The sequence below is a fragment of the Ylistrum balloti genome, unplaced genomic scaffold (genome assembly GCF_031769215.1).
Source record: "Ylistrum balloti isolate Yb309-2 unplaced genomic scaffold, AGI_CSIRO_Ybal_v1 Utg370812, whole genome shotgun sequence".
Lineage (NCBI taxonomy): Eukaryota > Metazoa > Mollusca > Bivalvia > Pectinida > Pectinidae > Ylistrum > Ylistrum balloti.
The window spans coordinates 23,095-88,155 of record NW_026782470.1 but is presented as its reverse complement, the minus strand read 5'-3'; the positions used below and the strand labels follow the sequence as shown (position 1 = coordinate 88,155).

The window sequence follows — 65,061 nt, the reverse complement described above, 5'->3', positions numbered from 1 at the left end:
CCAGGATGATCCTTCCCATTAAAAATATGAAAAATGCCCTCTTTTCTGTACTGAAATTTCTTTGTATATACCTTCCTACATGTCAGTATACACAAAGTTTACTCTTGTTAAAAGTATTGTATGGTCGTCGAGATTGTTACAAACAATCTTAAAGCTGACAATTTAAATCAGAGAAGCTTTTATGTAGAGATTAAAGAAAAATAAAAGAAGTCATCATAAGGGGCATTTCAGAAGCAATTGGGAAATGGAAATCTATTTTATCTGAAAATTATTTCTTTTTAATTTGCATTGTCAGCTTTAAGTCATTATTATTTCTATCAATGTTTAAATATTACGATAAACAAGAAAGAAGAGAAGATACCTAGTTTTCAATATGTCTGTTATAATGTTAAAGGTAGAGAGGCAGAATTTGAGCCCATTATTCATAAACTAATTCACAACAATCAAATTTTTAACAAAATATCAAAATGAAACATGATTTTTTCTGTTTTATAATCGTGACGTTTTGATATACAAAGAGATAAAATCTAATAAACCAGCACTATATGAATTCTTATAAACATGCAGTGTGTTACAACTATAACAAGATGGACGGCACACAGATAAAACACACCGCACAAGAATTAGCATGATAACAAATCTTGGGCAAATTGCTTCCAAATATTTGAATAGATATTTGTTATGATGAAATAATTTCAAATTATATTCTGATGACCACATTGATGTAACAAAAATATACCAGCACATTGGCAAATACAAGTACACTGGCAGAAATTTATTTATCAAATTGTTGATAGACAAAACTTGCAAACATTTGTGAACTAGCATACATTAGCAAAATTTTTATTGGAACAGGTTAACTGTTGAACAAGCTAACCCCTATCATAACAAAATTATCTTGATTTCAAAGACAAAAAAGTGTGTTTTTCCAAGTGATTTTTATGATGGCAGGTTTTAATATTTAGAATATATTTTACTTCATGTATTTTATATGAATCAGGTTTACAAGTCTACAATGTCTTCCAGATGTATGAAGAATATACATATTATATGTTACAACACAAGACTCTCTGATTCCAAATAACATTAAAGGCAAGAAGTCCTGTGTAATATATATAGCACCGTGATTTAGAGAATGACTTCATTATTTCCTAGGTTCACTGGACAGATTGTGCATTTATTTGGTCATATATACCAATATTTATTACAAATTTACAACATCAAAACTGATCTAATTCACTTACTCACAAAAGTATTGTTTCAATTCTACACTATATTATTTCAAATTCAGTCAAATCTATTAATTTTTCTTAATATGGCGGACAGTGTCCATCAATATACAAAAACCTCAACAGATCTAAAAGTATGTAATCTTGGCCTTTTTTAAAATCAAACTCCACTCAGAAGAAATGAGTTTTGAATCACATTACAAATGGTTACAGATAGGAGAAGTGAGACTTTGCTTTGATCCAGAGACAATGGTCACCGTTTCACAACCAAGTATCTAACATTAACTACAGTCCTACTTACTAACAAGTATAACAGTTTCTACATCACATTCTATACGGTATAAACCAACAAAAACATTGTATTTGAGCATATGCTGTACAAGTGTAATCATCTATCAATTAATTTGGCAAATACTGATCATTCTAACAAGTTTTCTTTAATTGTAGTAATGAGAACCACAAAAACATACAGCATACAAGAAAAAATACACTTAAACAACATTTTGTAGGGAAGTTAGTACAGGACTGTCTTTATATTCCTTCTATCTGATACACACACAACCATTTTGAATTTATCCAACCAGGAAACATCACATAGATGTGCTATATTAACCCTGATCTTACTAGATTAACATAAGAAATGCATGGTGTGTGCTTCACCTCATCAGTCATCCTGATCTTCAATTAACATGTGAACATTTATTCAGAATTCAATTCCATCTGAATTTTTTTTTCGCCTTGAGGGAAAATTCTACTTAGAAAAGTCAGAGAGTCAAAATACAACCTACTGTATAGAGAAAATCCTGTTTTTCTTTTAAAAATTAGTTGAAGTATCAATTTATAGCATCTATTTCCTTCAAATTTCTATAACTCAAAACAAAACAAAAATCAAGTTCCAGGAATCAGAAATGTTACCACGGAAACATAGATACACTTCTAAAGCTTTCAAAAAATGATTAAACTGAAATAGCTTACTACAACTGATAAGCAATGTTAAAATGAAGAAGAAATTTACACAGAATTCTGATCAAAAGTACACAACAAATGATTGCAAGAGAGCATGATATGTTAATGTTGCCACTGAAATTTAAGTAACAATTAAAAAATAAAATTAAATGGATGGAATGTAATTTCATCAAGATGAATAAGCTGGCTGGATGTAGACAGTCTAGAAGTGATCCTGTGTCATATATATCCTCATAGCAATGCACACAAGTTTTGTATGAATGGGATGACAAGTAATCAACCCTGACCTGTGGGTAAAATACACGTCAGTATACTGTGTGGAACACACATAAGTATATATGGCAGTGGTGTTATCAAAGATATCACTTTAGTATAGACTACAAAGCATTTACCTAGAGTGTGAAACAGGAGCTGGACCAGCATTTCAATAGCCTATGAATAAATGAATTTAAAAAAAAAGGAAAAAAAAAAAACCAGAAAAAAACAATGAAATCCCCAAATTGGAAGACACTTCCTAATGTGAAAAAAAGCAACAAAATACCCATACTGTACCTAAATATTGCAGTCGAATAGCCAAATCCTCGCATGATCTTGTTTACGTGAAAAAGTCCATTCTAAATTAATGGTTATGTAACCCATTTTTTCATCGCTTAATTTTCATGATCTAATCCCCAATATACTCCTGATTTCTGACACTAGCCCAAAGATGGCAGACATTTTCCCGGTTGAGGCAGATGATTGACATGGACTTTGACATACTAAAATGTGCATATTATATGGGAAGAGTATGATAATCTTTGTGACATATTCTGATTCAGTTTTCTTTAGCGATTTTAATGGTAGGCCTAATGTCAAAATGTTGATAAAGATGATAACCATTACAGTAGATGTTATTCTTAATCCAGGAATCAATTTCAGCTGATATTACAATGAAATGAAATCATATCACATGGTTTTGTCTCCTACCTTTACTGGGTAATTCTATAGAGAATGATACATAAATCCCTATATCCATTTGAAGGAAAAGCCTTGACAACTCTGGATGGGTTTCCTGTCATGATCTTGTATTGATGCCTCTCTCCAATCAATGTCCATTGTTTTATTGATCTACTTCAGTAAACAAATACTTTTACCATTCAGAGAAAGAAATTCAGGGTATGGACAGCAGAAATCAATATAAACCATAATTAAGACAGATAATCCATGCAGACAAACATTTTAAGCCTTTTCTTTCATATGGCTTGATCTACAATCTCCTATGTATGCATGAAAACAAGCATACCATCCCCAAAGTATATCCTGTATCCTAGACAACCACTGATATATTCTGTATCTTTGACAACCACTGATATATTCTGTATCCTAGACAACCTTGGATATACTCTGTATCCTTGACAACCAGATATATTCTGTATCCTAGACAACCTCTAATATATTCTGTATCCTTGACAACCACTGATATATTCTGTATCCTTGACAACCACTGATATATTCTGTATCCTAGACAACCTTTAATGTATTCTGTATCCTTGACAACCACTAATATATTCTGTATCCTTGACAACCTTGGATATATCTTGTATCCTGGACAACCTATCCTGTATCCTAGGCATATTATGACTAAAATGTCTGGTCACTGAATTAAGTGGGTTCATGTCATCAAAATTCCTACCTTTCATATATGTAGAATAATGAAAAGGATTAAACATCAAAGTTACTGCTGCTATAGTTTTTACAACCTATAATAACACAGACATTATGACTGTTAGTACAAAGATTTACTAAGCTGAAAAAAAGACATCTTATTAAATACTTTTGTATGTTTCCCGCAAACATTGTGACAAAATTGTACATACTATTTTCTCCTCACAAGTATACCTATGTGATTCTGTCCTCAACTTTACCTCCTGTAATACATCTTTATGGCAAGGTTGGAAGATTATGATATATAGTGGGTACATAATTATACATCCTACATTCCTGCAGTGTTAATTTACAGTCTTGAAATTTGCATTGCTGATCTTCATACGATAAAATATATTTTCCATTTGAATACTTACAGAAATCTTTTCTGTCAATTTGCTAAATTGGAATGCTTTTTACAAAGGAAGTACAAAATCTTAAAATTGCATTATGCTACAAGAATCCATTGGTTCAAGTACTAGTATAAACAATAGAGCCATTATGAAATTCTCCTCTGGCATATATACCATAGACTGGATATATCTACAGATACAATGTTCTGATCTCTCCACATATACTGATTATGCTGTGCCTCCTTGTCATCTTATGTGTTAGGAGCAAATTCTTTGATCCTTGGAAGAAGTCTACAGAACCTGATGTTACTATGAACAACCTATAAACCTGATGCATAATAACAAGACATTTGTTTATCAAGTGTAGAACCTTCTGCTCTATACCTTATAATTTATAGATGGAATTACCCATCTTTAAATGAACAGCCCAAAACCAACATGGGATGCCACTATCTTGTCTTTTGTGGGAGGAGCTATCTGTCACCTGACAACCAGTGGGCAGGTACCCACTGAGGCTCCACCTCTATACGATTGATTTCTTTGAGAAGCTCCTCATATGCTAAGTCCATGTCTGAATTGACCAGAATGAAGTCGACCAGGTGTCCATACTTGTCCTCCATCTCTCGAGCTCGGTCAACAGTGTCCTTCAGATCCTCATCCTAAAGGGAGACGACTAATCGTTATTACCATGGCAACAAACAGTAGGTCAACAGGTAACAGGACAACTGACCACAATGTCAGATAATGTAGTACCAGTGTACACAACTATACAGAGAAGTTCTGATAATGAGTTATTTCCCCTTGTACTGAAAAAACTGATACTGAAAACACTTGTGCTTTTTGCACTGAAAGTATTGTACTAAAACATAATTCCAATAATTGTCACTAAGGAAAATTGTTCATACATATAAATATTTGGTTACCTTAGGTGAAATTAAAATTGCCATGGCAACATATTGGTAACAACTTTGTACAAGCTGAATAATGAATAACTACACTGTTTAATTCATGACATGCTAATATGCTGGGAATTAAACAAATGGTACATTTGATATGAAAAGTAGAACTCTTTGACTAAATGACAACATAAATCAATTACTAAGAGTATATATCCTTAATGCAAACTTACTGTGATTTTAGTCTGTCCCAGTCGTTGTTGAATTTGCCTCAATTTTTCCATGTTTTGGGGATACACTAAAATTACGTATGGCTTCAGGTCTGATGTATTAAGTTCACGTAATGTCTGAAATATCATAAAATCAATATAAAAATGGTTCCTATTTCATTTGAAAATGTACAAAGGGGAGTCAAAATATTTAAATCTTAAAAAATCCTTTGAAGAAAAGACTATTATTTTGATTTGCTTACATTAGTTTGAGTAAATGCTGTCAGATTTGTATGCCTCAAGTCCCTTTCAAATTAGTAGAGTACTGTAATTGTGGAAATTTACGCGACGGGGGAAATTTACACTAATTATGTGAACGTCATTAGATAGTGAAAATTTCCCGCACATGTATCATTTTGTGATTTGCTTTAATTTGGTAGGCGAATAAAATGAAAATTAATCTTGTAATTAATCCTCCTGTATTAGTTTATATAGGTATTCTCATAATAAGACTTTAAACATTACAAAAAAGTAATTAAGTTATTTAAGTGATGATATTTTATGAGTTGTGACAGATACGGATTAAACTGTAACATCTAAAATGCCTACTTAAGTGTCCAGATGATAATAAAGAAATTTCTACCTCAGCATGTAGGTTGAGGATGCAGATCTTTCCTTGGTTTATGACCTGCTTGACTGCACCAAATGTTGTTCCATACAATGCCTTCTGGAACTCTCCTTGTTCTATGAACTTTCGTCCAATAATGTCTGCCTCAAAAATGGCCCGAGGTACAAAATGGTAATCCTTGCCATCCACTTCATGCTCTTCCTGAGGACGGCTGGTGTCTGGTAAAAATACCATTAAATTCTACATGATGACCATTGAAAGTCCCATTATATTCTAATCTTATTAGTGGTACTAATCTTAATCGTAAAAACCCACTGAATTCTAATTGATTATTTGTAGAAACACTCTTAAATGGATTATGTCATATTTGATACCCTTTTAATGATAGTTAATATTCTACATCATTAACGTTTTGATAATTAATGTGGTAACATGTTTGATTGCTGATATTTCAAATCATAAATATTTGTGATCAATGTACCAACAAACTACGAATATGTATCAAATCATCGAGATTAATTTTGAATTAATATGAAGGCATTTCTTATTACAATTAAGGAATTGTATTGGATGCTTACGAGGAACAGCTGCTGCAAATCTGTCCAAGTCAGACTCCATGAGCCTCTGTCGGAGTTCATGGCGACCTACATTTGGAGGACCTATCAGAACAATTGGACGTTTCTTGTTTGGTTGTGGATAGTACTGGACAACTTCCTCATAGGTCAGGATCTCTTCATTATCTGAACAAATACAAGACATATTTATAAATTGAAAACAGTGATAATTATAACGAAGGACAAATTCATAACACAAGAAAGTTCTAAGCCCTAACCAGATAATCAAATCAACTCTATAGTGAAAATTCCTCATCTCCAATCTCATTGAGGTTGATAAACATCTCCAATCTCATTGAGGTTGATAAACATCTCCCCTCTCATTGAGGTTGATAAACATCTCCCCTCTCATTGAGGTTGATAAACATCTCCCCTCTCATTGAGGTTGATAAACATCTCCCCTCTCATTAAGGTTGATAAACATCTCCCCTCTCATTGAGGTTGATAAACATCTCCCCTCTCATTAAGTTTGATAAACATCTCCCCTCTCATTGAGGTTGATAATTATCTCCCACCTCATACAGGTTGATAAACATCTCCCCTCTCATTGAGGTTGATAAACATCTCCCCTCTCATTAAGTTTGATAAACATCTCCCCTCTCATTGAGGTTGATAAACATCTCCCACCTCATACAGGTCGATAAACATCTCCCCTCTCATTGAGGTTGATAAACATCTCCCCTCTCATTAAGGTTGATAAACATCTCCCCTCTCATTGAGGTTGATAAACATCTCCCACCTCATACAGGTCGATAAACATCTCCCCTCTCATTGAGGTTGATAATTATCTCCCACCTCATACAGGTTGATAAACATCTCCCCTCTCATTGGGGTTGATAAATATCTCCCACCTCATACAGGTTGATAAACATCTCCCACCTCATACAGGTTGATAAACATCTCCCCTCTCATACAGGTTAATAAACATCTCCAATCTCATACAGGTCCTTAAACATGGTCATTTTAGCTTACCATCTGTTTCTCTATACAGCGACTTCTTCTTTTTCTTTTTGTCTTTCTTTCCACAGGCACATGACCGACCCTTCTTTTGGTTTTCCTTGTTTTCGCCAGATAAAGTTTTTCTGTTGGCTTCAACTCTGAGGGTTAAAAGTGAAACATTTTAAATTCTCACCATTTTTACATGATACCAATGTCAAAATAATTAAAGGCACATTTGACCTGTTATACTGACTTGTACATATAAATAATTGACATCTTAAAAGAGCAAGAGGACCTAAATTGTTTAAATATATACTGCCTGACGAGTTCTGAAAGGAGAACTTACTGTTGCCTGAAGTGTCTTGACGGGATAAGCCCAGCTAGTGACTGGTGTTCCTCCTCTCCCTCACGATATGCTTGCCACCAGTTAGGGTCCTCTTGGTTGATTACATGAAGTATATCTCCCTTCATGAAAGATATACCAAGCTCCCGACAAGGAATCAAGATATCATCTTCAGGGTCATAGTTAGACAGAGCCTTCACATGTATCTGTTAAAAATAAAAGTTATCAAGTTTCTTTGTTTAAACCTTTTCCATGTAATTCAATATACTAATGTTGTTGTACTTGTCATCCCAGAGTCATGAAATCACTTCATACTTCTTTGTAACTGAACATTCCAAAATTGCCACTTTTAAAGTTAACCACAGTATCAAATAACCAGTAGAATGACATTTCTCTAATCTGATCCTTCTCAAAATAGATCACCTTTTGAAATTGAAAGAAATAATGATTTACAGAATGACATCTGCATTATAATAAAAAAAAAAAAAACCAATTCTGATCCTTCTCCATCCGGAATATCAAATTGATGTCATATCCAAAACAGTTAAAATATACTGAAAATTATATCTGAAAACCAACTTTACTGCAGCAATTATGATCCTATTCCAATCAGCTGACCATGAAATCAACACATGTGCCAATAGTTTTAAGCCTTGTGTCCAAGGCACTTACATGTTGTGGCTAGGCCAATAATTTGTAAATACCTCCCTCGATCAGAAGGGTTATAAATTAACATTGTATGTAACCATCCCCTATGACAAGATGAAACCTTATCAAAGGAAATATTGTTAGCCAAAAAGACAATGTCAAAATATGTACTTTAGCAGAGGTAAAAAAATCAGTAGTTTTTCATCCAACTTGTAAGTTATTTTAACACACAAACAAAAAAGAGTAAAATTATCAATGATCAATTGAGTGTTGTCTGTAAAGATAATTTCTTGATACTGATGAACAAAAACAATAAATCATCAAATTTATGGAAGAAAAACACTTTTAGATAATTGGACCATCCAATATGGAAGCTGCTGTTTACAAGCTGGAACTGTTGACATCACTAGGATTTCTTTAAGCATGAAGTTTGTTTGTACATGAAACATTAGTTTTTTCACTGTAACGAATGATTTACTGTGTAATGTTCTTGCAGTATCTCCCATATGTTTCCCATTGGACTCAGAAACAAACCTGAATTAGTAATAACTTACCACTTGGACATTTGACGAGGTTTTGGCATAATTGGAAGAAGGAATTATCATGAATGTGATGGTTCCTGTCATGTCAGCCTGTAAAAAAAATATTATCATGTCAATGTTTTCAAACAATATGTAATTTTTTTAAGAATTCTTTTTACATCAAGCTTATCCATAACAATATCAGCTTTAGGTGACGATGTGGTGGTGGTTTGAAAACACAGCTGACCTAGGTATGACATAAGGTGACAATGTTGTGGTGATATGAAGACACAGCTGACCTAGGTATGACATAAGGTGACAATGTTGTGGTGATATGAAGACACAGTGGACACATGTGACATAAGGTGACAGTATTGTAGTGAAATGAAGACACAGCTGACACAGATATGACATAAGGTGACAGTATTGTAGTGAAAGGAAGACACAGCTGACCTTTACATGGCACAGTGTGACAATATTGTGGTGATATGAAGACACAGTTGACACAGATGTGACACAAGGTGACAGTATGTATTGTAGTGAAATGAAGACACAGCTGACACAGATATGACATAAGGTGACAGTATTGTAGTGAAATGAAGACACAGCTGACCTTTACATGGCACAGTGTGACAATATTGTGGTGATATGAAGACACAGTTGACGCAGATGTGACACAAGGTGACAGTATTGTAGTGAAATGAAGACACAGCTGACCTTTACATGGCACAGTGTGACAATATTGTGGTGATATAAAGACACAGTGTTGTTCAGAAATTAAGGCATGGCTGACCCAGAGAGGCGGCCATGGCATGACAGAAGAAAGTTCACATACCAGCATGTCTGACACATCATTGATGTTTTTGCCTCTCATTTCCACTCCATTCACCTCTAGAATTTCATCTCCCTCATGTAATAGACCTAGAATTGAATACAATCTTATTATTGTCTAAATAAAGACAATTATTTGCATATCCTTAAGCTGTCTACATTATTTTGAAATCTATGTCCGATTATGCTTCAATTGATCATATATAATTTGGTATTTTTCTTTCAGAATCAAAACTTTATATTAATATCTTAATTCTGTAGTCAAGATACTGTTTATGATCAGTAGAATAGACCCAAGTATGAGACAACAGGAGACTCACCACTCTTATCTGCTGTTCCTCCTTTAACTATCCGACCCACAATGATGGCCTCACCGTCATTACGTACAGTAGCACCCTGAAAATTACCAAGGCATCTATAAAAGTGCTCTAAAACCATAAACAAGACACACATACATATAAACATTGTACAGTGAAGTGTATTACAACGTTAACCCTGACCATAGCTCATGTGTAATGTAGATATAGACCAGCCAGTGTGTAATGTAGATACAGACCAGCTAGTGTGTAATGTAGATATAGACCAGCTAGTGTGTAATGTAGATATAGACCAGCCAGTGTGTAAGTAGATATAGACCTGCTAGTGTGTAATGTAGATATAGACCAGCTAGTGTGTAATGTAGATATAGACCAGCTAGTGTGTAATGTAGATACAGACCAGCTAGTGTGTAATGTAGATATAGATCAGCCAGTGTGTAATGTAGATACAGACCAGCTAGTGTGTAATGTAGATAGAGATCAGCTAGTGTGTAATGTAGATATAGACCAGCTAGTGTGTAATGTAGATATAGATCAGCTAGTGTGTAATGTAGATATAGACCAGCTAGTGTGTAATGTAGATATAGACCAGCTAGTGTGTAATGTAGATATAGATCAGCCAGTGTGTGATGTAGATATAGACCAGCTAGTGTGTAATGTAGATATAGATCAGCCAGTGTGTGATGTAGATATAGACCAGCTAGTGTGTAATGTAGATATAGATCAGCCAGTGTGTGATGTAGATATAGACCAGCCAGTGTGTGATGTAGATACAGACCAGCCAGTGTGCAATGTAGATATAGACCAGCCAGTGTGTGATGTAGATACAGACCAGCTAGTGTGTAATGTAGATATAGACCAGCTAGTGTGTAATGTAGATACAGACCAGCTAGTGTGTGATGTAGATATAGACCAGCCAGTGTGTGATGTAGATACAGACCAGCCAGTGTGTGATGTAGATATAGATCAGCCAGTGTGTAATGTAGATATAGACCAGCCAGTGTGTGATGTAGATACAGACCAGCTAGTGTGTAATGTAGATATAGACCAGCCAGTGTGTGATGTAGATACAGACCAGCCAGTGTGTAATGTAGATATAGATCAGCTAGTGTGTAATGTAGATATAGATCAGCCAGTGTGTGATGTAGATACAGACCAGCCAGTGTGTAATAAAATGAGGAAATTAAAATGTATATCCTGCTTCCTTACCTGTCAAACAAGCAAAAAGTTGATTACTGTCAGAAGTCAAAAGTAAAATACTGTATGGCTGAGTAAACATCAAGCAATGCAGCATCCATTTGTACCTTAGACTCTTTATAATGGGAAATTTGTTAGACTTTTTACATGTGAAGCTACATACCAAAGGCTCACTAGTCTTCTCCAGGTAGACAATGCGTACAGTTTCCTCTCCATAAGGAGTGATAGGGTATTCCTGTAGATCATCAACATTTTCATGACTGGCTGGTTTGGAGGTCTCTTCTGCTATACTATCATGGGCTCGCAGAAGATTCTGCATTATAACAACAATGAATCATCACTTAGTTGTGATATATTGTAGCCTAAAGTTCCGCCGAACAGATTTATCAACTTCAGACAAGTACTGTCAAGTGTATCAAATATAATCAAATACACCAGCCAAAGATGTTCAAATACAAATGTATTAGCAAAGTAAGCTTCTTGAAGATTATATTAGCCAAGTATATAGAATGATATTGATTAACTGGGTATGGTCCGATATCAATATAGCAGTATACGTTCCTTGATATTTCATGGCAACTGTGTTAGCAAAGGATATCATCAGACAGTTAAATGAACAAAGTGTGTTTCTGTATGATATCAGTGAAATATCATCCTCTTTAATTCATAACTATGAAAGCTGTCTATAGATAGCTTATCATGGGACCTTTATATACATTCTGCCTATAGGCTATTTGGGACTCTATCAGTCCTGTCTATATCAAGACCTAATGTACATGTATACTGTCCCCACCTGTCTTGTACATACCCTTAGACATGTCTATAATAAGACCTTATGTACATGTAGACTGTCCCCACCTGTCTTGTACATACTCTTAGTCCTGTCTATAATAAGTCCTTATGTACATGTAGACTGTCCCCACCTGTCTTGTACATACCCTTAGACATATCTATAATAAGACCTAATGTACATGTAGACTGTCCCCACCTGTCTTGTACATACCCTTAGACATGTCTATAATAAGACCTAATGTACATGTATACTGTCCCCACCTGTCTTGTACATACCCTTAGACATGTCTATACCGAGACCTAATGAACATGTATACTGTCCCCAACTGTCTTGTACATACCCTTAGACATGTCTATAATAAGACCTAATGTACATGTAAACTGTCCCCACCTGTCTTGTACATACTCTTAGTCCTGTCTATAATAAGTCCTTATCTACATGTAGACTGTCCCCACCTTTCTTGTACATACCCTTAGACATGTCTACAATGAGACCAAATGTACATGTAGACTGTCCCCACCTGTCTTGTACATACCCTTAGACATGTCTATACCGAGACCTAATGAACATGTATACTGTCCCCACCTGTCTTGTACATACCCTTAGACATGTCTATAATAAGACCTAATGTACATGTAAACTGTCCCCACCTGTCTTGTACATACTCTTAGTCCTGTCTATAATAAGTCCTTATGTACATGTAGACTGTCCCCACCTTTCTTGTACATACCCTTAGACATGTCTACAATGAGACCAAATGTACATGTAGACTGTCCCCAACTGTCTTGTACATACCCTTAGTCCTGTCTATAATGAGACCTAATGTTGGAGAGTAGATGGTGATGTCTCCATCTGATTATACATACCCGTAGCCCTGGCTGACTGAGCATGTCCATCAGATCTGATGCATATGGAGACTCTGTGTACTGTAGTGCCTGAAACACTTCATTAGAAATCTGAACAGCATTTGTACACTCTGGCTTAGGGGGTGGCGACTGCTGAGAAATGTTCGTAACTTTGCTGTGTACATGAACAGCATTTTGAAACTCACGACTGTGAAATAAGTTTTTCAGAAAAGAGAGTTCATCCCTCTCCTCAGCAGCATTTAGACGGCTCTGTATATGATGTAGTGTCGAAAATAAATCATCTACTCCTGAAAAGAGAACGAGACCATATTAAACTAAAGGCAGGATTTGTATTTTGATATTAAAGGAACAATATCTGAATCATGTTTACACAAGGTGTAGTCAGTTTAAAGGAAATAGGCCATATTCCTTTAAACCGTGTGTAATGATAAAAAGATGCAGACGTGTAGCCTGCAGAAAGTGAGTAACTCCAGAACAAATGCCGAGAAAAACTCCATGCTTCAGACAATTCCATTAGAATTTACTCTTTAGAATTTATTTCATCATGCTTCAGTAAATCTGAGACCATCGGTACTAGATTGCCATTCCAAAACTTTATAATCATTTGATGTGAGGTATATATGTAGCAAGAAAAAATGACTCCCACAATGTGTGAAACCATCAGTGATATGTATATATGACATATAGACTGAGGCCTAAAAATTTAAGCCAAAAAAAAAATTCATGTTTGGTGAAAAAGTTAATATTATTTACAGTATTTCCATTACAATATTGTTTTTTCACTTTACTTTTAGAAGAGTGCTGGACAATGATGAAAGACAACTAGAGTCTAAAAATCTTCCACTCTGTGATAATAAAGACAATGAAATTTTATCAGGATAAGGTATTTTTTTCTATCATGTTATACTGGAGTGTTACTTTTCTTTTGCTTTCCTGATATTGAAATACTGCTGTTGTAATGGTGAACCAATGCTATGTTGTCATCAATAACATGTGTTATGGCTTTGAGAAGAGTGTGCCGAACAACTTTTGCAGTATACTATTTCTCTAAGCTGTCTGCCAGTGTAAAGTAATTACAGCTACTTACACAGTGTCAGTTTTGATGAACACAAAATACTGATCACAACTGATGAAGCAGACCTAGTTGGCTACTTGATATCAGTCCTGTGTATCATTCTCCTTATTAAAAAAATATTTGAGATAAAAAATTTAAGCAACATTCTGTCTTTCCCTACCCCTTTATCCCAATTTCTTTTCGAAATCGATATAGAATTTGCCTTGTGGCTAAAAACTGTCCATATATAGCAGTTAAAAGTCCAAAACAGAATGGACAACAAAGTTATCACAAAAGAATCCAGGAAATATTTATTTACACTAGTTTCAGTAAAGTTACCGTACATGCTTGACCTACAGATTTTTTGTACACTTTTAAATGCCTGCCCTCCTCTGAAGCATTCTAAAGCATTTACTAGAATATTTGTAGACAAGAAAAATGATGTGAATCATCCAGTTTGAATGATATTGTAAACAGAATGCTGTATGCCTTCTATATTGTCAGTAGCCTCAATATCCTAAACAGCACTGTAGACATTACTGCGATACCTGTTGACTTCTGACATTATCAGCACAGTCACAGGAAAAGCCAGCCACCCTTGTAAACACTATGTAATATCGCTCTTGTAGAAAATCCTCTGTGTATGTCAAAGTCCTTACAATGGCTACACCTATACAAATATATCTATAGTATAAATCCATAAAGTACACAGTCACATATATGTACCGATACCCCTACAAATACCTTCCAACTTTTTGCTTGTTCAATAGGTATACCAACAGGTATCATATCTCCGTCTGACTTTGTGTAATATGAATAGTGTCAGCTAGCACATACACTGCATTCTTTCAATGCATGCTACATACTAAAGAATCACCAGAAAAACAGCAGCATCTGAAGGATCCAATGCCCAGACTTTTCTTGAATACCTATACCTATATAGCTACCTTCCTTAAAAATGTGGTAATTTGAAATATAATAATAACTATTTATCAATTTTTAATTATTTTCTCTATTGTTTCGTAAGATAACAAAAGTTTTTAAAGTTTTGCTTTTATGTTTTTCAATACTCTTAAGGCCTATAACTGTAAGAGTTTTCCTAGATAATGGTTTTTAAAAACAACTTTTATTAATATTGAAATACTATATGCTTGCTACTTTACATTTAAATATGTATCATAACAGCATTTCCACTTTAGATTCAGGAGTTTTAAAAGTACTCAGTATTCAAATCCACTTTCACAACTCACTGGGAATTTACCCCTTTTCTCTGTTATATTTTGTGTTTTAAATACTCCAAGAGCTTGACCATCAATGGACCCCATTCCTCATTGATAACAATTGTACACCTATTTTTCTTTGCTAAGTGGCCCTAATAGCTTGTCTGCTGTTACTATCTCTAGGAATTAAGCTCTTTCCATGCCTGTTATATTGTTGGAATATATCTTAATTACTGTTCCTGACATTATATCTTTGTTGGCCTCTATCAATCAGCACCATGATTGGTCAGTTTGTCCTTTTTTAGCTTTTTACTTGTATCAGCAGTCTAACTATGGTTCGGACAAGTTTATTCCACAGTTGCAGAAGAGAATTTGACTTTTTGTTGCTGGTTATAAGGAGATCTTTAGAAAAGACATACAAGTACTGGACTATATAAGCTAAGGCCAGCTTTGTCCTTTGGGCCAGTTAAAGCTACGTAATCAGACTAAAAAAACTTCATAACATTACAGAAGTATACATGTATGTTCTAATTATGTTTTAATAAAATAAATTGCAGACTAAACAGAACAGAGAAACACCAAAATTTCCCCTCAATACAATCAATAATGTTATTTAGATTCACCTGCAGACTGCAGTCACAAGTTTGGCAAATGTTCAAATGCACGTATCAAGTCACGCACTAGATTATATGTTTCATCATATTAGTAAATATATGTTCACTGAAAATTGTATGAGATGCATATATGGCAATATATCAAATCAAAAATACATCTCAATGTCAAATTTTTGGGTGGTGAGCAAGCACTCATATTGTTATCTATATACATTGAAGACCTTGGAATGCATTTACTCAAACTTATGATAAATACTTTTAAAAGACATAGCAAAAATCTGTATTACTGGCCAATTTACAAATATCTACAGTATATTACATGTATACTTCCTTATCCATGAAGGAAATTTTCATGTACATAATGATATATAAATACCTGCTGTATCTGAAAAATTCAAATGGTTTATCGTAACGAAATTCTCACCCAGTTCTGATATTAAAATTTGTTATATATACAAACCTATATTTTTCTTCATGTATTTGTCCCGCTGTGATGATCCCCGGGCACTGCCAAAGCCGTCGTCTAGCACCTCTACCTCATCATCATTCTCCTCGTATGCAGTATTTACAACTCCTACTACAGGGGTCTGCTTCATTGATGTCTCCAGTGCTTGCAATTTCTTGGAGCCTCGAAGTGAAGTTCTGAGAAAGTCTTGTTCTCGTGCTCTCCTCAGCTCCTCATCTCTGCGTTTGCGTAGCTCTTCTTGGTGCTTTCGTATCCGTTCCACTTGGTCATCACTTAAATTCTGATGGCCATTTGAGACGGAATTTGCCACATACTCTAAAGTATTGTCCGTTGAGGTTGTGTGATTGGCAAGATCTAAGGACTTAGCAGGTGTAGAGGGAGGGGCACGAGGGAGAGAGCGTGTGGAGGAAGACTGAGAGTGAGAGGGAGGAGGGTACCGAGGGGGCGACTTCACAGCTGGAGGAAAATCATCAGGACAGTCAATAGCCATTTCACGATGAGGGCCAATGTCATCAAATTCAACCTCAAACGAATTTTGCATATAGGCATCACTCAAACTATCCTCAAATTGTTGGACATCATCACGAGACCTATTGAGGGAGTTCTGACTTCGCCGCTTGAGAACGTTGTGTCCACTGATAGTTTCTATGAGTGGAGAATCTGTTCCACTATTGGTACTAGATTTACTGCTTCGTTTGCTATCCTTTTTCTTCCCCTTTCGGGGCATGTCCAATTCCGCAAACCCGTTCATGTCTCTGGTTTGTTCTAGGTGTCCATTTCCACAACACTGTTGGCGAGATGAATTCAATAATAGAGATGGTTCATATGCTGGATTCTCTATTGCCAGCTTTTTACAATCCACAAGAATTTCCGCTTGTGTAGTACTAGTAGAACTGTTGCTTGCACTGCTATTAAGAGAGAGTTTTGTCATATCCAACGGGACCACTTGGTGACGAGAAGAGATTTTCTCAAGTCTCTTTCTGGCCTCATCTTCCACAGCTATGATGTATGCATCCTTGACTTGGTTGATCTCTGGGCCTGAAAAGTACAGTCAATATCAGTAACATTGCAATATTTACAAGTCACAGTGGTATTCGTATGGGAAATAAGTCAGTAGGCATCACTATCTATAATATTTACAAGACATGTCACACTGGTATTTGACAGGGACAAACATTTACATTGGGTACAAATTCAATGGCATTAGGCCTGTATTGTTTATATTGCTGCAGCTCAAACATGAATAAACATTTTAATTAAGCTCAGCATGTTATATCACCAGCTATATGTAACTCCATGGGATTTTCTCTCTAATGCTTGGTCACATTTTGCAACAAAACACTAGTTAAACGACATGAACAATTCTCATAGATGACCATGACATTTTGAAAAAAAAAACCAACATTTTTACAATATTTTTTGACAATAACTTGCTGCTGCAAGTCAGTAAAATTTCCAATATCCCTCTTAATAAAACTAAGTTTGTGCAGAAAAAAAATCATTCCTTTATCTCAGTTTATTTCAGTAAATAATTTCAATTTTATTACCTTGGTATAATTTTCCTGATTGTAACATGCCTTAGGCAGTCTGAGAACCTGATTCTAAAGGTGTCTATACAGCATATCATTATAGTAGTCACCCACTCATCATATCTGAGGCATCACATTCCAATTATCAATATGACTTAATTGATATATATTTACACAGAGAAATCAAATGAGAAAATCTGACACAATGTCAAGAAATAAAGTACCCAGTATCACATACAAATTCCTAATCAAATAATTTCTCAGGATGACTATCACACACAGATCAGTGACTCATTTGGTACATAATATCAGACAGATCTTTACTGTATGCTACCAAGAGATTTGCTTTTACCTGTCTGACTTGGTACACCTTTACTGTAGCCTACCAATAGATTTACTTTTACCTGTCTGACTTGGTACACCTTTACTGTAGCCTACCAATAGATTTACTTTTACCTGGCTGACTTGGTACACCTTTACTATAGCCTACCAATAGATTCACTTTTACCTGTCTGACTGGTATACCTTCACTCTACCCTATCAATAGATTTACTTTCACCTGACTGCCTTTGTACACTTTTACTCTATCCTACCAATAGATGTTTTTTATCTGACTGAACAGATTTACTTTTACCTGTCTGACTTGGTACACCTTTACTGTAGCCTACCAATAGATTTACTTTTACCTGTCTGACTTGGTACACCTTTACTGTAGCCTACCAATAGATTTACTTTTACCTGTCTGACTTGGTACACCTTTACTGTAGCCTACCAATAGATTTACTTTTACCTGTCTGACTTGGTACACCTTTACTGTAGCCTACCAATAGATTTACTTTTACCTGTCTGACTTGGTACACCTTTACTGTAGCCTACCAATAGATTTACTTTTACCTGGCTGACTTGGTACACCTTCACTGTATGCTACCAACAGATTACTTTTACCTGGCTGACTTGGTACACCTTCACTGTATGCTACCAACAGATTACTTTTACCTGTCTGACTAGGTACACCTTTACTGTAGCCTACCAACAGGTTTACTTTTACCTGGCTGACTAGGTAAACCTTTACTACATACACTACCTAATATTCTATCCTGGTACTGAACTACACAAACGATAAATTGCATCGAAGGAATTCCTGCCAAATGATAACATTATTTTGCATGCCCTTGTGGTCTAAATCAAAAGTACTACAACATAATGTGAAGTACATACATGAATCTGTAGGAATGAGCCTGATAAATAGAACAGTCCATATCTGCCCTTCCATAAAACAGATACTCAAGCTCAGATAATACTGTCACCCTCGACTAGACAAAACACAGATGGCAGTTTATAATCTGAAATGTAACCTCACAGCCAAAGTTTTTTTTATCACTTCTAGAGTACATTGACAATAACATGTATTCTGTTATAATAACAAAATATCACACTATTACATTCTGGTAATATTTATCTCTACAGATAAGTGTTCACAGACAATCTAAACCTTGCCATGGACAGTCCATTCACAGGCTAGCTGCTCAAATTAGGATTGTAGGGAGGTAGAGGGAGGGGCTATACTAACCTATCTCAGTTGCCTGATTACTGGTTCCTGTTATAGCCACATACATTTTTATCGTCAGATACAGCTAGAAGTTAATCTAATCCTGGGACCAGCTACAGAAATTGTATTAAAATGCCACAGCATATATACAGATGAACAAGTGACTTAAGTCAAAGGTGTCCGATGATGTTGTTTTCTAATTACGGCCACACAATCCAGTACATTGTAGTCATATTTCCAATCTTTTACAAGCTAGCTATTAACACCTCCATAAAAGAATGCATCACTTAGGTCAGGCAGACAATTTCACAAAAGAAAAAAAATCAATTTTCTTGTGATAAACTGTCTCTAATCTATCACCTTACTGCCTTCATTCCATCTACATCCAATCCATCACTTCCATGCATTCCACCACTCGTAAAGCTGATAAAATAATTTGTTTTCCATAGATACTACAAGTAATAGACAATTTCCTTTCCACATAACAGTCAGTCCAATTTTGCCAGTCTAACACCCAGATGATAGGACAATCCAAATACAATTTTCTTTCACCTACATATACACACACATAGAGTACTTGAAACTGGGGACATGCAACAAAGTCCTGAAACAATTTTTCTGCTGGTTGTTTATAGCGAGGAGACAGTGAGTGTCTGTCATAGCCTCGCTGACATATATCACACACACATAACCAGTCTTCCAGTTCTTCTAGGCACACATTTCTTATTGATCCATCCACTATATTTTTCCCATTTTGTTTTTAGCACTAAGTTCTAGATCACAATATATGGCAATATTCCATTTCAACGGTGCTGAAACTCCAGAGTAGATATTGTGGAATGAACTGTTATTAACTGGTGTAGCTTTCCACGCCTTAGAGTGGCTTTCTTCAAGCATTTATTGATCAAGAGAACAACATTTGTAAATTTACACACTTTCAACTTTTTTTGTATCAATATTTAAAAGCTGAAGAATGCAAGGCTGCAGGTGGTTCTTGTGAACCCAGCATTCCTTTCATCTACAGCTAACCTACTGTGATGATTGACACATCTTCATTACACAAATTAAAACTTCATTTAGAAAATTCAATTTCATTGCAATTCCTGTGAACTTTTCCTCTATATATGATCTCAGCTGTAAGTACTTAAAACCCCATAAACTGATAAATACAAAACATTCCCTATATAAAACATTGACCCATAATTGATTGCGCACTACTTATTCTTAGAAACAAATGTTTAACTCAAGGCTTAAAAAAATTGTAAGGTCATTTAAATATAATTGAAGAGAATGGTCATTACATTGTGAGTACTTCCTTTGAATGTCTGATGGTGACAAAGAGAAAGTCTTATGGTAATTTAGAGAAAGTCTGATGGTGACTAAGAGAAAGTCTGACGGTGACTAAGAGAAAGTCTTATGGTGACTAAGAGAAAGTCTTCTGGTAATTAAGAGAAAGTTTGATGGTGACAAAGAGAAAGTCTGATGGTGACAAAGAGAAAGTCTTATGGTGACTAAGAGAAAGTCTTCTGGTAATTAAGAGAAAGTCTGATAGTGACTAAGAGAAAGTCTGATGGTGACTAAGAGAAAGTCTGACGGTGACTAAGAGAAAGTCTTATGGTAATTAAGAGAAAGTCTGACGGTGACTAAGAGAAAGTCTGATAGTGACTAAGAGAAAGTCTGATGGTGACTAAGAGAAAGTCTGATAGTGACTAAGAGAAAGTCTTATGGTAATTTAGAGAAAGTCTGATGGTGACTAAGAGAAAGTCTGACGGTGACTAAAAGAAAGTCTTATGGTAATTAAGAGAAAGTCTGATGGTGACTAAGAGAAAGTCTGATGGTGACAAAGAGAAAGTCTTATGGTGACTAAGAGAAAGTCTTCTGGTAAGTAAGAGAAAGTCTGATAGTGACTAAGAGAAAGTCTGATGGTGACTAAGAGAAAGTCTGACGGTGACTAAGAGAAAGTCTTATGGTAATTAAGAGAAAGTCTGACGGTGACTAAGAGAAAGTCTGAAAGTCTGATAGTGACTAAGAGAAAGTCTTATGGTGACTAAGAGAAAGTCTTATGGTGACTAAGAGAAAGTCTGATGGTGACTAAGAGAAAGTCTGATAATGACTCAGATGATGACTAAGAGAAATTCAAATGGTAATTCAAAGAAAGTCTTATGGCGACTAAGCAAAAGTCTTATGGTAAAACTCTGATTGTGCCGATGACTTTGATGGAGACTAAGAAAAATTCTGATGGTGACTAAGAGAAAGCCAGAGGATTACTAGAGAAAGTATGATGGTAATTGTAGAATGTGTACAGATTGTCTTGTTATTTGAAGATGTAGAAACTATACATACACTTTTTTGTCATAGCTTCACCGAATATCTCTGATTAGACTGATCGATCTGAAGACTGTAAGCACTAACAAGTACAGACTGGCAGTAATACTGTGGATAAAGTAATAGATGATTGGCATAAGATAACCCTAAATGTAATTCCTATCTTCTCTCTTGGGTGACCACAAATTTCCATAATCAAATGAAACATCCTAGAAAAATGTTTTCTTTTTAGCATAGATTGTAGGGTTTATTACCATCTGACACACACCACAGACGAATTGAGGTTGCATAGTCTAGATTAAGATCTGCAGCAACTAAGATAATGATATAATCACAAAAGTTAAGATGATATACGTTGTTACAAGTACAACTTACTGAAAAATCTTACAAGTACAACTTACTGAAAAATTTTCTTTGAAATCTAAGAAATAAAAAAAAACATTTTTTTAAATGTTAGGATGAATTTGCTGAAAAAATTATTACATTAAAACTTCTAATCACATTCAAATATTCATGGAATAATTGTGCATCTATGTGTACAAACGTAGGATAGTTAACATTATCTCAATCCAAATGGTCTTGGTCAGAACACACCAGACATTTCACACTTGATGAATAGATCCAATTCCTATCTGCCAATCAGCCACACAACAGATCCTTGTAATCATGGTCTTGCAAGAAATCCCCAAAACGAAGTCATCAGATGAAACAGAATGACCCTCATCCACATTCATGAATATTCATCATGGTGTATGCTTGACAGATCTTTTGTCCTTGTAATAATGACAGGGAATAGTTGGCTGAAGAATCTTGTTGGTACTGTACATGCGATATGGATCAGAAAGTCCTGTGCCAATACCGTCTCCCCCAGGAACAGCATGTAGCCATTTAACATGAACACAATTAACTCCTTATCTGCTGAACTATAAATTTGATACCTAAATTCTGATACCCCGTGACACAGTGGGTATTTATATTCTAGAACAATGGTTTGTGTACAGCAATATACCTACAGCATACATGTTTTGTTATTATTTGATTAGGATTATTTATCATTATAATATACATTTTCTTCATGTAATTTTCTTCATGGTTTTGTTAATAAGACATGTCTGTCTGTATAAGCTATAAAGTTTCATATAATTGAAATTATATTGCAGCAAATTGGAAGTCTCATTTATTGTACTTGTTTTAATTAATGTTATATTTTATCTAAAACAATTACATTGATTCTTAATCTCACACCAGACTATTTTACAGACTGAGTCTCACAATGGTGATCAGACTATTTTACAGACTGATTCTCACAGTGATGGCCAGACAAAAATACAGACCAACTCTAACACTCATGGTCAGACTAAAATACAGATCGATTCTCATAGAGGTGGCCAAATCTCAAATATTACTCACATAATGCTGGCCAAACTAACCTTTTTGATTTTCGCAGTCAGTGGTGGCCTTTCTCAAGTATAGGCTCTCACAGTGGTGGCTAGACTAAAATACTGATTCTCACAGTGGTGGCTAGACTAAAATACTGACTCTCACAGTGGTGGCCAAATCTCAAATACTACTCGCTATGTGTTGACCAGACTAATATTCTCATTCTCACAGTGGTGGTCACTCTAAAATATGCAGTGTAGACTTTATCAGTGGTGGCCAGACTTAAATACTAGGCTAATCATTTGACAGCTTGTTTAAGAGTGCTGGTTTTTTTTGTCTTATTAACAACCAAAGTCATGTAAGGATGTGCCAGGTTTGGGTGGTGGAGGAAAGATGGAGTTTCTGGAAAAAACCACAAACCAATGGCCAGTTCCTGGTGACTGCCCCAAATAGACCTTGAAACCACACCCAGCGGTGGTGGGCTAGTGATTATCATATAGATTCTCAGGTGCCTGAACCACACAGATACTTCAGCCCCCACTTTTCGAACACATGTCTAGATTAAATGCACCCAAAATCGAACTGAAAATGTTATGTAACATTTGTTTACTGTTAGTACAATATCACTTCAGACAAGGTTCTTACAACAGCTGAGACTCACCCACTTTCCTGCCCTTTGGTTTACGCTTCACCCTCAGACGAATACACCTGGTCTTTATACACTGGAATAAAAATAAAATACACATCACATTTCATTTCAAATCGAACAAAAACATAGAAATGCAGGACAAACCTGAATACTTATACTATCAATACTTATGAAGAATAATGTCTTTCATTGGAACTTGAATTTTCGACATCAATATAACATAATATAACAATACTGCTTGAAGTAGCTATGTCCTATCAACCATCAATTATTACAATTTTGAATTCGGTTTTTCTAAATTCATAACTGTACAGTCTCCAACAGATAGATTACCATGGACTAACAGTAATACAGTAATATGACGACAGGTTTTTAACTTAATTCTGACGACAACACAAGGACAACTAGTATCAAAACATACACACTGAATATCAACTTCAAAGTAAAAACTGAGAAGCCTGAGAATTAAGTAAATAAACCAATAAATAGCCAATACCCATACAGTACTGTCCATTCATACTTACAATTAATTAATATTGTGGCCAGAAAATATATGGAAGACATGAATGTCCTACCGTCATTAATATTTGACTGTATAAATAAATAATGGTGACAGAGAGTAGAACCCTAAAATGTAAACATGGATATGAAGTTATTTCAATGGTTGACCTTTAATTTGCATAAAGTCTGTATGAAATCCTTAATCTAATTCATGAAATTGAAAGCACAGGGTGATGACCGTGATTTAGGACAGGGCAGCGCAGACCTAGGTACTGCTAGAACTGTATACCAGCCCCCTCCACCAGCCTTACACTGCAGGGACATAAAACCAGTCCTGTATGTCCAGTACTTGTACAAGTAAAGGAACAGATGTTTAATCAGAAGGATGATAGCTCAGTAGATGCATGTTTATCAATAATTGTTTGTACCTAATGGCTGTAAAATGACACTTATCTGTCAATAACGTGCAGCTGTCATATATCTGGACAGTTTGACCAGTACAATCATATATATCATGTATGTATTAGGTGTCTATAGAGTGACCATTGAGTTGTATTGTACATACACCTTTTTATTGTAGTACATCTGTATGAGGGAGAGTTGACAAAGGTTATAGTGTAATACCACTGTACCCGAATCTGGGAACTATTATACACATGCCATAGGGATCCATCAGTCAGGTGTACATCGCTACAGGTAGTGAACAATCAACACTGCGATCATCAGTACACAAAGATATAGCCTGGGGGAAAAAGCCAGCCATGGAGGTCAGGGCAGAGGTCATTGTCATTATCACTACTACTGGATGAGAACAGACAGTGCTATAACAATAGATAACACACAATACACTCCATATGTAATCTATTATCATATAAACTAGATCCTAGAATTACTTATTTATTTTACAACAAAATGCAAAATAAATTATCTTAATTTTACCTATCAGCATCGTTGGTCCAAAAGTAAGTGGAGGAGGTGTTACTGTGGCAGAAAACAAGAGTACCCAGGAAAAACCCACTACCTTTTCATGTCTGCTCAGTGGAAGCCAAGTAACTGCAGAACCAGCAGTTTTTCCAAAACAATCTAGTTTCCTCCCACAGTAATTAAGACTCCTCCTTCGCTCTTCCATCCAAGACAACAAGAGTGATTTATATAATGTGATAAAGCTTGCTTTATAGTTGTTGTAAAACAAATCAGATCTATAATTACAGTTTACTCACTATCGTTTATACAGTCTGATTTGATGATCAGCAACACTTATTCCTTCCTCCAGTTCCCATCATATAATTATTGATTGCTTGTTCCGAGGCTGAACTTATTTCAATATCTTCTTTTTTTTACATTTTTGGGTACTTAAGAAAACTAATTTCAGTCAGAGATCATATATAAAGAATTAAAAAACGTATCTGTTCCATTATCAATATATTGTATTAACCCATTGTGCATGTCTGTTTTATTTCAAAACTGCATTTATTCAAATGAAAATTCAAGTCGTAACAAATTTGTTATTTAGTCTTATCACAGTCATGTTTTATGAAACGAAAAAAAAAATATGCATAATCATTCAGTTTACCTGTTCAAGATAGTAAACAAGTTTGGTGGTTTAAGTGCTCAATATCTAGTCTTTATTCATCTTGAAGGAGATATATAAGTGTACAAATCCAGATATAATTCTGAAGATTTCAAATAAGAGATAATTATATTGTTATAAAAGTGTTAAATTGCCGACTACAATCTTGTGCCTGTGATTGCTTTTAATTCCAAGGTCATCATCGGGCCTAATTTTAAAAACCAGCTATGTATAAATTCTCATCTTCTCCAAACCATGTCATGTGTGACTGACTCGTGAAACAATTCTTAACAGCCTGGTATAAACAAAATTATGTACCATGAACCTGTCCCGTGTCCATTTCCTCTCTTAGTTACTCCCTTACTCCTCCATTCATGTGTAACAAAGCCATATTTGACCAGTCATGGAACACAAGATAACAATGTATATATGGCACACACCATCAATAAGTTACTACCTTACTGTCACACAGACAACAACTTGTGCTACATCACCTGTACTGACTCACAATATACCTGTGTAGTCAGGTGTAAAACAAAGCTTCCTTACAGCTAAAGCGAAGTAGGGTGAAATCATTGTTTGAACAGCCGACTTATCATATACCAGTGATGGGATTTAATTTGGATGTTCTTTAAAGTATTACATAGACGTGATATATCTATGTCTCACTTGTAACTCACCTGGAATGGACATATATTTATGACACTTTAAACTTATTACATGACAAGGTGATTTAATATATCGTTTTCGATCAGTAAATATGTTAACAATACCAATGTACAGTTGTTAATTAAACAAATTACCAGACCTGCTGTAGGTTTTCATAATCACAAGGATCATCGTTTACCAACAACTTATATACCAGGTATATAAGTTGTCGGTAAACGACGTATATAAGTTGTCGGTAAACGACGATCCTTGTGATTATGAAAACCTACAGCAAATTGCTTTAGAATAATCCTATACTGGTATAAGACAAATCTACTTTTTTTCAGTTTTACAATTAAGCATTTGTTTCATTCTGGTGTTCTAAACACTTCATTACAATATTGACAGAATGTTAGAATTCTGAGGTCCGAGCATTCATGATCAATTCTCAAGCAATTTTCTTCCATTTCAAATTTATGGGCAGGTTTGAATACTATATTGTACTGTATTTTAAATTTTCACATGTCTAAATTAGTCTTTTAGAAAATATTCTCTACAGTTATAGCATGTGAAAGATATTGAGTAATTTCCTGTTAAAAAAGAAATTACCTCATTGAACAACCCCATATGTATAGAAATGAGATAATTCATCAGACACAGTACACCTTGCACTACACACTTTTAAAATTAATGGACTTCTTATCTAATTGGGTGTGAATGAGATTTCAGCATTCCCAATAAATCAAGGTCAGTTATATAAAAGAATTCTTTTATCAGACACTTAAAATTCATGTCTAATTTTCTACACCAGTCAGATTAATGTATAGTCATCCTTATCAGGGATATATCTCCTGTTTGTAAGTCATGTACTGTAATCATTTTCTTCTAGAAGAATTAAGTATTCCAATGATTTCTAGTACTCAAATTTATAAATGCTTTCCTGTACATGTATATGTGGGATTCAAATTTTTGAGAACCTCTACTACATCTATTTGTAACTGAACTCATCAAAATTTGAAACAGTGTTCTGGGCTTACCAGAAAAAAAATCCTTAAAAAAAAACCACATGTTGCACATGTTTCAAGAAGTATTTCTAAAATTGTGATATTACCATCTGCCGATGTGTACATATCTATTGTCAGGAACTTGCAATGGGAAGTCTGACTCTCCCATCAGGTTTCAAAATTTGAAGCATCACCACGTTTTTTCATACAAGTATATCGCATGCTGGTATTATACAAACAATACAATACCAAACACACCAGTAAAAATTTTTTTATAACAAAAATATAAAGAATGCAAAATCATCACTTAAATATGATTACAAGATTGTTGTCACTAATTAATAGGGCTTGGTATTGCTGTCTCACAATACATCAATCAGAAAAATATCATAACATATATCAATATCAGCATTCTTTCCTTTTCATTTAAACCACTTTTCAAAAACATTTCTGATTTATATCCGATCTATATGTCTCTATTACATACATTCATATCCCTTAATCTCAGTCCTGATGGGGGTCATGACCCCTAGACCTATGGGAAATCATGTGGGGTCAAAATACATATCACACATATTTCAAATATTTGTTCAGTTAAACAGTTACATGTGTAACAGTGCAAAATATGTGTGTAGTTATATGCAAAAAAAGTCAAAGATTGATCAAGTGAAGTATAATTTTATGAAAACCTTAGCAAGGGGCAACTAATGATTGAGACATAATTAAGGTGGTCAAGAGGCAGAAATATCTACATACAGACTAAAGACTTTCAAGACAACTGTCAAGCAGAGATTGAAATGTAAATCCTTATTACAGGTGCAGTGACTGCAGCAGATTTACCGAGTTCCTACATACACTGCTATATAGTAGAAAACATTAGAAACACCTGGATTTGCACCTGGTTTGATTAGAACTATGATCAAAACATTACCAAGTTCCTACATACACTGCTATATAGTAGAAAACATTAGAAACACCTGGATTTGCACCTGGTTTGATTACAACTATGATCAAAACATTCCATACTTTGCCTTATATCATTATATTGAACAATCAGTATACAGTGTAACAGGAAAGCTATGTATTGGAATGAAAGTCTGTGGTCTGTCATACTGAAGATTCCCTTGCCAATGAAATAGGAATTTCCATCAGGTGCTATCTATACATTTCTTATATTAAAGTCACTCTCTTTCTTCACATTTATATAATGTCAATATTTGTTTATACAAAACTATTGATATAAACTTGAACAAAAGTACATTGCAGCACAATAAAAATTATCCACATCAAATCTTGTCACATAATTTATGAATTTTTCATCATTGATTTACAGTTTTTTTAGTAACCATAACTATTACTGCAAACCTGTCAAGTCAAAGTTTACTTAAGTTAATCTGGCAATCCTTAGTTTAAATGTTTTGGTCCCAAACATGACACTTAAAAAAATAAATTATTTTTCTTACCTAAATGATATGTTTTAAACTAAACTGATGAAAATGTAATACAGTGTGGTTAAATGTAAATAAGATCACCAACGATCTCCAGTTTGTGAAAAGCCGTTTCAGTTTTAGCCAATTGACAGGTGATATCGTGTTTTTTAAAAAACGTATCCATTCCCCTCATTCAGAAATAATTCGGTAACTAGGAATGCGCACATCAAATGTGTCTGAATTAATCACTGCATGCAACAAATCCAATCTATAAACACTGGGACAGTCACCTAACTCCTCCTTGTCGCAACTCACAAAGCACACCTGAGGGTTTCATTTCCGGAAATGTAGAATGTGTCACCCTACCGAAATCGGAAACGCCAAAGAAAACGAATATGTAAAGTCACATAGATCTTGTCTGATTCTTATAATACATACGGGATGTGTTTGTAAAACTTTTATAAATCATATATTATAGACAACAACACATTTTCACGAAAACAGTGGTTACACTTCAATAGCACATAAATGGAATACACACAGTACAGGTAAAAACACACCTTTACAATCGAAGTGAACTTTTCAACAGTTGTGTACGGGTATAAAACCGTCCATTTTTAGCCGCGAATTCCTAATACAAAATAGAAGAACTTACCTTTAATGTCACAGGACCGAAACAATTCCTACATGACACTCAGAAACGGATGAAAAACGTTCATTATTGTGTGGACTTCCAGCTACCTACTGTTAAATATGCCAGCAATTCAACATGGCCGCCCTTCAGTGAACTTTTCCGGGTCAATGAATATGATTGCCGCCTATGTCATTGCAAAACGTAAACACACATAACATGGCAGTTGAAAGCACGTGTGTGTTTCCAACACTCGTACACGACATGTACACATAATGTGTATTGTGATTTATTTTGCGCAGACTTTGATTTAGATAGTTCTACGCGACAGATAAGCAGTTAGCGTCAGCTCAGGGGTCAAAAGGCCTATTTGGCGTGTCGACGCCAACAGAGCAGAGAGAGCAACGTCAGTCAAAATGACAAGAAAATCCCGATAATTAACAACAAGAAATCCCGATATTAAAAACAAGAAAATCCGATATAAAAACAAGAAATCCCGATATATAACACCAATATAATATAAATATAAAAAGGACAAGAATATTATGCTATGAACCAACAAGAAATTCCTATATAAGGCAACAACAAACACCTGATATATAGACATTTTTTTCTTTAGATTCAAAATCGATGGAATGTTGCAGCACAATATGAATAAATGTTACGACATCGGAGATATTTTTTTTCCTGATTTATAGTAACTTAAACTTAATAATTTCCTGTATATTTGCTTCTATGGTAGGTCTGTCACTTCCTGGTGACAATGTAGCCATTTACATATTGTATGCTCTACAGTTGTAAAGCAGCTCTTGAATTCCCCATGCTCTGTCAAGTCTGTTCTTGAATTATTGCTGTTTGGTGTCGTGACTACATTTTCTGGAGGATTATTATATATTCATCACACTCTCAAAGAGAAAAAGTTGTGTTTATGCTTGTTTTGCCCTCTGTGGAAATATTTTATTTGGTTTTGCTCTGGAGCTGTTCCTGGCTGTAACACTGTTCCAAGGTTTGAGGACATTATCAATGTCTGTTGTATACACCATTTACAATTTTATAGATTTCAATCATGTCCTGTCTAAAGCCAATGTAAGCTGGTGAGGTAACCCTTACTTCCTCAGTCTTTCATCTTGTGTGAGATCCTTCATCCCTGGAAATTGTGAAGTAGCCCTTCTCTGCACTCCATCCGGCTTTTCAATGTGCTTAGTTCTATATATGGCGACCAAACACAGCTTGCCAAATCTAGATTAATACGCACTAATGTTTTGTACTCATTTAAGTGGTCTTGAAAGGTGATAATAGAACCCACCTGTATACCTTTATCCTTTTCGCTGTTCGTATTGGCGAGGAAATGGTGATCGATATATTTTGCCGATATACATATGTTTACATTTTTGAGGATGTACTTCTAGAAGCAATTTTTGACTCCATCCTTCCATACTAACCAGATCTTTTTGTAGGGTAACTCAGTCTTCTTCCCTATCTATAATCCTATTTTTTTATGTGCGAATAGGAACATGTATAATCTGACTAGATCGGGTAGATCAATGAAGAACATGACGAATGGGTCTGAGAACTGACCCTTGTGAGATTCCAGACACCACAGTTGACCAATCTGAATGCTCTCCATTTGTTGACACCGGCTGGTATCCTTGTTTATTGAAACTACTTATCCATGGTGGCATCTGGTCTGGAAATTGGTAACATTTAGCTTGCTTTACAATCGGTTGCGGGGAATCGTTCCAGAGGCTGTCATGTAGTCTAAATACATGTATACACAGTCCACTGGTATACCATTTTCTATCGCTTCTGTTCGCATATACATGTATATAATTTCTAACATTTGCAATGACATTGCTCTACCAGGTAGGAAGCCGAACTGTCCTCCTCCAATAAAGTGTTGATGACCCAACAGTGTCCCCATTGTCTTATGAGTAAGGCTCACAGGCCTATAGTTCCCTGTCTCACATTTGTCCCCCTTCTTGTATATCAAACTTATCTGGACCTATTCACATACACCCCTCCTACTAATGGTAAAGTGAAGCAACTTTATAATTATTCCCCACCCAAGGAAGTTTGCGGAGATATTCAAATGGGTTCCGCCCGTCCGTACGGATGCTGCTTTCCATATATCTTTAAAAGGACAGACGAGATTTTGATGAAACCTGATTGGTACACTTGTTGCCTTAATCCTTTGGCCAAGTTCGATTAACCTGAAATTCCGTACATATTTAATGAGGCTTCTTTCACTCTCGGATGCTGCTTTCCGCATGATATCTTTTGAAGTACTGGTAGGATTTTGATGAAACTTAGTTGGTACACTTGTTACCTTAATCCCTTGACTGATTTCTTAAATCACTATACTGACGATTGTTCTACACGCTTTTCTTTGAGGGAATGATAAGATTTTTAGGAAACTTGCTTTGTAGACTTACTACCTTACTTCCAAGTTCAGGTTCGATTATCGGCAAATTATATGCATATTTTATGTGACCTGATTGGATGATATCTTTCGGCACCCTAACTGAATGCTTTCCACGCGTTATCTTTTGAAGGGACGAATGAATAATGGTGGGACTTGCTTGGTAAACTTGTTACGTTAACCCCTTGTTCAAGTTTGAATATCTGCAAATTCTGTCCATATTTAATGAGACCTGATTGGCTGATATCTTTTCCAGTTAGACGATTGGAAAAAAATGGTGAAAAATGAATTAGTACGAAAATAGTGTAATGTTTCACTTTACCATGGCCACGGTGAAGTGAACCTCCTCTGCCCACCTTATATTTCCCCATCCTTGTTATTTAAGAAACACCGATAGAAAAAAAAGTATAAAGCGGCTTCACTTTACCATAGTGAGTTCATTTCACCATAATCGTGAAATGATTCTCGGTTCACTTTACCATGGTGACTAGGGACTGGTTGAAAATAACCGTAAGTGGTGGTGCTGTTGAAGCCGCAATCTCTTCGAGTAACCTAAGACGTAGATTGTTGATAATGAACGATTTATCTGCCTTTAGTTCCTGAAGACCCGTAATCACTTGCCTTTCACTAATTTCCAAGTCTGTCGTTATAAACTGTACGTCCTTCTGTTCGCTCTCTGGTACATATCCATCCTTCTCTCTAGTAAAGACACATTACCTTCTCTTTATCGTCACCTGTCTTCGGAGTGTTTTTGTCAGATTTACCTGTACAGAGGGTCATTTATTCTTTTTTATTTTTGATTTGAACTTGATGTATTTCCAGACTTCGTTTGGATATTTCCTTGCTTTGATGACAGATCCCTTTCAAATGTTTTCTCATTTTTTTTGGCCTTTTTTTCACCCGATTCCTTACTAATTGCCCCCTTTTTTGCCTGTGCATGTTTTTTCTTGATAAGTCCCAAGGCGTTCCTACCTACAGGGAAGCCATTAGTTTTATATCTTGTGTGTGTTTTTTATAGTATTTAGTAGTATATGTTTCTCTTCCATTTCCTGTATATTTCAGTGGAATATGTCCCAGTTGTCGTTGTCCGGTTTAATTTGGTCCTTTTGGACGTCTTACCTGTCTCGAACGGTTCTTGATTCATCCAAGTGTTGCAGTTAAAATCCATGGCTATTATGCAGTGCTCACTTTTCCCCAAAGGACTTTGATGTTCAGTATTAGACATCGTGTTTTCCTCATTAGTAAACACAAAGTGTAGCACGTGGGGTATCCGCCCCTCTCAATCTGACTGGTTTTCTCACGTGTTGAAATAGGTACTTATATTGAATATAAGTTCCTCTGTGTCGGTACTCTCACATTTTCTATTAAAATTGTTCCAATTCTTACCTGGATAACTAAAATATCCCATCATTATATAGGTGTTAGTGTACTAGATCTGCGTCTGTATCCAAGATGGTACGTAATATGTTATTGTTTTCTCGTGAACCACTTTCTGATTTTTATATTGATTTGTCTCTGTTGTTAATTTTGATTTCTACAAACAAGTATTCTTTGAAGTCCGATACAATTTCTATTATATCTGCCCTCATGTTACAGTAGATATACAGGACCAGTCCTCAAACGATGCAAGTTTTTCAGTAAATATTGTATCTATCCTGAGAGAATTCAGAACGGTTAAATATAAACCTACAGTTCTACGGTTTCACTTCACTTATTTCCATATATACTTGTATACATACACTTCAATTTTTCATAGATTAACTCTTTATTTACACTATTTTTAATTTTCTTTTTGAAGGTTCCACTTTTCCCGCAGCAGTGTTCGAGTTAATCTCATTTACACCATAGACATTTTATTAATTTCTATAACAACTTTATATGTTGACATCTCCTGCATCTTGTCTTCTCTTTTAAAATCTAAGTTTTTACTACAAAGTGTGTCTGTTTCGTCCAATAGCTAAAATCACAAAACATCGTGTATATGTGGCATGCTTGGGAGAAAGAGACAATCTAAATCCGAAAACAGAATACTGACATTACAAAATGATCTGCAGAAACTGGGAAATCCGGATATTTGTTTAATATATGCCCCTGAAGCCATATTTGTATCATGTGCAAACCTAATTAAGCAAGATGTATTCCAAATAACTATATCCCTAGTTAAAACTTCTTCTTTGTTATTATTTATTATTATTATTGACTTTAGACTGAACATTGGCAAAGTATGCCGCTGAATATAAAAGCAAAACAAAAACAGCGCAAATACACATATAGACTAGAAGATACGTCCCTATATACACATATAGGTTAGAAGATACGTTCCTATATACACACATAGGCTAGAAGATACGTCCCTATATACACATATAGGTTAGAAGATACGTCCCTATATACACATATAGGTTAGAAGATACGTTCCTATATACACACATACACATATAGGTTAGAAGATACGTTCCTATATACACACATACACATATAGGTTAGAAGATACGTCCCTATATACACATATAGGTTAGGAGATACGTCCCTATATACACATATAGGTTAGAAGATACGTCCCTATATACACATATAGGTTAGAAGATACTTCCCTATATACACATATAGACTAGAAGATACGTTCCTATATACACATATAGACTAGAAGATACGTTCCTATATACACACATAGGTTAGAAGATACGTCCCTATATACACACATAGGCTAGAAGATACGTCCCTATATACACACATAGGCTAGAAGATACGTCCCTATATACACATATAGGCTAGAAGATACGTTCCTATATACACACATAGGTTAGAAGATACGTTCCTATATACACACATAGGTTAGAAGATACGTTCCTATATACACACATAGGTTAGAAGATACGTTCCTATATACACACATAGGCTAGAAGATACGTTCCTATATACACATATAGACTAGAAGATACGTTCCTATATACACATATAGGTTAGAAGATACGTCCCTATATACACACATAGGTTAGAAGATACGTTCCTATATACACACATAGGCTTGAAGATACGTTCCTATATACACACAAAGACTAGAAGATACGTTCCTATATACACACATAGACTAGAAGATACGTTCCTACATACACAAATAGGTTAGAAGATACGTCCCTATATACACAAATAGGCTAGGAAAGATGTAAACCTAAACAAAAATTTAGGAAGGAAAGATACGTTCCTAAATACGCATGTTGGCAAGACAGATATGTTCCTAAATACACATATAGACTAGAACGATACGTTCCTAAATAAATGTACACATATAGGAAAGACAGATATGTTCCTAAATACACATAGAGGCAAGAAAAATACTTTCCCTTGAGGAACAATGCTTGCCTATCTCGTAATATTATCTTTCTAAATATCGTTGACCACTTAAACCTTCTTTCTTACGACCTCTGACCAAAATTGCTACATATTTTGATAGAGAATACTGATTTATTTATTGTGTTCTACAGATCGTCGTTTGACTATATATGGCAACTCTGTGCCAAGGGGAATAACTCTAACTAGCGGATACGAAGCCCGATTAAATAAAATCACAGCAAATACATTTTCTTTCGCAGTGTATAGGATATCATTGTTTAAACGCGAGTAATAGACGTACACTAAATGCATAAAATGCTTGCCCATTCTACTAGGCTGACTGGAACTGGATAATACTTTATAACGTACAAACAATGTATGTATTTTTACTTTTCAGATTTGATCACAAATCTTCTGTGAAATAGCATATCTTCCATACTTCATCTAATTTTCAGCACCTCGTTACGTGAATTACCGTTTCATCTTTGGACCCGATATGCATTTTTTTCTACAGGATTTTCTGGTACAATACGCTGATCAACAGCATGGTACATGCACATTTCTCCAAGAATTCAATTTGTATTTATCGATTTAGTAATCTATTTTCAGACTGTTACTTCGTCATTTGTTATTATCATACTGTAACTATGTCATCTGTTATTATCACAGTGTTACCACGTCATCTGTTATTATCATACTGTTACCACGTCATCTGTTATTATCATACTGTAACTATGTCATCTGTTATTACCACAGTGTTACCACGTCAACTGTTATTATCATACTGTTACCACGTCATCTGTTATTATCATACTATAACTATGTCATCTGTTATTATCACAGTGTTACCACGTCACCTGTTATTATCATACTGTTACCACGTCACCTGTTATTATCACCTGTTATTATCACAGTGTTACCACGTCATCTGTTATTATCATACTGTTACCACGTCACCTGTTATTATCATACTGTTACCACGTCACCTGTTATTATCATACTGTAACTATGTCACCTGTTATTATCACAGTGTTACCACGTCATCTGTTATTATCATACTGTAACTATGTCATCTGTTATTATCACAGTGTTACCACGTCATCTGTTATTATCATACTGTAACTATGTTATCTGTTATTATCACACTGTTACTACGTCATCTGTTGTTATCATACTGTTACCACATCATCTGTTATTATCACACTGTTTCTCCGTAATCTGTTGTAAGTTGAAATCATATTTTCACTTACCGAATGAATAAACGATATTATATCGGCATGAGTGCTGTGATCAAGATTTTGACCGTTGACTTCTAAAATTTCATCTCCGATTTCCAAATCTGAACGATCTGCTGGGGAGCCTGAAATAGAGGGAAAGTATATATATTATTATGTTATTTATTGATATGAACACAGAGGCTTAATGCCTGCGTTCATTATGTATCAAATTAAATCATATTAAATCATATTAAATGAAACAAAGAGAGATAACTCTTCCAGCTCTGTGGACCGCTTATCATGACCAGCAATAAAACCAAGTATGGAGTACAACTGTAGGGACTTGGTTTTCAGGCATGTGTAGAACAACTGGTGTCTTGTCAATGGTAGACGTGTAGGACAGGGGGTGACTACACTAGAGTGAACTTGTCAAGTATGGACGTGTAGGACCAGGGGTGACTTCGCTAGAGCTAACTTGTCAGGTGTGGACGTGTAGGACCAGGGGTGACTACACTAGAGTTAACTTGTCAGGTGTGGACGTGTAGGACCAGGGGTGGCTACACTAGAGTGAACTTGTCAGGTGTGGACGTGTAGGACCAGGGGTGACTACGCTAACTCACTTGTCAAGTGTGGATGTGTAGGACCAGGGGTGAACACACTAGAGCTAACTTATCAAGTGTGTAGATGTAGGACCGGGGGTGACTACACTAGAGCTAACTTTTCAGGTGTGGACGTGTAGGACCGGGGGTGACTAAAGTAGAGCTAACTTGTCAGGTGTGGACGAGTAAATTTGTCACGTGTGGACATGTAGGACCAGGGGTGACTACACTAGAGCTAACTTGTCAGGTGTGGACGTGTAGGACTGGAGGTGACTACACTAGAACTAACTTGTCAGGTGTGGACGTGTAGGACCAGGGGTGACTACACTAGAGCTAAATTGTCAAGTGTGGACGTGTAGGACCAGGGGTGACTACACTAGAGTTAACTTGTCAGGTGTGGACGTGTAGGACCAGGGGTGACTATGCTAGTGCTAACTTGTCAAGTGTGGACGGGTAGAACCAGGGGTGACTACACTAGAGCTAACTTGTCAATTGTGTAGATGTAGGACCGGGGTTGACTACACTAGAGCTAAATTGTCAGGTGTGGACGTGTAGGACCAGGGGTAAACACACTAGAGTTAACTTGTCAGGTGTGGACGTGTAGGACCAGGCATGACTACACTAGAGCTAACATGTCAGGTGTGGACATTTAGGACCGGGGGTGACTACACTAAATAACTTGTCAGGTGTGGACGTGTAGGACCAGGGGTGACTACGCTAACTCACTTGTCAAGTGTGGATGTGTAGGACCAGGGGTGAACACACTAGAGCTAACTTATCAAGTGTGTAGATGTAGGACCGGGGGTGACTACACTAGAGCTAACTTTTCAGGTGTGGACGTGTAGGACCGGAGGTGACTACACTAGAACTAACTTGTCAGGTGTGGACGTGTAGGACCAGGGGTGACTACACTAGAGCTAAATTGTCAAGTGTGGACGTGTAGGACCAGGGGTGACTACACTAGAGTTAACTTGTCAGGTGTTGACGTGTAGGACCAGGGGTGACTATACTAGTGCTAACTTGTCAAGTGTGGACGCGTAGAACCAGGGGTGAACACACTAGAGCTAACTTGTCAAGTGTGTACATGTAGGACCAGGGTTGACTATACTAGTGCTAACTTGTCAAGTGTGGACGCGTAGAACCAGGGGTGACTACACTAGAGCTAACTTGTCAAGTGTGTACATGTAGGACCGGGGGTGACTACACTAACTAACTTGTCAAGTGTGTACATGTAGGACCGGGGGTGACTACACTAGAGTTAACGTGTCAGGTGTGGACGTGTAGGACCAGGGGTGAACACACTAGAGCTAACTTGTCAAGTGTGGACGTGTAGGACCAGGGATGACTACACTAGAGCTAACTTGTCAGGTGTGGACATGTTGGACCAGGGGTGACTCATGATTAGCGAACTTGACGTGTAGGACCGGGTGTGCCTAATTATTAGCGAACTGTCCAGTAAGGACGTGTAGGAGCAGGGGTGCCTACAGTAGTGGTAAACTGTCCAGTGTGGACATATAGGACCAGGGGTGCCTACAATAGTGGTAAACTGTCCAGTGTGGACATGTAGGACCAGGGGTGCCTACACTAGTGGTAAACTGTCCAGTGTGGACATGTAGGACCAGGGGTGCCTACACTAGTGATAAACTGTCCAGTGTGGACGTGTAGGACCAGGGGTGCTTACACTAGTGGTAAACTGTCCAGTGTGGACATGTAGGACCAGGGGTGCCTACACTAGTGGTAAACTGTCCAGTGTGGACGAGTAGGACCAGGGGTGCCTACACTAGTGGTAAACTGTCCAGTGTGGACATGTAGGACCAGGGGTGCCTACACTAGTGGTAACTTATCGACTGTGGACGAGTAGGACCAGGGTTAATTACCTTAGTGCTAAGCTGCCCAGTGTGGATGAGTAGAACAAGGAGTGACTACTCTAGTGGTAAACTGTCCATTGTGGACGAGAAGGACCAGTGGTGACTACTCTTGTGGTAACCTGTCCAGTGTGGACGTGTAGTGGTGACTCGTCTAGTGTGGACGAGTAGGACCAATGGAGACTACTCTAGCGTTGATCTGTTTAGTGTGAATTTATAAGACCGAATTTGTAGGACCGAATTTGTAGAAGCGACTCCTCTGGTTTATTCGGATCAGTATTGAACAAAAACTTGAGCTATGTATTTGATTATTTGACACTGTGAGTGTACCCTTACCTAAATGGTTTAAGACGATCACTACAATCTCAACTATTATGGTGTTATAGAATGATGACTAGAATTCACGTCTTTAAGTTAAATCTGGTCCGTTTCCTATTGAAAAAAAGAATTGCCTTTAATTCACGTCAGTATTTAAAACTAACTTCAGAAACACACAGATTGGTTCTAATGGGATTATGAGGCTAACGGGCAATCCATTCGTCAGAAAACAGACTAGTTTCTGAAATCTGCAACTCAATCAAAACACTTCTGAGCTCGAATGTTCTCTGTTACGAAGTGTTACATTGGTGCCACAATGGTGCGGACAAAGGACATATACGGAATGTGATCTAATAGTCAGTCCGGCTTCACGTCATACTCATAGACACAAATCACGATCCTCTATAATTGCTTAATGTGATGTTTCCAACCAAAGGAGTTGTTGAAAGAGACGCGCCGCTGGAATTCATGATTTGGAGCTGACTAAGCTTTTGTGGCTGTCCCCCGGGGACTCGTTATTGAGTGTAGATAAACGTGAAGTACACACTACTTCCAATTCATCTTCTTGGTGATGAGCACTCGGACTAGAAGATCAGATCAATTCTCCAAAATGAGCCTCGTCTTGTTACAGCAAGCATCTGTCATAGTGAGGAATGACGACGGGCGCAGCGATAGGACAGCTACAGGCAACTTACAACACGTTTTATGGAAAGGCAATAATTGATTCGAATTAATTCAGAAATTACGTCGGCAGTGTTTATTTCACTGAGCTGGCAATTATTGATCCCCACAGAGTGAATTATCACGACACAGATATCATTTTTGTAATTTACGTCGTTAATTAAAAGCAATTTGGACCGAAAGACTTGTAGTAGTTGACGAGAGATGTAATAATTAGATTTGATAGCGCCCACTGATACTTAATGCTTTGTTACAACTCTGTTTATGAATACGATGACAAGACAACACTGTTATCAGACGGAAGTTGTACAGTTGTGACACAATCGCCTACAAGTTATGGATTTAACGTTGGGCTAAGCGTTAACTACGTTTTCGAGAAGTATAAAATATTTTAACTATGTTAGGATTTGTTTTTTTCTATATCTAAATGAAAGTAATCTGTTGCACGAGTTAGTGGATATAAAAAGGTAAGAAAGTTATAAAAAAAAATATCTGAAGCATAAATTGGGCAATAGCAGCAAACACGTCAATGGAATCATAATCTACACTCAAATTCGACGAAACTAGGACAAAATATGAACATATGAAGATTTTGACAGATTATTAAAATATACAGAGATAATATAGCTAAGTGTTCGTCTTCAGCTTTATCGACTACACCTGCCTTGTAAATATTGACCAATCCAATTAAGTACATCGCGACCTCAGATGAGAACAAGGCTGATAGCTTAACTTCGTATCACAAAAGGAAAAACAACAGTTTCCAGTGAGATCATGGTTCTGCCCACATTACGTCCCAGTAGCATTCCGCAATCTGCATCTCTCGAAACCCCGTGTTGTCTGTTAGCTGTAGACATATTTCAAGGAAAAAGTGAAGTACAAGTCTTTGAATACTGAATCATTTGCGACATGTAAACATCGTATGATAAAAAAGCTGGGTTATAACTATAAAACATCGTGGTGTTTTTATCCGTGCTGGTTTTATTGTAGGAAAAGATCGAGGAAAGCGGCTGGTGCAGGAAAGTCCGTCGTGTATTTTATTTCCAATTCTAGCGTGTATATACGATGAATGTAGTCAAGCAACACGTGAAATTGCAGGACTTTGCAAGGACAATGTGATTTAGCAAATTAAATGCATTGATGTGTGCTCGTACCATCTCTTGTATGTTTCCTTTGTTCGACATAGTCAATTTGCCAATATTATCCTTTTATTTCTGACACATGCGCAGTCATAGTAGATAATATCGGTAAACCATTTTGTTAATGGCAGTCAATCGGAAGACTTGATCGAGTGTCTTTGGACCGTAAGGACCATGTTTTACAACAAACTGATATGATAGATAAACAGACTTGCAAGAGAGTCGGGGAGGGGTGGGGACTGGGTGGGTGTGGGGATGAAAACCATGTCAAAAAAAGTATATATATATATACCTGCAAATTATACATATACATTTCTAGAATCATCATAAACAAATTCGGCATCTTAGTTTGTTGTTTGACGTCATTCAAACAGCCAAAGTTTTATCAATATAATATCCCAAGGGACATTTAAGGACTCTGTTACAGTGTCATAACACATAACCTTTACACGGAAGCATGGCAACCCCCTAGTCACACTGTAATGGCAACAAACCAACCAGTCCCTACCGCCACCCCTCCAGTCACATTATACTGACAACAGGCTAACCAGTACTTACGACCACCCTCCAGTCACATTATACTGACAACGGAATAACCAGTCCTTACCGCCACCCATCCAGTCACATTATACTGACAACGGACTAACCGGTCCTTATTGCCACCCTCCAGTCCCATTATACTGACAACGGACTAACCAGTCCTTATTGCCACCCTCTAGTCACATTATACTGACAACGGACTAACCAGTCCTTATTGCCACCCTCCAGTCACCTTATACTGACAACGGGATAACCAGTCCTTATTGCCACCCTCCAGTCACATTATACTGACAACGGACTAACCAGTCCTTATTGCCACCCTCCAGTCACATTATACTGACAACGGACTAACCAGTCCTTATTGCCACCCTCCAGTCACATTATCCTGACAACGGGATAACCAGTCCTTATTGCCACCCTCCAGTCACATTATACTGACAACGGGATAACCAGTCCTTATTGCCACCCTCCAGTCACATTATACTGACAACGGACTAACCAGTCCTTATTGCCACCCTCCAGTCACATTATACTGACAACGGACTAACCAGTCCTTATTGCCACCCTCCAGTCACATTATACTGACAACGGACTAACCAGTCCTTATTGCCACCCTCCAGTCACATTATACTGACAACGGGATAACCAGTTCCTATCGTCACTCACCAAGTCACATTATACTGACAACGGACTAACCAGTCCTTATTGCCACCCTCCAGTCACATTATACTGACAACGGACTAACCAGTCCTTATTGTCACCTTCCAGTCACATTATATTGACAATGGACTAACTAGTCCTTATTGCCACCCTCCAGTCACATTATACTGACAACGGACTAACCAGTCCTTATTGTCACCCTCCAGTCACATTATACTGACAACGGACTAACCAGTCCTTATTGCCACCCTCCAGTCACATTATACTGACAACGGGATAACCAGTTCCTATCGTCACTCACCAAGTCACATTATACTGACAACGGACTAACCAGTCCTTATTGCCACCCTCCAGTCACATTATACTGACAACGGACTAACCAGTCCTTATTGTCACCCTCCAGTCACATTATATTGACAATGGACTAACCAGTCCTTATTGCCACCCTCCAGTCACATTATACTGACAACGGACTAACCAGTCCTTATTGTCACCCTCCAGTCACATTATACTGACAACGGACTAACCAGTCCTTATTGCCACCCTCCAGTCACATTATACTGACAACGGGATAACCAGTTCCTATCGTCACTCACCAAGTCACATTATACTTACAACGGACTAACCAGTCCTTATTGCCACCCTCCAGTCACATTATACTGACAACGGACTAACCAGTCCTTATTGTCACCCTCCAGTCACATTATACTGACAACGGACTAACCAGTCCTTATTGCCACCCTCCAGTCACATTATACTGACAACGGGATAACCAGTTCCAATCGTCACTCACCAAGTCACATTATACTGACAACGGACTAACCAGTCCTTATTGCCACCCATCCAGTCACATTATACTGACAACGGGATAACCAGTCCTTATTGTCACCCTCCAGTCACATTATACTGACAACGGACTAACCAGTCCTTATTGCCACCCTCCAGTCATATTATACTGACAACGGGATAACCAGTCCTTATTGTCACCCTCCAGTCACATTATACTGACAACGGACTAACCAGTCCTTATTGCCACCCTCCAGTCACATTATACTGACAACGGGATAACCAGTTCCTATCGTCACTCACCAAGTCACTAAGCAGTCCTCAATATAACCCACCTAGTCACATTATACTAAAAACAGACTCACAAATCCTTACCGTCATACACTTAGATTAACCAGTCCTCAATGTAACCCACCAGGTCACATTATACTGACAACATACTAGGACTAACTAGTCACACATACAAGTATATTACTGAAATGCCCTAGCGAGTCTTTTCCATTCACATTACACAGAAAGTCCTCAATATTCCTTTCTTCTTTATGTTTGTTTAGTTTCATACAGACCAACCCAACCACATACACAGACCATGTTTTCCGCATACATACCAGAACAACCACATAAAGTTCAACACTGTCTCATACAATTCAACCCTTGTTCAAATCCTCCATACCACTTACAGTTGCCCAGAATCGTGATTATCGATAATCGCTAGAAGGCGAGGTAGGTAATGCTTGTAACCCATGCCAAAGATTGCGACCGCTGATTGGAAACTTTTTTTATACTGGTCGTAACCCTACTAGCTTTTATTGAAATTGTTTTGTAACTGTAAGTCTGCTGAACTAGACTACTTTCCCACGGCCACGGAACATACATGTAAGGGCGTAGACTCAACACATCACAGAAAGCAAGGAGAACTGATGCCAAGACATTACAGACTGGTAGCAAAAGTTTTATGGAAATGGTTGGGAAATGGGTGATTTTATAACACTCTAAGTACGGAAAGGGTATTAACTCCACAAATCAGTATTGGATCGAAATGTACACAGCAGCATTTGGTGGTGATGAAGTTCGTAAAACCTGGCGTACTTCTCCAGTAAATATATTAACAAACACAGACATAGTGTGTGCTCGCACGGACTAACAAGTGATCACGCAAAGTGGCTGTTCACACGTATAGAAGATATCTCTGCTTGTATTAAAGGTTAAATACCTTAAACATAATTTATATAAAAAAAATAAACGGAAACTGATTAAGAATGTTAAATATAGAATTAAATTAAATATTCTGAAAGCTACCCGAACTACTACATCCATGTCACTTCGGGCAGCATGCTGAGACAACGTAATATGGCGTTACGCCATTGTTTATTGTCAGGCAACTCAGCAAGACTAATGTCGACAAAGGGGACCCGTCAGACCCAAAAGTTAGAACAGGGAACATATTATCGAGGAATGGTCCCACCCGCACCAAGAGGTAGAACTAGGAACAAAATGCCCAGGAAGGGTCCCACCGACTCCAGAAAGTAGAATTCGGAACACAATCTCCAGGAATGGTCTCACTCACACCAGCTGGTAGAACTGGGAACACAATGCCCAGGAATGGTCCCACCCACACCAGCAGGTAGAACTGGGAACACAATATCCAGGAATGGTCCTGCCCATTCCAGCAGGTAGAACTAGTAACACAATCTCTAAGAATGGTCCCACCCATTCCAGAAGGTAGAACAGATGACAAAATGTCGAGAAAATGTCTCATCGACGCCAGAATTATGGAGGTAGTACAGAGGATACTATGTCGAGGAAGAGTCTTATCAACTCAAGAACTCTAAAGGTAGTAGAGAGGATACTGTGTCGAGGAAGAGTCCTGTCAACTCAAGAACTCTAAAGGTAGTAGAGAGGGTACTGTGTCGAGGAAGAGCCCCGTCAACTCAAGAACTCTAAAGGTAGTAGAGAGGATACTGTGTCGAGGAAGAGTCCTGTCAACTCAAGAACTCTAAAGGTAGTAGAGAGGGTACTGTGTCGAGGAAGAGCCCCGTCAACTCAAGAACTCTAAAGGTAGTACAGAGGATACTATGTCGAGGAAGAGTCTTATCAACTCAAGAACTCTAAAGGTAGTAGAGAGGATACTAAAGGTAGTAGAGAGGATACAGTGTCGAGGAAGAGTCCTGTCAACTCAAGGACTCTAAAGGTAGTACAGAGGATACTGTGTCGAGGAAGAGCCCCGTCAACTCAAGGACTCTAAAGGTAGTAGAGAGGATACAGTGTCGAGGCAGAGTCCTGTCAACTCAAGGACTCTAAAGGTAGTAGAGAGGATACTGTGTAGAGGAAGAGCCCCGTCAACTCAAGTCAACTCAAGGACTCTAAAGGTAGTAGTAGAGGATACTGTGTCGAGGAAGAGCCCCGTCAACTCAAGGACTCTAAAGGTAGTAGAGAGGATACTGTGTCGAGGAAGAGTTCCGTCAACTCAAGGACTCTAAAGGTAGTACAGAGGATACTGTGTCGAGGAAGAGCCCCGTCAACTCTAGAACTCTAAAGGTAGTAGAGAGGATACTGTGTCGAGGAAGAGTTCCGTCAACTCAAGGACTCTAAAGGTAGTACAGAGGATACTGTGTCGAGGAAGAGCCCCGTCAACTCAAGGACTCTAAAGGTAGTATAGAGGATACTGTGTCGAGGAAGAGTTCCGTCAACTCAAGGACTCTAAAGGTAGTAGAGAGGATACTGTGTCGAGGAAGAGTCCTGTCAACTCAAGGACTCTAAAGGTAGTAGACAGGATACTGTATCGAGGAAGAGCCCCGTCAACTCTAGAACTCTAAAGGTAGTATAGAGGATACTGTGTCGAGGAAGAGTTCCGTCAACTCAAGGACTCTAAAGGTAGTAGAGAGGATACTGTGTCGAGGAAGAGTCCTGTCAACTCAAGGACTCTAAAGGTAGTAGAGAGGATACAGTGTCGAGGAAGAGTCCTGTCAACTCAAGGACTCTAAAGGTAGTAGACAGGATACTGTATCGAGGAAGAGTCCCGTCAACTCAAGGACTCTAAAGGTAGTAGAGAGGATACTGTGTCGAGGAAGAGTTCCATCAACTAGTGGAGAGGATACTGTGTCGAGGAAGAGTTTCGTCAACTCAAAAACTCTAAAGCTAGTAGAGAGGATACTACGTCAAGGAAGAGTCCCGTCAACTCAAGGACTCTAAAGGTAGTAGAGAGGGTACTTTGTCGAGGAAGAGCCCCGTCAACTCTAGAATTCTACAGGTAGTAGATAGAACAAAATGTCTTTGCTGGCTGGCTTGTTTTTGCTTTTATGCATGGCTGAATTAATCAAACAGCTCATCAACAGATGTCACAAAGACCTTGCAGGGTTGTTTATTTTCACCTTCATATATATATATTTAGGACGTGTTGTCTTTAAATAACAAAAATGTATATACTCACTAAGTACACGACACAATCTTCTATATAAACCGCTTATCACCACTAAGATGTATGATAACCGTGATGATTTCAGTTTCCCTATTGTGAATTTTCCATTTCTGGATAGTAACATTCCTGCATTCCCAACCTATGGTGTTTACATGTCGCGGTTATTCAACGGCCCGTTTCCATTGTCACGATTTTTGCACATGAAGTCGTCAACTGACATATAAACCCGTAACACAGGGTTTCAAAAGACGCAGGTTGATAAAAATTAAACGATAAAGTTTAAACGGTCGTCATAGTGATCTCATTGAGATATGAAACTAGGCGTGTTTGCTTGGTCTCATTTGAGAACCTGGCATTACTTATTTGGATTGATTTGTTTGTGGTGGCCAGGAGGGATCATTTTAATCAATACTATCGTGGTGATAAAGGTCAAATGTTTAATGTTTTTGCACAAAAGGAAATTTGGTTTCCATGTTTCTCCGATATTAATGTGGCCATATCTGGGGAGATGATTTTTTTGATATGATGGCGACTTCAAAAAAAAAAAAAAAACAAAACAAAAAAACAAAATAGGATATTGTTAGAATGTATTATTAGGGAATGTAGGGATGTTGTATATTGTATTAAGGTTGATAATAAATGGTTGTTCGGGTTTTGTTTGAATGTTTTATTAGGGAATGTAGGGATGTTGAATATTGTATTAAGGTTGATAATAAATAGTTGGTTGTTTGACAAATGACTGATTGGGGAGTTCGGTTATTGGTTGAATGATTGGGTAGTAAGAACTGACAATAGCTAGTTTTACAGACATGACAGCAATATAACTGATGTTCAACTACACATTTGTCATCTCTATCTACATTTGAGAAGATAAGACAAGTTGGTTCACATCAATGCTCGTGGTTTGCTGTACAGAAGACCTGAGTGAGAGGTTGACGTTTTCACGGCGAGGTAAAACTTTTAATTGTGTAATAGCTAGATCGATGTCACGCAGGCTTCGTTGTTAATACCGCGGGGACCTAGAAATCACATTACGCCCTACGACGATTTTCTTTATGGGAGAATTTGTCTCTTCTCATTACAGCACGTTCCCTTCATTAAACTTAAGCATGTCACTTAAATGTAGTATACAGGCGAGTGATGACAAAATAATGGTGGACGGATCGTGTTCTCCTTCTGACTACAATACGACGGTAATGATGGACGGATCGTGTTCTCTCTGACTACAATACGACGGTAATGGTGGACGGTTCGTGTTCTCTTTCTGACTACAACACGACAGTAATGGTGGACGGATCGTGTTCTCTCTCTGACTACAATACGACGGTAATGGTGGACGGATCGTGTTCTCCTTCTGACTACAATACGACGGTAATGATGGACGGTTCGTGTTCTCTCTCTGACTACAATACGACGGTAATGGTGGACGGTTCGTGTTCTCTCTGACTACAATACGACGGTAATGGTGGACGGATCGTGTTCTCTCTCTGACTACAATACGACGGTAATGGTGGACGGTTCGTGTTCTCTCTGACTACAACACGACGGTAATGGTGGACGGTTCGTGTTCTCTCTCTGACTACAATACGACGGTAATGGTGGACGGATCGTGTTCTCTCTCTGACTACAATACGACGGTAATGATGGACGGATCGTGTTCTCTCTCTGACTACAATACGACGGTAATGGTGGACGGTTCGTGTTCTCTCTGACTACAATACGACGGTAATGGTGGACGGATCGTGTTCTCTCTCTGACTACAACACGACGGTAATGGTGGACGGTTCGTGTTCTCTCTGACTACAATACGACGGTAATGGTGGACGGATCGTGTTCTCTCTCTGACTACAATACGACGGTAATGGTGGACGGTTCGTGTTCTCTCTGACTACAATACGACGGTAATGGTGGACGGATCGTGTTCTCTCTGACTACAATACGACGGTAATGGTGGACGGATCGTGTTCTCTCTGACTACAACACGACGGTAATGGTGGACGGTTCGTGTTCTCTTTCTGACTACAACACGACAGTAATGGTGGACGGTTCGTGTTCTCTCTCTGACTACAATACGACGGTAATGGTGGACGGTTCGTGTTCTCTCTGACTACAATACGACGGTAATGGTGGACGGATCGTGTTCTCTCTCTGACTACAATACGACGGTAATGGTGGACGGTTCGTGTTCTCTCTGACTACAATACGACGGTAATGGTGGACGGTTCGTGTTCTCTCTCTGACTACAACACGACGGTAATGGTGGACGGTTCGTGTTCTCTTTCTGACTACAATACGACGGTAATGGTGGACGGTTCGTGTTCTCTCTGACTACAATACGACGGTAATGGTGGACGGTTCGTGTTCTCTCTGACTACAATACGACGGTAATGGTGGACGGATCGTGTTCTCCTTCTGACTACAATACGACGGTAATGGTGGACGGTTCGTGTTCTCTCTGACTACAATACGACGGTAATGGTGGAAGCTTATATCTAGTTTCTTGTCACCCTGTTTATTCTAAACACGAGTCAAACTTTGGAAACAATATCGTTAACATCTTGACACATAGAACGTGCCTGTAATTCTATTGAACGAATGCATTTCCTTCTTCGGAATAAGGATCGAGGAAGCTTCGCGTTTAAATTTTCTCTCTGGTTGAGATTATCTTAACTGTGTAGATGTGAGTGGTTAATCCTTTCCCTGGAACACGCAAGTACTGGAAAACGAATGTTATTGCTATCGAACAGAATCTCTTTAAACGTCCACACAACGGTTAAGTAGCTTCGTGGAAAAGATTTCATGCACATGTAAGCATTCTCATCAATCGTTACACATATATACAAGTGATTCCGGTAACCACAACACATCCCGTGTTCCTTGTCAATATCCTCCAGGCATTCCGTTAGTGGCATTAAATGGCTTTTCCTGTACATATCCGTGTAACTTCTGGGTTGTTTTTATACGTTGTTCGGTAATGTAGTAGTTTTTGGACAATTATAAAACAATTTTTAGATGGTGGAACAAAATCTGAAGTGATGATAAACGTGAACCAGTTGAGAGGCTGGTCGGTATGCAGTAAAAGGTCATACCGGTCAGCTATTGAATTTTTCTAATAAAAAATCACAACTCGAGTCAAAGTGGAACCTACGTACTGAGTTTGAATAAAATCCATCAAGTCTTTCTTAAGAAATAGCGATACTGGTTGATAACCATGGACATTCATTCCATCCGAATTCTGAGGCAGGAGGTGCACTGCTCGAGTCCTCTGGTCTAGAACATGAACTTGAGAGAAGAGGCTAATAGCTGGTTGTTGTGGAAGATGGTGAACAGATCTGTAGGAAGTCCATTCAACACATTACAAATTTCTTCGAATATAGGAGACCATAAAACCAGCTGGAGGCGCCTTGGACACCGTCTGTAGGAATTTTAAAGCTCCTCGGGAGATATTTTACATGAATAGTCAGATTCAACCCCTTGTAAAGGAAACACGCGGATAGTATGAACACACTAGGTGTATGCTCTTGTGATACATTAAGGTACGCGCCATTGTTGATTGTCGGCAGCCACTTTGGACTCTCAAGAGATATTGCAGAGCAAAAGAAAAGTCTTAACATCGTATCAAGGACATTGATGTAGACGTATACCTACATAAAGCCATGCGAGATTTGTTCCACGGGTAGGAGTTACATTGATCTCGCCGATACATTCCTATATATTACGGTTTAGTAAGAGAGAACCTGGACAAAAAAGGGAAAGTGAAGCTGTGATTTGTTCAGCTTCAAACGAGCTCCTTGTTTGACTGATTCAGTAGAAAGAGGTTCTCTATAACCCCCGAAGCCGTTTACGAGAAGAACTATCAAGAAAATTTTGATGTTAATTCTCTTTCTAGAAACCGCTGTAGCACTATTGCCAAGTTGATTCCAAAGAAAAACTGAAGAAACTGAAGGACCAGCATAGCTTAACATAGGAACGATCAGTGAATGAGAAGGACAATTTTCCGTTCCATAAAAAATCTTTGAAGATATGAATTCTATTATAAGATGAAGCATCCATCGGTTACAGTGATAGACATTCATGATTCGAGCATACAAGTAGCAAATTATCATGCGACTTGAAAACAAGGTCACGAGTTCGACCCTAGTAAATATGTGTAATAAAACAGGTATTTAATTAAATGCCACTAGGACAAAAATAACCATCGCTTGTTACAGTTAAATATTTCTGTTAGAAACCAAATTTTAATTTTCTCGCTTATCATTTAAAATTCTCAAGAGATTGTAAAATACACCTAATGTCTCCACAGAATAATGCTTTATCAAATTCACAACATTAATAATTCAGCTTAACATACTTGAATCACAAGGCATTTATATGTCCCTAGCTAAATTCTAACTTGCTAACTTTTTTTTAGAGTCAGGACTGTTCAATATGACATTGGCTGTTGGTGAGACGTAAAACTGAGGCGAAATAAAAACAGAATTTAGTTATCGCATATCAATTTTCCATTATACTGCCGCCAGAGGCGCTCGCAGTCAAATATATATTGATATTGTTTCGTTTAATAATAGATACAACAGTATGTTACATCACTTGTACCTGTAAATCACATACAACACTGAAATTTTATAAAGGACTGCTTGGTTGGAAGGTTACATTGTAATTCATATACATGTGCATTACATCGTAATAGACCAAACTATCGATTCAGTATACAAATATTGGAATATAACAGCAAATAATTGAATTTAGTTTATACAGAAAAAAACGATTTATTGTAAAATGACATGATAAGACTTTATTTAAGGGTGGTATCGAAAAGGGTTACATCGACCGACACGGAGTACTCACCGTACAACTTAACAAATCCGTCTTCTGTCTTTACCAACATGATGACGTAGCCAGTTAAATCCATTTCAGATCTCGAAATGGTGCATCACCACAGATATTCACCTGTATTTCGTCTACAGGTAACTTTTCTAACAAAGACGCACAGCAATGTATGATGTTTGAACTGTTGGCAATCCACGGGAACACGTGCTGATGTTAGGTGATCAGCCAGTGTACCGCTCTCTTTATATAAACCATTTGTTCAGCAACGTTTACACAATTAGATAGCCACGCGTGGTCAAAGTAAACTACAATGGGCACAGCAACAGTCAATTGATGGTATACCTCACATCACGTAATCCACAGCTCCGGTGATTAATATATGGATGAACGTAGAACTCGACATATCATGTTTCCCTGACACTAACTCGACATCCCATGCTCTAATACGAACTCGACATCTTGTGGAACCTACCTAGACTAAGGATACCCAATACGATTATCGCCAATAGAGCCGGAGCGTCACTGTAATTCAAGGACGTATTGCATGAACACGACCACTAAACAGGATCTTGGTTTATACGGCGACAACATGAAGTATTCGCTCCAACAATCGTCACGTGCTTCAGTGTGTGTTGAGTGCCCAGAGTTAACACCGTCACGCACAGATATGGAGTTGTCAAATATTCCAATATACTCGCCTTCCCATCGGACTGTCAGACTTTTTGTGCATCGTTCTCAGATATACCTGTTAGGACACTGACGTATACCGTCATTTACATAAATCAATGCGAAATGCAGGTGTAAAGACACTGTCAAGCATGTGCACATGCGTCTGACAAAGTACATTAAACTAACATGTACGTATTTATCTTGTATTCAGAGAAAAAACAGTTATTATGTACGTATGGAAAGTATCTGCGGATTCCATATTCGTGTAAGCTGTGTTACGAAATGCCATGATACAAGTATACAGTTGCCTGCACGATATTCGTGTCTTTAATTATGACCGAAAGGTTAAAACCTACTCGGAATATATGGACTAATTATGGTGGGACCGCACTTCTGATAATCCGGTCTTGACCCTCTAAACTACGTATGCACATGAGCACGAGAGCGCCCGTACCTGTCAGTAAAATTTGTAGCGAGAATCAATATTGTTATTGCCTGAACAATAAGGACATAACCTAATACAAATGTCTTCTGTCGGAGGCTGGTCAGAGCGAGAGGCGTTAATCCTGCTGGGCCCCACCATGATAAACTTGATGAGATGAAATTATCGACAGCTAGATCTTTTTTCTTCTGGAACGCCAAAAGGAAACGAGGCACTTGTTTTCAAATCTCTTAGAGTAGCACACTTAAATACTTTTTCTATACAAACGTCCCCCTCTTAATTGCAAATGAACACCTGTTATTTATGCACCACTATTGTGCTTGTTCAATAAATATGTTATTACAAAAGTTTTGCTCATATCCTAAAAGTTGTGCCTTGTGTGTTTGTATGATCATCTGTTCCTATACTTGTTTTTGGATAGTAACGGTAAACGTGGGGGCAGAGAAACGATTATTTGTTCAGAATTGTCTGGTTTGAGGTATTGTGTAAGGACTGTTTCTCGATGTGTATGGAAAATGAGATCATTACGGTCCAGATTTAGTTGCGTAATATGTGTTTCTGCAGTCTCTCCGTGGCGCGGTTTGTTGTGGTCAAACGACCTTCACACCCACCACTAGTTCACACTTACCAATCATTAAGTACAAACACCTTTGTGCCATTAATATAATATGTTTGTTTATGATATCTACACAATGATCTTATAACACTGATTAAGAGGCATTCCACTGAAAGAGAGACGCAATAAGGTCTTTGTCAGTGGACTGCAATGTAAAGAGACGTATTCATAAAAGGACTAGAGATGGAAGTGTACCCTTCACTAAATGACAGAAAACAAGTAAAAAGGTGCTTTCGTCAGAGGACAAGCGATGACAGAGTGGTCTTGGTAAGAGAACAGGCGATGAATTGGTAGAGGACTGACAATGAAAGTGTACCCTTCGCTAGATGACTGAAAATAAGTAAAAAGGAGCTTTTGTCAGAGGACTAGCGATAACTGAGTGGTCATGGTTAGAGAACAGACGATGAACTCAATTTTTTTTATTAGAAGTTTGAGGATAAATATTCAAATAACTGGTAGAGGACTGACGATAAAAGTGAAATATTTGTTTGAGCATTGGTGATGAAAGTAAAATCTTCGTTAGAGGACCGATGATGAAAATGAATCTTTAATACGGGATCGATGATGAAAGTAACTCTTTAACACAGGATCGATGACGAAAATGAATCTTTAATACAGGACCGACGATGAAAGTAACTCTTTAACACAGGATCGATGACGAAAATGAATCTTTAATACGGGATCGATGATGAAAGTAACTCTTTAACACAGGATCGATGACGAAAATGAATCTTTAATACAGGACCGACGATGAAAGTAACTCTTTAACACAGGATCGATGACGAAAATGAATCTTTAATACAGGACCGACGATGAAAGTAACTCTTTAATACAGGATCGATGACGAAAATGAATCTTTAATAAAGTAACTCTTTAACACAGGATCGATGACGAAAATGAATCTTTAATACAGGACTGACGATGAAAGTAACTCTTTAATACAGGATCGATGACGAAAATGAATCTTTAATACAGGACCGACAATGAAAGTAACTCTTTAATACAGGATCGATGACGAAAATGAATCTTTAATACAGGACCGACGATGAAAGTAACTCTTTAATACAGGATCGATGACGAAAATGAATCTTTAATACAGGACCGACGATGAAAGTAACTCTTTAATACAGGATCGATGACGAAAATGAATCTTTAATACAGGACCGATGATGAAAATGAATCTTTAATACAGGACCGATGATGAAAATGAATCTTTAATACAGGACCGATGATGAAAATGAATCTTTAATACAGGACCGATGGTGAAAGTAATCTTTAATACAGGATAGATGATGAAAATGAATCTTTAATACAGGATCGATGACGAAAATGAATCTTTAATACAGGACCGACGATGAAAGTAACTCTTTAATACAGGATCGATGACGAAAATGAATCTTTAATACAGGACCGATGATGAAAATGAATCTTTAATACAGGACCGATGATGAAAATCTTTAATACAGGACCGATGGTGAAAGTAATCTTTAACACTGGATCGATGGTGAAAGTAATCTTTAATACAGGACCGATGGTGAAAATGAATCTTTAATACAGGACCGATTGTGAAAGTAAAATCTTTGTTAGAGAACCGCAGAAAAATAAAATTTTCACTAACCGTGTTACCAACGTTCACACTACGCCACTAAAACTTTTCACTAACCGTGTTACCAATGTTCATACTACGCCACTAAAACTTTTCACTAACCGTGTTACCAATGTTCATACTACGCCACTAAAACTTTTCACTAACCGTGTTACCAATGTTCACACTAAAACTTTTCACTAACCGTGTTACCAATGTTCCACTAAAACTTTTCACTAACCGTGTTACCAATGTTCACACTACGCCACTAAAAATTTTCACTAACCGTGTTACCAATGTTCACACTACGCCACTAAAACTTTTCACTAATAGTGTCAACAATGTTCACACTACGCCACTAAAACTTTTCACTAACCGTGTTACCAATGTTCACACTACGCCACTAAAACTTTTCACTAACCGTGTTACCAACGTTCACACTACGCCACTAAACCTTTCACTAACCGTGTCACCAATGTTCACACTACGCCACTAAAACTTTTCACTAACCGTGTTACCAATGTTCACACCACGCCACTAAAACTTTTCCCTAACCGTGTTACCAACGTTCACACTACGCCACTAAAACTTTTCACTAACCGTGTTACCAATGTTCACACTACGCCACTAAAACTTTTCCCTAACCGTGTTACCAATGTTCACACTACGCCACTAAAACTTTTCCCTAACTGTGTTACCAACGTTCACACTACGCCACTAAAACTTTTCACTAACCGTGTAACCAATGTTCACACTACGCCACTAAAACTTTTCACTAACCGTGTTACCAATGTTCACACTACGCCACTAAAACTTTTCACTAACCGTGTTACCAATGTTCACACTAAATCACTAAAACTTTTCCCTAACCGTGTCACCAATGTTAAGTTTACAATGTTCTCACTAAATGGGTGTAAGCACTCTACTGAGATGTTACTACTACGATGTATACACTATACCGCTATTTTTTATTACCATTTTCACTTATGACTGATGTCCCAGTTAACTAACATTATTACTACGTAAAGTATCAGAACATCAGAATCTGTAATGGCACCATTTAGAACCTTGTCATGGATATAAATGTAGCTGGAATTTAAGTATTCCTTTGAGCGATAAATGGTGTGGTAAAATCGTAGCTGCCGGCCTTACTAGGGCAATTTGTCCGCCTATTGGAATGGGAAATCAAACGAGCCAAGTTTGACCAAACCTCTATAACAAGGTTACATACAAAGGCTTCCATAATCAATGGTTCTTTGGTAACGGTTTAACCGGCGGACCTAAAGTCTAAGTAGGGCACATGAGAGAAGAAGAGAAGAATAAGATATACAACAGTGGCTTCCCGCGTAACCTCAGCATACTCATCGCGGCGACCTTCAAAGCATGCTCAACAAGCAATCACCAAAATTAGCTCAGCGTTAGGGGAGTACTGGGCTCTCGGCAACGCTTACATCCATACACACGGTGTTGCTGTGTGTGTTAGAACCATTAAAGACATTGACGTGATTCCAATGGAGAACCTGACCGTTAATTTCCCCAGGAACAACCACTGATAATGCCAGTATAGAAAACGGAGAAAGTTTAAGTGTCTTGAACTTAAACATTCTTGTCCATGTTCCCAGGAGGAGGGTCGATTTATTGTCCTATCTTAACTTTAGTAACCTAATAATTAATACGACCTGAACGCTTTGCTACCATTCCGGTCTCGTGCAATGCAGCATATAGCTACCTACTAGCACTCCGGGACAAATACTATTTACAGCATTAAATACCTGTATAACGCGGTTGAGATCGCCAACATGGTCCGCTGATTTTGACCCGGGTTTCGTGAAAGGTCAAATGTGACCGGATATGGCGTCACTGAACATGAGCGAAATACTTAGATGGCGCCGCTTAGGAACTGATGATATAAGTGAAATGAGTTTCCCTATAATTAACCGCTTAAAAGTCTAAATACTTTATTTGATGTCTGGTGATGCCCTTGGTGATGTCTGTTGTTATTTCAGGTGGTGATGTCTATGGTGTTGCACGGTGATATTTGTGGTGATAATTTCTGTAATTGTGTCTGTGGTCTATGGCCATGTCTGTGTATTGTCTGTTGTGATGTGTGGAGATGTGTGGCGATGTGTGTTGTGATGATGTCTGTGATGATGTATATAACGATATTTATTGTGACGTATGTGATGATGTCTATGGTAGTGTCTGTTGTGACGTATGTGATGATGTTTATGTTGATATCTGTTGTGACGTATGTGATAACGTCTATGGTGATATCTGTTGTGACGTATGTGATGATGTCTATGGTGATATCTGTGGTGGCGTATGTGATGATGTCTATGGTGATGACTGTGGTGACGTATGTGATGATGTCTATGTTGATATCTGTTGTGACGTATGTGATAACGTATATGGTGATATCTGTGGTGACGTAAGTTATATCTGAACAGACACAATTCAATGTCTGTCCTTTGTGAATCTCCGTTACGAATCCAAGCCTATGTCAATATTCTAGCACGACACAATTACTGTTGTAATGAGAGATAAGGGACTGATTATATCAATACAAGCGACCATTTTCTACATTCCACAAGTTTGATGAATTATTCATCCTGCATTGATCCGATAGTATTGTACCTAGGAAACCTACCACCGGGGAATGAAGCGACTTGGTGGCCACAGATTTGTCGTCAGCACGGTGTCGGATTTTACCATGAAATGTGTATATATAGAATATATGTCCGTCTGTCTTGGTCGGCTACTTGTTTATTTATTAGCTAAATATTTATCTATTTTCCTGATCACAAAGACTTTCTTTTCTGGTTGGTAGCGGGGTCAATCCAACTATGTAATCATTCTCACCTGATTTATTATGTTTAGGCGACCGACAGCCAATCACCCAGGCACATAATCGCATCAGTGGGTGACCATCACTGTTAAAATCACAATCAATCTGTTTACCTAAAACAATCACCACTTTAAACTATATATGTCATCGGCTGGATTATCTAAATAATCTGGATAGTCTTCTGGCTTGATGTAGGAGGGGGTGTTGTTACATGGGGAGATATTCAAAGGTTAAGAAGTTTCAAATAGTACTTGATGGTACATATAGACAGCAACAGTCGTCGGTACTTCAGATCACGTATTGGTTAAACAAATGAAACTTGCATTGGCTAGCGAACGTGTAAATAACACAAAACACATTTCCGTTGATAAAAAATACCTGTATATTGGGACACATGGTTTCAATGATTGTAACTGTGACAATGATCTAGTGTTTGATATATAACCAGAAATATGTCTTCCTGGGAGGAATTTGTTCGCGTGTTTAAACTCTTCATGTCGGAAACCTATAATCTACCCTTCCTTCCCGACATAGCGTTGCGTATAATTCGACAAGATGTGCTGGTACACCGTACTGCGTCACTGGAAAGCTTAATTTAGGGCTTCGGTGTTGCAAGTGAATTCTCTGCACTATATACGATCTTGATAAGTAGTTAATTTTATTGACAAGCAATAATAGTTTCAACTGACCTTTAACACATTCGTTTCGCATTAAGTCATGATGACAGAGTGACGGCACAATAGACAATTAGACCAACACACCAACGTCATGAACGTAACGTCCTAATTAAATATATTTAGTAAATACATCAACACATCAACGTCATGAACATAACGTCCCAATTAAATATATTTAACCAAGTACATTAACACACCAACATCATGAACGTAACGTCCCAATCAAATATATTTAACCAAGTACATCAACACACCAACGTCACGAACGTAACGTCCCAATCAAATATATTTAACCAAGTACATCAACGTAACTGCCCAATCAAATATATTTAACCAAATAGACCAACACACCAACGTCATGAACGTTACGTCCCAATCAAATATATTTAACCAAGTAGACCAACACACCAACGTCATGAACGTTACGTCACAAAAGCCACGTAATTCATTCCTGTTAAATCGTTACGTACTAGTTTCAATCATAATACTATGACTATCAGTTATAGTCCAAAATACCCAACAACACGTGCTCTGTGAAACTAACTTTTGATAAATTATAAACGAATCTCTTAAGACTAATTATCTTTAAGACTAATTATGAAGTGTTCTGTTAATTTAAACATGGATCTATAGTAACTATTCTCTTTATGTTACACGTGTATGCTGATCTGACATAACCTCTATCACGTGAAAACGACATCAATAAATAGACGTTGCCTTCTTTTCATTGACCGTGTAAGTAACGTTGGGCCTTCAAATTCTCCTTCCGGTCAAGTCAATGGTCTCTGGTCCGGTATTCATGTAGGACAAAAAGTCGATATTCAACATCTAAATGAAGAAACATAAAGCGGGAATATAGTATTACATGTTGTGACTAAGTGTTCAATTTGCAGTGTCGATATCGGCCGTATTAGGACGATGGATACTATTTTCACTTTAAGAGAATTAAGTTATAACAGAAAATGTTGTCAATCAAACCTGATACATCTATTTCCCTTCCCTGTCTCATCCCCTAGCTGTCAGCCAAGAAGCATGAATCATCCTTCCTGTCGCGTCCCCTAGCTGTCAGCCAAGAGGTGAATAACCCTTCTTGTCTCGTACCCTAGCTGTCAGCCAAGAAGCGAATAACCCTTCTTGACTCGTACCCTAGCTGTCAGCCAAGAAGCATAAATCACCCTTCCTGTTGCGTCCCCTAGCTGTCAGCCAAGAAGCGAATAACCCATCTTGTATCGTACCTTAGCTGTCAGCCAAGAAGCATGAATCACCCTTCCTATCGCGTCCTGTAGCTGTCAGCCAAGAAGCATAAATGACCATTCCTCTCGCGTCCCTTAGCTAACAGCCAAGAAGCATGAATAGCCCTTCCTGTCGCGTCCCCTAGCTAACAGCCAAGAAGCATGAATAGCCCTTCCTGTCGCGTACCCTAGCTGTCACCCAAGATGCGAATAACCCTTCTTGTCTCGTACCCTAGCTGTCAGCCAAGAAGCGAATAACCCATCTTGTATCGTACCCTAGCTGTCAGCCAAGAAGCATGAATCACCCTTCCTATCGCGTCCTGTAGCTGTCAGCCAAGAAGCATAAATGACCATTCCTCTCGCGTCCCTTAGCTAACAGCCAAGAAGCATGAATAGCCCTTCCTGTCGCGTCCCCTAGCTAACAGCCAAGAAGCAAGAATAGCCCTTCCTGTCGCGTCCCCTAGCTAACAGCCAAGAAGCATGAATAGCCCTTCCTGTCGCGTCCCCTAGCTAACAGCCTAGAAGCATGAATAGCCCTTCCTGTCGCGTACCCTAGCTGTCACCAAAGATGCGAATAACCCTTCTTGTCTCGTACCTAGCTGTCAGCCAAGAAGCATGAATCACCCTTCCTGTCGCTGCCCCCAGCTGTTAGCCAAGATGCGTGAATAGCACTTTTCCTAAACTGGCGATCCCTGTTTTCTGATGTATAAACCCACTGACGGGTTTCCTGTGCCTCTACTCTCTGATATTTCAAATATACGATACTGACATGTGCCACACTTTTGTCAACACTTGACAGGTTGTGAATTTGTTATTCATGTCTATGGATTTTTCCAAATGTTCGCGAATAAAATCGAAATACAAATGTTTGTTAATGGCTGGCGTGAAGTGATTGATACATTTGCAGTTTGCGACATTTATGATGCCAATTAAATCCATCTTGGTTGGGAACGCGTAACCATAATATGATGGTTAAATAAGACAAAAAACAATACTCCAACTGAAATGTGCGGTATATTGCCTTGGTATACCCGTAAAACTGTAAGATATGATGTATTATAACGACGAATTAAAACTTACAAACCAACAAAAAAATTATACTGAGTGAATCCCCGAGGAATCTAGATATTATTTGTAACAAGCTGTGTTATAATAAAAGGTAGCCTGGATACGCAGTAGTGTTTGTGTGGGATTTGTTTCAGTGACATAAGTAGAGGGGAAGAAGGGAGAAATCCTAGGGTACTAAAATGTTGTGTAAATGAGGGCGGGGTTGCGAAAGGGACTGTGGCACTGAGATGGGGACAGTAGGGTTGAAAAGGGAAGGTGGGGTCGAGACAGGGGTAATGGAGATTAGCAGGGGAGGGTTATGTTGGTAAAGAGAAAGTGGGGTAAGAAAAGGGAGAGTGGATTTGAGAAAGAGAGAGTGGGGTTCAGAAAGGGTGAATTGAGTTGAAAATGAGAGAGTTCGGAAAAGTTAAGTGGATTTGAGCAAGAGAAATTTGGGTTTAGAAAGGGGGAATTGAGTTGAAAATGAGAGTTCAGAAAAGTTGAGTGGATTTGAGCAAGAGAAATTTGGGTTCAGAAAGGGTAAATGGAGTTGAGAAGGGACAGTGAGTTTCAGAAAGGATGTGAGAAGTTGATAAGGAGAGAGAATTGGGTTCAGAATGGGTAAGTGGAGTTGAGTAAGAAAGAGAGAGAGAGAGAGTTCAGAAAGGTTGAGTGCAGTTGAGAAAGGAATGAGTGGTCCATAAAGCGTGAGTAAAGTAAAAAATGAGAGAGAGTCGGGTTCAAAAAGGATAAGTGTAATTTGGAAAGAGAGAGATTGAATTCAGAATTGGTGAGTGGAGTTGAGAAAGAGGAAGGGGGTCTCAGAAACGGTGAGTGGAGTTGATAAGGAGAGATAATGGGGTTTAGAATGGTAGAGAGGAGTTGAAAAAGAGAGAGTTCAGAAAAGTTGAGTGGGTTTGAGAAAGAGAAATTTGGGTTCAGAAAGGGTGAATGGAGTTGAGAAGGGACCGTGAGTTTAAGAAAGGATGTGATAAGGTAATAAGGAGAGAGAGAATTGGGTTCAGAAAGGTTGAGTGGAATTGATAAGAAGAGACAGAGTGGGTTAAGAAATGTTGATTGGAGTTGAGAAGGGACAATGGGGTTCAGAAAGCATGAGTGGAGTTGAGAAAGAGAGAGAGTGTGTGGGTCAAGTTGAGAAGGGAGAGTGGGCTTAGGGGTTATACGATGTCATTATATTAAGAATAATATTGGGAATGGTTGTGTGCGGGTGTTTCTGAAGGTCGTTCTGTCTTGGTCAATATTAAAAGAATATTTATTGTAACACTTTATTCTTCACATCTGCATAAACAATTAAGTGTTCCTGAATGTAATTACGGTCAGTATGATTGCAAAAAGACCAGCTGGCAAATCCAGGGAAACGCGAAAAATACTTAAAATTTATGTTAAGTAGTACCATGTACGTAGTTCATCAATTAAGTTCTGCTTATGATCAAAGTCTGATTTTAATGTTATATATACTGTGAGAGGGCTGGAGATGACCTATGGTATTATTATCTAAAAGCTAGTGACATTGCTGAGAACTACCATAGCTGTTCGAACCTGTATGTAACTACCAAGAGATTTGATGGCGCCAACCTGCCAGTTTAAAAAAGACCTTTTGTAGCCTGCAGCTGACGTGACAATAACAGTAAGATTAACGCCTTATACCAGGAACGAGGGAACCTGTAGTTTGTCGAGGTTGCGAATACACTATGTCATCGCCAAATAGTACGTTAAAAGCCTTCTAAAGAGTTTCGAGATTTTCTATTAAATGGATACATCACTGCCTCAGGTATAAAATCATTACATTCAGGCAAAGGTTTACCGCACAATATCTGTAAATATTTTACTGGGGTGGTAATTAAGTGGGAAATGCCTCTTACTGAAAGCAATGTATTGTATGTTTGTTAGTTACAATCTTTAAATGTAGCATTGTCAAACACAGGGACTTGGCACTTGGGTTAGATATCCATTGTCAAATCCTTGTGGCACTCCATAGGTTGTCCTACTCTGATTTGTTACTACTCTTGCTACCAATAACTAACTATTCACAAGGAAAACATTGTTTGTGAGCTAGGGTCGTAGAGTCAAGGTTAGCGAACTCTCCTCTGTCAAGTATCTACCAATATTTATTAATTCCTGGTGTGTTCTGATACGAAAAAGTACATTTATCGTACAGCTAACCGCCATATCCAGTATTGATTAGAGAGTCACCATTAGCTTTTCCACCTCTGCCGTCGATAATATACACATCATTCAGAACCACTCGACCGGGGGCCTACAGCCGCCAGGGAGGAGACACGCGAGCGCCGTTCTTTATCTCTGGTTGAGGGTAATTTGCGGGCAATTCCTCTCTTGTGTCATCGTTTTATTTGCGATGGAGGGGAAAAAAAGAGACAGTGTCGTAGTATTCGTAATCGTATGAACAACAAGGGGAAAGGGTGATATTACACACTCAACTTCAAGGAAGGTCTTTGTGTTCCTTAAGATGTAATCTGTGTTCTTTAAGATGTAATTTGTATTCCCTAAGATGTAATATGTGTTTCTGAAGATGTAATCTGTGTTCCTTAAGATGTAATCTGTTTCTTAAGATGTAATCTGTATTCGCTAAGATTTAATATGTGTTGCATAAGATGTAATCTGTGTTCCTTAAGATGTAATCTGTGTTCCTTAAGATGTAATATGTGTTGCATAAGATGTAATTTGTGTTGCCTAAAATGTAATCTGTATTGCTTAAGATGTAATCCGTGTTGCCTAAAATGTAATCTGTGTTGCCTAAGATGTAATATGTGTTTCATAAGATGTAATCTGTATTGCTAAAGATGTAATATGTGTTGCATAAGATGTAATATGTGTTGCATAAGATGTAATATGTGTTGCATAAGATGTAATCTGTGTTTCCTCAGATGTAATCTGTATTCCATAAGATGTAATATGTGTTGCATAAGATGTAATATGTGTTGCCAAAGATGTAATCTGTGTTCCTTAAGATGTAATCTGTGTTCACTAAGATGTAATCTGTGTTCCCTAAGATGTAATCTGTGTTCCTTAAGATGTAATCTGTGTTCCTTAAGATGTAATATGTGTTGCATAAGATGTAATTTGTGTTGCCTAAAATGTAATCTGTATTGCTTAAGATGTAATCCGTGTTGCCTAAAATGTAATCTGTGTTGCCTAAGATGTAATATGTGTTTCATAAGATGTAATCTGTATTGCTAAAGATGTAATATGTGTTGCATAAGATGTAATTTGTGTTGCCTAAAATGTAATCTGTATTGCTTAAGATGTAATCCGTGTTCTCTAAGATGTAATATGTGTTGCATAAGATGTAATATGTGTTGCCTAAGATGTAATATGTGTTGCATAAGATGTAATCTGTGTTCACTAAGATGTAATCTGTATTCCATAAGATGTAATATGTGTTGCATAAGATGTAATATGTGTTGCCAAAGATGTATTCTGTGTTCCCTAAGATATAATCTGTGTTCACTAAGATGTAATCTGTATTCCATAAGATGTAATATGTGTTGCATAAGATGTAATATGTGTTGCATAAGATGTAATATGTGTTGCCAAAGATGTAATCTGTGTTCACTAAGATGTAATCTGTGTTCACTAAGATGTAATCTGTGTTCACTAAGATGAAATATGTGTTCACTAAGATGAAATATGTGTTCCCTAAGATGAAAAATGTGTTTCCTAAGACGTAATCCTTTTTCAAGAGTGTAAGATTATGATGGATAGGGCATGACAACAGGATAAATCCGGGGTGATGTCGGAGCGAGATGTTCCAGAGGACGGGCCATGGAAAAAATGGAACACTTGAAAGAAACGTTGTATTAGATAGATGAGAGATAAAGCAGGGACACTTTAGGGGGTTGTTCTATTATATAAAAGAGAAACAAAGGAAGAACACTTGAAAGGGTGGCTATATTTATAGAGGAGATACAAAGGAGAGACACTTGAGAGGGTTGTTATATATATAGAGGGGAGACAAAGGAAGGACACTTGAGAGGGTGGCTGTATTTATAGAGGAGAGACAAAGGAAGGACACTTGAGAGGGTTGTTATATTTATAGATGAGAGACAAATGAGGGACACTTGAGAGGGTTGTTATATATATAGAGGAGAGACAAAGGAAGGACACTTGAGAGGGTTGTTATATATATAGAGGGGAGACAAAGGAAGGACACTTGAGAGGGTGGCTGTATTTATAGAGGAGAGACAAAGGAAGGACACTTGAGAGGGTTGTTATATTTATAGATGAGAGACAAATGAGGGACACTTGAGAGGGTTGTTATATATATAGAGGAGAGACAAAGGAAGGACACTTGAGAGGGTTGTTATATTTATAGAGGAGAGACAAAGGAAGGACACTTGAGAGAGTTGTTATATATATAAAGAGGAGAGACAAAGGAGGGACACTTGAGAGGGTTGTTATATATATAAAGAGGAGAGACAAAGGAGGGACACTTGAGAGGGTTGTTATATTTATAGAGGAGAGACAAAGGAAGGACACTTGAGAGGGTTGTTATATATAT

The 65,061-nt window shown here is 37.6% G+C and overlaps 1 protein-coding gene across 1 annotated transcript; it reads right to left on the bottom strand.

Moving 5' to 3' along the window:
• Nucleotides 1-4,655: 4,655 nt before the first annotated feature.
• LOC132558698 (protein PALS1-like) lies at nucleotides 4,656-51,490 on the bottom strand. The gene is made up of 15 exons (XM_060223292.1): nucleotides 51,427-51,490; nucleotides 36,606-36,715; nucleotides 23,832-23,892; nucleotides 16,382-17,425; nucleotides 13,034-13,320; nucleotides 11,538-11,687; nucleotides 10,181-10,256; nucleotides 9,865-9,950; nucleotides 9,063-9,140; nucleotides 7,864-8,066; nucleotides 7,551-7,675; nucleotides 6,543-6,704; nucleotides 5,980-6,182; nucleotides 5,361-5,474; nucleotides 4,656-4,890 (listed from the first exon to the last, which is right to left on the bottom strand). Exons 1-15 carry the CDS (start codon nucleotides 51,488-51,490, stop codon nucleotides 4,705-4,707), a joined length of 2,949 nt encoding a protein of 982 aa, XP_060079275.1. The 3' UTR covers nucleotides 4,656-4,704.
• Between the last annotated feature and the right edge of the window lie 13,571 nt (nucleotides 51,491-65,061).

Bases quoted from the DNA above. Each gene is read 5' to 3' on its own strand.
- LOC132558698 (XM_060223292.1), bottom strand. From the start codon at position 51,490: ATGGATTTAACTGGCTACGTCATCATGTTGGTAAAGACAGAAGACGGA. The intron at 9,951-10,180 runs GTGAGTCTCCTG...ATTCAATTCTAG, and splicing joins AGGAACAGCAGATAAGAGTG to GTCTATTACATGAGGGAGAT. The intron at 6,183-6,542 runs GTAAGCATCCAA...TATTTTTACCAG, and splicing joins ATTTGCAGCAGCTGTTCCTC to ACACCAGCCGTCCTCAGGAA.